The sequence below is a fragment of the Nicotiana sylvestris genome, chromosome 7 (assembly GCF_000393655.2).
Source record: "Nicotiana sylvestris chromosome 7, ASM39365v2, whole genome shotgun sequence".
In the NCBI taxonomy this organism is placed as follows: domain Eukaryota; kingdom Viridiplantae; phylum Streptophyta; class Magnoliopsida; order Solanales; family Solanaceae; genus Nicotiana; species Nicotiana sylvestris.
The window spans coordinates 120,209,571-120,281,659 of record NC_091063.1 but is presented as its reverse complement, the minus strand read 5'-3'; the positions used below and the strand labels follow the sequence as shown (position 1 = coordinate 120,281,659).

The window sequence follows — 72,089 nt, the reverse complement described above, 5'->3', positions numbered from 1 at the left end:
CAAAACGACACTAAATAAAAGAAGATAAAAATGTCACTAATGGCCATTGGCCTTATGACATTCATAAAACGAAAAGGTAAATTCCTATCTATTTGGTCCCAGAAGGACCTTCCCAAGACTCGGCATCTTTGGCTCCATCGAACAGCTTCACCAGCTAGCGAAGTACCAACAGTAGGTAGGCTCTAGCCAGGTGTCCACCCTCGTTTCCTTCAGCATTCTGGCAGTCCTCGATCCTCTTGAGAAACTTCCTTTCCAGCTCCATTAAACCTCGTTCCAGGTATCCTAATCGCTTGTTGGCACTGATAGCCATGTCTTTTCACTCTTCAATCAGTTTTTGGTGGGCTTCTTGAATCTCACGATGATCGCTTTCACACTCCCGAATCCTCTTACGCAGTTGGTTATATTTGACCTGCGCTTCAGCCCTTTCATCGATGATTTTGTGACCTTGAACAAACCCAGGTTGGCCCAGACCATTGTGATTGTCCTCCAGCCATCCTGAATAGTATAGGGTGTAGCCAGTATGGTATCTGTCTGGATCGATAGTATCTCCCCCCATAATGATCTTGCAATGCCACATATGCTGAGCTTGGCACTTATAAAGACTATCATCAGCTTGGAAGTCGGCCTGGAAGTGACTCATCTTGTCGACCCTTGATATAACCTGTTTCCTACCAGTTTGTCTCATAACCTAGAGAGGGATATAAGGTTAGGTTCCTCTCAAATCGATCAATATCAGAAACGGTGGGTCCCTGGATCAGGCGATGAACTCTTCAGTAGGGAACCACTCGAACATCCATTGTATTTGATCCTCAGTCAGATTTTCAAACAGCTCCACCCATCCATTGGCATCTTCTGGCTGAGCAAACATGTTGGGCATGTAGTTCATTCACCTTGGTTGATGGAAGGCTATATGATCGTCCCAGTCTCTATGCTAAATCTCTTGCCGATATTCACCCCTTTGGAGATGCTCCATGAGCCAGAGTTGGAGTAGTAAGTTGCAGCCCTCGAAGTGTGGGGCTCCTTGTTGACACTTTTCCAGGGCTCGGTATATCTCTGCGATGATCATGGGCACTATGCTAAATGGTTGTCCCCCAATTCCCTCCATCAAAGTTTTGGTGACCATGGCTAGACTAGTGTGGATCCTTGCTTTCTTCATTGGAAATACTATCATCCCCAAGAAACAGAACATGAAGACAAGACCCTTCGGTGAATATGCCCCAACGATGTAAGGGCAAACTCACCCGGATAAGTACGGTAGGATTTGCTATGACCGTACCTCTCGTACAAATAATCAAAGGGAATGTAGAACTCCTTCAAACATGTCAAGTCTGGATTCTTCTTTAGGCCCATCATTTTGAGAAAACCTCTACCTTTGCAATTTTTCGGCATTGACAAACTCGGGGTCTCCCATGGTATACCAGCCATTCCTCCTATTTCCTCTAGCAGGGGTGTCATCTCAATCTCTCCGAAGCAAAACACAGATCTATCACAATCCTAGAATAGAGTAGCAGCTTATATGATTTTGTTGTTGGGTTGGACCTCCAGGAGGGAAGGTAGATTTCCTAGGTATTTCCGGACAAGAGTCTGATCACTGGAATGAAGATCCTCCCACCAGCTTAGCAACCTTGGGTGGATGTTTGTGACCATGCTGAATCTGGGGACTTCGTGCCTCCTGTTTCTACAAGACAAAAGGGTTAGGACCTTACCCCCACCAGACTCGACTATTAAATACCAATAATTGGCATAAAAGTATTTAGTTCTCCAAATGAATGCACAAAACGTGATAGTGTTCGTTTGGGTTTTTGGGAAACCCAGTGGACTTTGGATAAGGCTATCTTAAAGAGTCATTATGCGGACAACATAACTGACTCGGCTAGGTTTGACCATGATGCATGCATAATTAAACAGAGTAAGGTTTCTATGGGTGTTTTAGACTGGTACCCTTGAGCGGACAACTCAAGAGGGAAAGGCACAGAACCGTCGACTACACCATTGATCGACTAGTTTTACCGCAAATACGCCTTTGCCGAATTTAAAGGGTGATAATATCGGAAGAGCGCAACCACTCATTATAAGCGTTGTTATGGTATTTGTTTGGCACGAGTGGAATATGATGTTGAAAGCATGATTATGCAATAATTAAAACAAGTTGTCACGTATTTGCACGTTCATAAAGTGATAATTACAATAATTTAAAACAGTAATAAAGGAGTGCAGTAAAGGAAAGCAGTGAAAGAAACAAGAGACAAGTTAGTTTTTGCAGTAGAAGAGGGAATTAAATGCCTAAAGGTATTAAAAAAATAAAGCGTAGAAGAAAGGTAAAGTCACAGTAATAGCTTGAAATGGTAAAAGCCTAAAAGTATTTCCTCAGCAGAGTCGCCATGCTGTCGCGCCCCCTTTTTCTCGCGAAATCGGGTTTAGGACATTTGGGAGGACAACTCGTTCCTTTTGGGAATTGGGTTTGAATTTAAGAGTCGCCACCTAATGATTAAAGTGCATTAGGACACTAGGAAGGAATTGATCTAGAAAACCAGAGATTGGGTAAGGGCTAGAAATTATCCCGAGGGAAGGTGTTAGGCACCCCTCAGGATCCACTAGTGTGGTTCTCGGCCATGCTACAATTGTGACTTTAAGTACAAGTAACAAGTAAGCAAATAAAGGTTTCAAATATGAGGGATTGTCACATTATGGCTACAAATAAATTAATGTTTGAAGAAACAAAGAAAGCTGAAATTTTGAGGAAATAGTTTGAAAATTCTGAAAAGTAATAAAATACACGAGTAAAGGGAAGGGAGTCATACGTTTACAAATAATATGGATCACATCAATGCAATACCCGGTAATCACTCCTCAAAAGAGGGGTTACACGTGGTATTAGCGCACCGGTCATCATATCCATATCTACCCTTTCCCACCCCGTTAAGGTATTAAAACGCGGAATAGTTTCATTACTTATTGCATGCTCTTACCCGTCCCAATCCTATCAGTCCCGGAGGCATTTGGGACTACTAGTCCTAAAGGGAAGGGAGATTGGGATTTTATGGTTTAAAGGACAAAATCTAGGGCGACAAACAAAACACATAGAGCAGATATGGGAAAACACATAACATTTAAAGGCTCAAACAGGCCTCCTCAACTTAAAGACAGATTGTTTAGCATGTCTTATATGTACTTGTTATGGTCTGAATTAAACTAAAAAATGTTAAAGCAGGCTGATTTATCACATATTTTCAAATAAGAAGTCCGAATCAGGCCTGACCGCTGATTGTAATTATCAAAGACTGTCGCAGTTATAGCTTTTACCCTAAAGCTTGCCTAGGTGTTAGGCAAAACCTATAGGCATGATATCTATTAGTTTCAGAAATAAAGCAGTAAACTGATTATAGGAAGGTTGCTAGTTTTTTACCAAGTTCTGCAGATTAAACTTAAAACGAGCGAGGCAATTCAGATTTGATTGATAGTTCCTATAGGCATATTTTCTAGGCGTTGTTAATTTAAAACACTGTCATTGGCGTACAAAAATCCTATAGGCAGTTCATCTATATGCAGTCGATTGTTTAAGCCTATAAGCTCATTTGCCTATTGACAGGTGCAGGTGCAAAATGCAGGAAGTCCTATAGGCATATTTCTATATGATAATGCAGAAGTGCAGAAACCTATAGACATGGTCTCTATATGATGCAGAAGTGTAGAAACCTATAGACATGGTCTCTATGTAATGCAGAAGTGCAGAAACTTATAGACATGGTATCTATATGAAATGTAGAAGTGCAAAAAATTTATCGACATGGTATCTATATGAAATGCAGAAGTGGAAAAGCTGAAAGCAGGATACGTGAATGCAGAAGTATAGTAATCCCCTATGAACATGGTATCTACCCCTTTGCATGCACGATTAACCCTCCCTTTTTCACTAACAGCCCCAATCATTTTTAAAAATTATTACAGCCCAAAATGAATATGAAAAGCAAAATTACATCAGAAATTAAAGTACAACCAAGGGGAGCCTAATTCAGACTCCAGGTCTGAAATATGAGATGAACCAACCCCAAAGAATAGGATCCCAAGCCTTTCTCTTATTTGGATGTGTCAGAGTTCCTTAAGAGCCTCAAATGGACTCCGGGCAGTGCTCACACCCAAACACATATAGGATTAAGAACATAATGCAGTGTGGAAGGGCCAACCCTCAAGTATCCAAGTTCAGAGGGAACTCAAGGTCCCAAGGCAAGGCTTACAGGAGGGGGCAGATCTTAGAAGCTAAGAGTAAGTGTAAGTGCAAGTTTGAAAATGGGAAAGGGGAAGTGGTAGAGAAATAGGGACAGACTAGTGGGTATGCCTAGCAATGGGAAATGCTGGCACACCCTACAAGCCTGTTAGAACACATTGTTTTGGGAGTCAGGATCCTCTAAGGGATCAAGTCCAGACATGAACAATAACTTGCATATTGTTATGTTATGAACTACAACTCAAATCACATAGAGGGGAATAGCGGTACAGGGATTCATAGCAGAAACAAGTAAAAGAAATTAACATGCTAATTAAACATTCAACTCTATATAGACAGTAGAGTAGACATGGATGTAAAGGCTATAAGTGAACACATTGGGATGAAGCTGAAGCTGAAGCTAAAACTAGAACATACCAGTCTCAAAGAAACAAGTGAAAGAAAGCAATAGTCTTGGAAAGCCAAAGTGCAAACAGGCAGTCAGAATGCTAAGATCTTAGAAAAGAATCGTGAGGTTGTAAGGGTGAAATATGAAGTGTAAAAGTGTTGAACTAAAGGTCTGTTAAAGTGCAGAAGGGTCGTGCCCTTTATAGTGTAGAAAGCAAGCAGAAATAGGTAATAAAATAGTTTGAAAATCAATTACACAAGGTTTCCCTCTAATTAAGGAATTCTGATTTCAAACGGGCAAAACTAATTAAGGAAATAGATTCATCAAACACTTTTTCAAATCAGCATAAAAGGGGTAAATACATAAAGGTCTATTTAAGGACAGGGTCTTGACAACACACGGTTTGTGCAAATAAGGAAAGGAAATCAGTTAATAGCCAAAAAAATCGAAAATTGAAGATTTTGTATGAATGAACCAAGTCAGAAAGATGAGAAAGATTTCAACTTAAGGAAAATCAGTGCCAATCAATTAGACTTATTAAAAGGAATTCTGAACCAATCACAAGTTGGAAAACCATTCTGAAGAAAAATTCCTCATATATAAAAGCATACAGACACGTTAAACATGAAGAAATTTGTCATGCTATTCAGAAGAGCCTAGTGTAGGAGAATCATAATTGTGTGCAAACAAAAGAAGTTCACACTTAGTTTATAGATCCATAAATAAGTCTAAAAGAGCCAAGGGTCCTCAATAGAACCCTAGTTTGATCATATGACCAAACTCGGAGGAAACCCCCAAATTCTAGGGTTTCCGACTTGAGTCAAATATAGAGATGAGGAGGCAACAGGCTTAGAGATTTCCTTTCAGAATCTCATGAGAAGACAAGCAGATACAAATAATATTCAAAGCAGATAGAGCGTAGGAGCATAATGAGAGAATAGTCATGATAGTAGAAGAAACGTGTTTAAGAAAACCTTTTAGAAGGGACTTAAACAGAGTTCAGTAGAAGGCAAACAAAACTTAAGAACTCAGTAGGAAATACATACAGTAGAAGAACACAAAAATATCGAAAAAGCATAGCAAAAGATCATATAGGAAGATACAGCAAGATAAACATGCGAGCATGGTACAAAACACAGTAGAAAAATGAAGCACAGAAGAACATGCATGATAAAGGAAACTATAAGAACACAGTAGAAGAACATGCGTGGTAGAAAAGAAAACATCAGAACATAGTATAGACAAATACACACAATGAAAAGAAGAAGAAAAGTCAGAGAATCATTTTAAGCTTTTCAGAAAAACCCTAAATTGGAAAGAAGTGATTTTTGAAAGAAAAATTAGGAAAACGTTTAAAAACTCAAGTAGAGCACAGATATAGAACAGATTTAAGAAAACAATAAGAGAAAACCTCGAATAGGTAGGGTTTCAGAGGAACCCTAAAGCGAGAAAGGGTTGGAAAAGGTCCGATCTGAGTCGGATAAGTCAGAAATAGGCTCATAATGCTTGGATATGCCAGAGCAAGGCCGGAGAGGCCATAGAACCTTGAATCAGAGAGAATTTGAATGGACACCATTGAGGTAAGACCTCGAAACTTCGAACACCAAGTGTTTAAGAGCAGAGGAAGATGAGTTTAAGCCATCCATGGCCTGAGAGGCTATGAATTCCGGTGAGCTGAAGGTAGAAGACAGTAGGAGATGATTAGGGTTTTAAGAACCTTCAAGAGAGTTTGAGAGATGAGAGGATTCAGAGGCGGCGGTTGGTGAGAAATGGGATAGAGTTGGGTGGTGTTTGGTAATTAAAAAGGAAAGGGGAAATTCTGGTCGTTGATCGAAATTATCAATGGCCTGGATCAAAAGGGGAAACCGGGCGGGTTGGATAAGCGGGTTAGGGGCGGGTCATTTTAGGAATTGGGATGGCCCGTTTGAATTTGAAATTGGGGTTAATTGGGGTTGATTTTAGGCTATAATTGAAATGAAATAGTGCTAGTATTTAAATTACCACTTTTCCCTTTTATTTTTATAAGAATAGTAAAATGATTTCTGAAAATAAATTAAAAGTATTAAATTAATTAATAATGTATAAATATTAAATTTAAAATACTAGAATCAATTTTATAATTATAAACGTAATTAAATCCTAAGATAGGCTAAAATTGCAATTATATGCAATTTAGCTTTAAAATACTAAATAAATTTGTAAAAAATGCGTAAACGTTACCTTAACTATATTTCGGTATAAATGTGAGAATAAAATAAGTTATTCACCAAAATGATGATTTTGGGAATAACTATTAGTTTTTGTACTGCTAAAATGGGCAATAAATTGATTTAAAAAATCTTTTAAAATTAGAAAAAAATACTAAAATACTTGGTCATACTTATATATGCATATATATATATATATATATATATATATATATGCTATTTTGAAAGTATTTTGCATATATAAAATGCATAGGGAAAAATTGGGTATCAACAGAAGCATTACGTAAAGGTGAGCTTGAAACTGGTAAGGGCTTGAATTGGGTCTTGCTAGAGGGGTGACACACAATGGGATTCTCATTACAAATCCTTTAATAATTTTATCCTTATGTTTGGCCCTATTATTGATGTGCTTGATTCTATTGCTGTTAATGCATGTTTTGAAGAAAAATATAAGGCAAAAGGATATCTTAAAGCATGTTTAACATTTGAAATTGTCTTCATGTTACATTTAATGCGTACTATTTTAGCTATCACAAATGAGCTTAGTGCAACCTTTCAAAAGAAGGAGCAAGATATTGTAAATGCTATGTTACTTGTTGGAGTGGCAAAGGTCATCACATGTTTTAAAACGAAATTCCGTGTTCTCAGGCCTTGAAAACCTCATTTAGAGTCACTCGATTTGTGTGCGCAGTCCGGCCTCGTAGCCGAAAAGTTTAAATATGATAATCTGTGAAAAATGATAAGTTTTGATTATAAAATGAGCTAATTTGACTTTGGTCAACGTTTTGGGTAAATGGATCCGGACCCGTAATTTGACAGTCCCAGAGGGTTCGTAGGAAAATATGGGACTTGGGCGTATGCCCGGAATCGAATTCTGAGGTCCCAAGCCCGAGGAATGAATTTTCAAAGGAAATTATTTTCTGGAATTGTTTAAAGAAATTTGAAATGAAATTTGATTAGAACATGATGGTATCAGGCCCGTATTTTGGTTCTGGCGCCTGGTACAGGTCTTATATATGATTTAAGACATTTATGTGGAATTTGGTGAAAAACGGATGTCATATGACGTGATTCGGACTTAAATTGCAAAATTTATGTTTAAAGAAGTTTTTAGAAAATTTCATTGTTCTTGAGACTTAATTTGATGTTCATGATGTTATTTTGATGATTTGATTACACGAGTAGGTCCATATGATGTTTTTGAGTTAGTATGCACACTTGGTTTGGAGTTCCGAGGGCTCGGGTGAGTTTCGGGTAGGTTCAGGATGTTTTAGACTTAAAACCAGAAGTTGCAGGTCTCTGAACCCGCCAGTGCGGTCCGCACAAAAACGTGTGCAACCGCGGAAGGAGGCCAGTGCGGTCTGCGGTCGGTTTCGTGCGGCGCGCGGTGGAGGCCTATGCGGCCGCAATCCATTTCATGCGGTCCGCACAGGGCACTGGACCGCAGTACCTCAGGAAAGCCTGTGCGGCCGCAGTCCATTTTGTGCGGTCCGCACAGGGGGTCTGAGAAGGGTATAAATAGACGAGATTTTCAGTTATTTTGCATTTTTTAAAAACCCCAAAAATATAAGAGGCGATTTTTCAAACAACCTTTCTTTTCCAAATCAATTGTAAGTCGTTTTTAACTAGTTTTCTTCAATCATTAACATTTTTTAACATGATTTCAACTTCAAATCAATTATTTTCATGGGGGAAATTGGGTGTTTTGGGTAGAACCTAGGTTTTTCAAAAATTGGGGATTTGGACCTCGATTTGAGTCCCGATTTCAAAACAAATTACATATTTGAGCTCGTGGGGGAATGGGTAATCGGGTATTGGTTTGAAGCTCGGGTTATTTGAGCTCGGGTTTTGACCACGTGGGCCCGGGGGTGATTTTGACTTTTTGGGTAAAACTTTGAAAAACTCATTTGAGCATTCAAATTGATTTATTTAGCGTTTATTGATATAATTAAATAACTTGTGGCTAGATATGAGCGAATTGGCGGAGGAATCGATGGGTAAAGCTATAATTGAAACTTGAGTTATGTTCGAGGCATCGAGGTAAATGTTTGGTCTAACCTTAGATTGAGGGATTAAGAGTTGAGTCTTATTTTCTATGTGATAATTGTTGAGTACGACATATAGGCATGGTGACGGGTATCTATACGTTGGTGTCTAGCGTGACCGTGAGTCTTTAAATTTTGAAGATCTTGATTTCGTTGTATATTTCATGCCTTGGTGATGATTTCTAAGTGTTGTGGAAAGTTTGTGAAAGGAATTGTAACCTTTGAACATCGAGGAGCATTGACTCAAGTTATATTATGAATTGTGAAAGTATATGAGATGATTGAACCCTTTGGAGCATTAGCCCAAGTGGTAAAGTGAGTTATGAAATAAAAGTGAAAGAAAGAGAAAGAGTTATTAAATTGTCCCCTTGCCGGGATATTGCTGCTTTGTTGATTATCTCCCTTGCCGGGATATTGAGATTATTGATGTTGTTCCCTTGCCGTGATTTAATTGTTTAACTGTTGTTCCCTTGCCGGGATCTCTATTACTATTTTGTTTATTCCCTTGCCCACTTGCTTGTGATTGTTGTTTGGGTGAGGAAGAGTGTTAAAGCACGAAGGGTGATGCCGTGCATTGTTTGCTATTGCGAGGAAAGAGTGTAAAGCACGAAGGGTGATGTCGTGCCGTATGATGTACCATTCCGTACCGATTTTCATTGATTATATGGTAAGGAAAGAGAGTAAAATCACGAAGGGTGGTGCCGTGCACATCTTTATTATATGATTGATTTGGTGAGGACGAAAGTAAAAGCACGAAGGGTGATGTCGTGCACACTTTTATTATAAAATTGCTTTGGAGAGGACGAGAGTAAAAGCACGAAGGGTGATGCCGTGCAAATTGTTGATTTCTGATTGTTTGTTGATATTCGAGTTATGTGGTTTCTTTCCTTACTTGATGCTTTCTATTCGGAACTATTATCTCCCCACAACATGTCTTCCCCTCCCACATTGACTGGTTATTTTCTGTATTTCTTTTCCGCTGTGTATACAATTGAACTGCACAGGTTTATTTGGTAGTCTGGTCCTAGCCTCGTCACTAATTCGCCGATGTTAGGCTAGACACTTACCAGCACATGAGGTCGGTTGTGTTGATACTACACTCTGCACTGTGTGCAGATCCAGGAGCAGCTTTCGGACAGTAGTTGGAGTGCTTCCTTCAGTCCACCCAGAGACCCAAAGTAGACTACAGGCGTCCGCAAGCCCTGGCGTCTCCCTTTATCTCTACTTCCTGTTTCATTCTCGCTTATTCAGAAACAACGTACTGTTATTTCTTCAGACCTTGTATGTAGAAATCTTAGATAGTCTGTGACACTGTGACACCAGGTTTTGGGTATCTGAGGTTTTAAAAGTTGTAATAGACATAGACTTAAGATATTTAATTGCTAACTTCCACTAAATTATTTAAAGTTCCGCTGTTATCATGTCATCGCCTTGTATTTGTTAAAATGAAATAATATGGAAGCATAGCAAGTAGTTAAGGTTTGGCTTGCCTAGCTCCCATTAGTAAGCGCCATCACGACCCCCGAGGTTGGGAAATCCGGGTCGTGACAATATTTGTTTCTTTATCTATTTCTTTAAATGTCGACACCGCTTACGGAAAATCCTGCGTACGCCCCTGCGTCCATGGAGTATAATACCTAAGTATGGAGTGGAGAGATTACCTCTTTGTCAACCCTAGAATTTTCAAGATTTGAGTTCTTAAAGTGTCCTTGAGATTTTCTTCAAAGATCTATGAATTCCATGATGTTGGAGGGTTAAGAAATGTAATAAATGAACCAAATCTACCAAAAAAAAAAGGCATTTAATTCTTACCCCCAAGACTAAGTCCAAAATAATATTGTTTCTCTTTATACGAAATGCCTATAAAAGCTTCAGCTATTAGCTCGCGGGATTAGATGCGTCGCTTCCTCATCGCGGATTCTGTCCCATTATAATAAACAGGGGTGTCGGCGTGTCGCCGACTTGGATGCGATAGAAGCAGTTCACTGCTTAGCATTTTGCAATTTGAATCTTTAGGAGGCCATAAGGATGCGACGCATCCCACTTAGCGTCGATCCATATGCCTTTATCTTTGGCTTCTTGGCTTTTCAATTGCTTTCAATTGTTGTTACTTTCCATAATCTGATGCCAACCATTGGCTCCTTTTGTTTTCCCCAATTCCTTAATCCTTTTCATTCCAATAAATCCAAACACGTAAGTTACTTAAAAGGAAGATCTGATTCAATTGTTTCAATGTACTTGACATCTCCATTTTCTTTGTAATAATTTTAATGACCTTTTCTCTTTCATTATCATTGTCCAACACTTAACCATTCACAATCATAGTTACCCTGATAGCTTTTTTTTTCTCCACTCCAGTGATATCATGTAGCTGGACTTTAATTAAATTACATCTTTAAGCTCAAAATTAACCCGAATTAATTATGAAAATTTACGGGGCTTTACAGTTTTGCCATAAATATGAGTTATTATTTTGCTTCCTGACTATTTTTAGGATTCAATAACACCGGCAAGAATGATATAAAAAAAATAGAAGAAATTGTTTAATTTTTTCATGTGGTTAATATTCAATGATTATTTATATTTACTGAGAAAGTATAAATTTTAAGATTATTTACATACAATCCAAATAACTTTAATATTTGACATGATTAATGTCAGCGCATTCGCACGGATATTAATACTAGTAAATAATTATAATCCGAAATAAACTCAATGGTTGGAAAAGTAAATATCTTAATTTAGCATGTAGAATTACTCTAAGGCTACCTCAGCTTCCATTCCTAATCATGTCATGCAAAATAATTAAATGATTAACCATGTGTTGGTGCAGTTTGCAAATTAATGACTTAGATGGTGCTCAAAGGAATTTTATTTGGAGTAGAGCTCTAACTGCTAACTACCTTCCTAAAAACTAGAACCACTCTCTAGTACATCTTTCGTCTCAATTTATGTAATGGTGTTTGAATTTTGATAGTCAAACAAATTTTTCTTGGACAATCATATTGTCATATACCTTTTAAATATTGTAAATTGCTAATTGTTGTAACTTATATTATATTTTATATATAGTTTTTAAATATGTAAAATTCGGGTAACTTGTCACGCAAGCGTTTTGATAGATAAGAAGAAAACTTTTAAATTTAATTCATCAACGCAGATAAAATTCTCGCTCCTATATCCCTTAGACAATTAAATACTTCCTGGTTGAAACTTTCGTTTATTCGTTCTTGTCAGAGTGCGTATGACTTTTCTAAAAATTTGTGAAATACCCTATGACAAATTAAAGAGAATTAATTTCACTTTGGGTTAAAAAGATCAATATATTACCTCCTCAAAAGCAAAGGGAAGCGTAACACCATAACAAAAAAGAAGTGTATAAATTTATTCCGTATTTATTTTATAACAAATAAATTATAGTACATAACTTTATATAGGGATTAATTCTCCCTATCCGCAAACCAAACGAGCCCTTAATGCGACACCAAACATTCGTTTCTACTAGCGAGGTAGCTTAGGAACGATTTTAAATATTTTATTTAGTTTTTTTAATTGTACCAAAAACATTCCATCAATGAATCGAAAACCTTAGGAAAATACTTAAGTTTCCCTCTAACTAACTATAATCCGAAAAAGTCTGACTATTTATATGTATCCTTAACAAGGTTAAGAATAAACTCAATGGTTGGAAAAGTAAATATCTTAATTTAGCATGTAGAATTACTGTAACGACCCGACCGGTCGTTTTGAGCTCTAGCGCTTCGTTCAGCGATTTGAGGCCATGAACAGCTTCACTTCAGGTATTATGACTTGTGCGCATGGTCAGGAAATTCAAAGTTGAGTTGGAGAGAGAATTCTCATTTCGGAAGCTTAAGTTGAAAGAATTGACTAAGATTGGATTTTTGAGTAAACGACCTCGAAATCGGGATTCGAAAGTTCCAGCAGGTTCGTATGATAATTTCGGATTTGGGCATATGTCTGGATCAGGAGTTTGACCGAAAGTGGACTTTTTGATATCGGGGTCGGATTCCGATTCCGGAAGTTGGAGTAGGTCCGTAATGTAAATATAACTTGTGCGCAAACTTTAAGGTCAGTCGGACGTGATTTGATAGGTTTAAGCAACGAAAGTAGAAGTTTGAAATTTTAAAGTTCATTAAGTTTGAATTGGAGTGCGATTCATGATTTCGACATTGTTTGATGTGATTTGAGGCCTCGATCGAGTTCATATCATGTTTTGGGAGATGTTGGTATAATTGATTAAGGTTCCGAGGGCCTCGGGTGGATTTCGGAAGGTTAACGGAATAGACTTCGGACAAAGAAAGGTGCTGAAATTCTGTTGCAGAAGTTGTTTCGCCAGAAAATTTCTAATGCGAGGAGTCGATTCTGGAAGCTCATATCTTGCAATTTTTAAGGAATCTGAACATTTGCAAAACATGAAAGTTGTAGCCCTTGCATTTTATTTTCCAGAAAGATAAATTATTCATCATTTTGATATTTGTATAGAAAGTTATGATCAATTGAATGAAGGCTGGTAAAGCTGTCTTGCAATTTCCCCAGAAATTTCTGATGCGAGGAGCCTACTTTGGAAGCTTATATCTCGAAGTCTATAAGGAATCTGAATATTTCTAAAACATAAAAGTTTTATATATTTGATTCTAGTTTCCAGAAAGTTAAACCATTCATTATTTGGACATTAGCACAAAAAGTTATGGTCCGTTGACCGAAGCCTGATAGTAGTTCAATTTTTGCACGAAATCAGGCAAAGTCGCATTTCATACATGCGACTTGCCTAGGCAGAATGCCTAAAAACGGGAGTCAACTATTTTTCACTCATTTTTGAGTTTTGAGTCTCGAATTTGGGCGATTTTTGGAACTTTTGGAAGAGGGTTTTCATCTAGCACTTTGAGGTAAGTAATTTCTACACAACATGAGTTTAATACATAGATTATGGATAGATTAACATGTAAAAATTGGTGAAATCAAGGGTTTAGATGAAAACCTAGGTTTTGTATAAAAATGAGATTTGACCACGAAAATGGTTATGGAATTTGATAAAAATCATATATTTGACTTCATAAGGTTATGGGTAACAACTTTCTTCGAAAATTTCCGGAACCTGGGCACGTGGGCCCGGGGGTGAATTTTAGGAATCTTACATTTAGGGTTGGGTAATCACCTTAATAGTTGAAATATGAGTTTTTGAACATGAATTGATTAGTTTATACACTATTTCATTAGTTTTGGATTGTTCGGCACTGAATTGAGGGTTTGAGCATAATGTTGGACTGGAAGTGGGCTTTGGAGCGAGGTGAGTCTCCTTTCTAACTTTGTAAGAGGGAATTGTCCCCATAGGTGAATTAATTGGATATTTGCTCCTATTTTTGGAGGCTACGTACGCACAAGGTGGCGAGAGTCTATGCGTAGATACTATTATGCATAAGTCCGGGTAGTCTAGGACCCAAAAGCATGCTCTACTTGTAATATTTGGAATCTTGTTGTTGATTTAAAATGCTTAAATCATATTGAATTGGTAAATGAATTTCTAAAGGAATTAAACATCATTTTCTTGACCGTTAAAGAGAATTGTTATTTCTTTGGGTAATTGTTTTTTCCTGATGAAGTCTTGATTGACTGTTTGAATGTGTGTTTCTATGTGTACCTGCATCGCATGTATGATTCGAGAGTGGGGTAATAGATGTATCTATGGTTCTCGCCATTCGACCCTCTGGCAATGCACAATTTAAATATTTATTGGATCGGGTCGTACGACCTTTGCATGATTTGCGCAAGCTTGTATTGCTTGCCTTGAAATTCATAGATGTTGATATTTGTTTCTCCCTGGCCTGAGATAAATGTATAAATGATGAAAATGAATTTGAGAATTTCCTATAAACGAAAGAATTGTTTACTTGCCTCATGCAATTTGAGTTGCCGTCATTTTTATGAAATTACTCGATTTATTAAATTATTGGTATATTATCATTGGACCACTAGTAAATGTCGAAGTTGACCTCTCATCTCTACTTTTTCGAGATTAGACGGGATACCTACTGAGTACACGTTGTTTTTGTACTTATGCTACACTTCCTGTGCATTTTTGTTGCATAGGAACTTGTACCTCTAACGACATAATGGGCATAGCAGCATGGATGATACGGAGACTTAGGCGAGCTGCATCTCTCGAGGCAACCCGCAGCCAACATAGTCTCTTTCAGTGTATTGTGTCTACTTCCTGTCCAAATCTGTATCCCGGACAGTTATTGTAACGACCCGACTTGTCGTTTTAAGAATTAACGCCTCGTTTAACGACTTAAGATCTCGACTAGCTTCGTAATATGTATTATGACTCGCATGTGAGGTCGAGTTTGGTTTTCGGAAGATTCGGAGTTAATATAAAGAATATTTTGAGGCTTAAGTTGGAAAAAGTCAACCGGATGTTGACTTATGTGTTAGAGGGTTCGGATGTGAGTTCTGATGGTTCGGTTAGCTTCGGGAGGTGATTTGTGACTTAGGAGAGTGATCGGAAGTGGTTTTAGAGGTATGGTATAGAATTAGGCTTGAATTAGCGAAGTTAGTATTTTGGCGAATTCCGGTTGATAGGTGAGATTTTGATCCGAGGGTCGGAATGGAATTCCGAGAGTTTCTATAGCTTCATTATGTCATTTTGGACTTGTCTGCAAAACTTGAGGTCATTCAGACTAGTTTTCATGTGTTTCGGCATCGGTTGTGAAATTTGAAAATTAAATAAGTTCTTAGGTTTGAATCCATGCATAATTGGTGATTTTGATGATATGTGATGTGATTTGAGGCCTCGACTAAGTCCGTGATGTGTTTTCAGACTTGTTGGTGCTTTTGGTTGAGGTCCCGGGGGCCTCGGGTGTGTTTCGGGTGAGTTTTGAGCGAGTACGGACACCCCAGAACTTAGAAAAATGGAGAGGGCAGCAGTGGCAGCGCGGACCGCGCTCCTTCTCGCGCTGGGCGCGCAGGGGAAGAATTTGCAGGTCACTGGTCCTACTTCGGAAGCTCATATCTTTTGATCCACAAGGAATTTTGAGGTGATTCAAAAATGAAAGTTGTAGCCTTCGTATCTAGTTTCCAGAAAGGTAAAGATATCGCAATTTGGATATCTGTAGAGAAAGTTATGGCCAAAATACTAAAGTCTGTCCCTGCAGAACAAGGCCTGCGCGACCGCGGACGTTTCTGTGCGGACCCCGCTGATTTTGCGGGGACAACAGTCATTTTTGTGCGGTCAGCGGTGTCGGAATCCGAGGGTACTCTATAAATACGAGGTTTTGGGTTTTTATTTGATATTTTGACCTAGAGAGCTTGGATTTTGGCGATTTTTCGAAGGTTTTTCAAGAAATTGGTCGGGGTAAATGATTCTAACTTAGATTTGGTTAGAGTACATGAATCTATCACTGAATTCATCATTTAATTCGTGATTTGAGATGGAATTTGGGAAGAAAATTGTGGAACCTTTCAAAAATGTAAAATGATGATTTGAAGGACCAAATGGTATCGGAATTGGATAATTTTGGTATGGTTGGAGTCGTGGTTGAATGGGTGTTCATATTTTGCTACTTTCGTCGGATTCTGAGACGTGGTCCCCATGGGCAATTTTGAGTTAAATTTCGAATTTTAATGGAAAATGTAGAAATTCATATGTAATTAATTCTTATAATTTTTATTGACTGAATCGAATTGTTTATGACTAGATTTGAGAATTTCGGGCACGAATTCGCGAGACAAAGGCTTGAGTTGGCCGTGGAAGTTCGAGGTAAGTGTTTGGTCTACCCTAGCTTGAGGGAATATGAGTTGAGTATATTTGCTGCTTGTTATGTGATGTGTCCGACGTATAGGCATGGGGACGAGTATCTATACGTTGGGGGTCGAACATGCCCGTGAGTCTTGTATTATAATTGTTGTGACTTCGTTGTAGTTTATTACGCTTCATGTGTTATTATTATTATTGTTCCCATGTTGGAATGTTTGTTTTGATAGTATTGTTCCCTTGTTGGGATGTTTGTTTTGATAAGTATTGTTCCCTTGTTGGGATGGTTGTTTTGATAGTATTGTTCCCTTGCCGGGAAAGTTAATAAAGTAATTGTGGTTCTTGATCTTCGAGGAGCAATGACTCAAGTTATAATACGAATTGTGAAAGTTTATGAGATAATTGCATACTTTGGAGCATTGGCTCAAGTGTTATAGTGAGTTATGAAATGAAAGTGAAAGAAAGAGAAAGAGGCATCAATTGTTCTATTGCCAGGAAATTTATATTATTAATGTTGTCCCCTTTGCCGGGATCTAAATTGTTTACTTATTGTTCCCTTGCCGGGATTCCTATTTTAACCTTGTCTATTCCCTCTCCCCATTGTTTGTGATTGTTGCTTGGGTGATGAAGAGTGATAAAGCACGAAGGGTGATGTCGTGTATTGTTGTTTATGAGGAAAGAGTGTAAAGCACGAAGGGTCATTCCGTGCCATGATATAAATGTTAATGCACGAAGGGTCATTCCGTGCCATGATATAAATGTAAATGCACGAAGGATCATTCTGTGCCATCATTATGTGAGGTAAAGCACGAAGGAAAATGTCGTGTACTTTACATGATTGATTTGGTGAGAACGAGAGTAAAAGCACGAAGGATGATGCCGTGCAACTGTTGTTTTCCTACTCACTGTTGATGTGTTTACTTGTTATTAACAATTCAAGTGTATTAACTAGTTAGGTCCCTTTACTATTTGTGACCCATTGTGTTCGAATCCATAGTGTTTACGATACCTCGCCTTATTTATTTGTTTGTGTTCAAAACTCCAAATTTCAAAAAAAATTGTCACATTTTTTTTAACTCAATTGATTTCTCGTATTAAAGGTACTAATTCATTCGATATTGTACAGTAATTGAAAAGGGTATTTTCTTTATCAAATGATTTCAGAAATAAATAAATAATAACGTCATCTTTTCTTGTTGATTTCCTAATTGCGTTGGGAGATGTACTCTACTTTATGTTAAGTGAATGAGGCTCCTTGAACATTCTTAATTGTATTGGGTTATGGAACCTATGAGCTGAGTAACATGAGAATATTGTTGTGCAATGTGAGACAGTAATATGTGGGCACAAGGTGCCGGGGAAAATATTATGGTTTTATTTAATGGCACGTGAGCTGTCTGTGCGGTTGTGACATAAATGTGGGCACGAGGTGCTGTGAAATTTCGAAAGTAGGCTGAGACCTATATTATTTATGATTATGATATGAGATGTCACAAGGTGACCTTTACTCGAAAGAATTATATTCGAAAGATGCTTATATGAAAGATTTATATTTGAAGGACTTGATTAATTGATTACACTTGTATTTGTTATTTGTTGAGAAGCAATTTTGGTGTTCTTGTTGCCAGTTATTTATATCATTGGTTGATCATCGTTGTCATTATTATTATTTGCTTCATATTATTTTGTACGCTATAAACTGCACAGGTTTATGTGAGTGTCTGGTCCTAGCCTTGTCACTACTTTGCCGGGGTAGGCTAGACATTTACCAGCATATGGGGTCGGTTGTGCTGATACTACACTTCTGTACATTTTGTGTACAGATCCATGCCTTTGATCGACGGTAGCTATTCGTTGCGGTGGAGACTCAAGGTAAACCTGCTATAGCATTCGCAGCCCTCAGAGTCACCTTCAATTGTACTTATTTCCATTTGTTCCCTTATCTTCGGAACAGTGATGTAATCATATTGTATAACTACTCTTAGAAAGGCTTGTGACTTGTACTAACGGTTTTGGGAATTGCAATTTGTTCAGAGTAATTTAATTTAAAGTTAGTGAATACCCATATTATTACAGTAAATGTTAGGCTTACCTAGTTTAGAAACTAGGTGCTATCACGACTTCTTTGGAGGGATTTTTGGGTCGTGACAAGTTGGTATCAGAGCTCTAGGTTCATAGGTGCTACAAGTCATAAGCGAGTTTAGTAGAGTCTTGCGGATCGGTACGGAGACGTCTGTACTTATCTTCGAGAGGCTACAGAACTAGTAGGAAAAAAAATCCACTTCATTCATTCCTTATCGTGCAACATTTATTCAGCTTGAAGCATATATCTTATGTTCTTTTGCATCCACTCATGTATGGAATTGCGCACTACGCCAATGGTTTGTGATACCGTAAAAGGTTATAAGAGAGCCAAGGCTACTCAACCATTGTTACCATGTGTCGTTCAGATTTGAAGATATGGAAGCACAAAAAGATCTTTCAGTTGTGCGCATGGGGGTGCATCAGATTCTGACATTTGGTTGATAAGTAATATCTTAAAATGGATTAATTAGTTGCCTAATCATCACAATCGTGGCATGGTCACGAGGTGGATGTAGATCCGAAGATAGTTGGTGGTATTAGAGATAATGTGGTTTGTATGGGATTTCTATTTGGCGGAGGGTACATATTAGCAAGCCAAGACACTGGAGGAAGCGAGTTTAATTGTCACGAGGATGACATGCGCCAAATAAATAGCTCGAGGTGTCTTATGACCGGTGTCGTACGAGCGATAAATGTTAGTATTGTGAATCATCGGAATGTTTCATATGGCTTCGTGCTAAGTGAAGGGAGTCCACTATCAACGATCAAATTGTGGGGTCATGTGTCATATCAGTTTTGGCCTGAGATGTATTTATGTGGTATTCAAAGGTTCTTTGAAACTTGTATATGAGTAAGAGCTGAGATTTGTATAGGAAGATGTTGAGACTTTCGATATTCCTGTGTCCATAATAATTTTACATTTTGGTATTAGCAGGGACATGGAAACAATTTCAGAATACTCGTAGTGCTCCAATTAATCAGGGCACTCTCATGGGACAGTCATCTTTTAATGCACCACTGTCATATGATTCCTTCAATGGTTATCCTAGTTATCCGACATAGACTCAGAATGAGCAGCCGAACTGTAGATGAGTTGTTATGAATGTGGTGATACTAGGAACATCATGAGAAATTGTCCCAGACTTGGGAGAAACCTACTTTAGTAGAACAGTCAATCCACACACTCCATTATAGTTACTAATCTACATACACTACAAGTTAGAGATAGAGGACGAGCGGGTAGATGGCGCCTAAGAGGTGGAGGCCCGACCCATTGATATAATTGCTATGGTGTGGCTGAGGCCACTACACCAGATGGTGTCGTTACAGGTACGATTCCGATTGTTATAAAAAGGATATTTTTCCTTAATTTGATTTGGTTATAAAAATTGAGGCGAGTCCTCCTATTATGCTCCGCTTATGGGTGAGATTCGTAATTTTGTAACCCACTTTTAAGTTTATCCCTGTTGGGAGATTTGATGATGTTGGCCCGTGTATATCATTTTATTTTGTACACTATTAAGGGCTATAAGTCCAAAAAATAAAAAAATAAAAAATAAAATCTTTCTATTACTCACTACAGTGGATTTGATGTGATTTCGGAATAATTGATTTCAATTTTTATGAATTGTACGCCCTATTGGTATGGGGGTTCATTCTGTGTTGTGATGTTTATCGGAATTTATGAGAAGAAAGAAAAGAAATGGAAAGAATTCAGTTGGCACAATGTGAAATTACTTGTGATGCAGAGTTGAGGACGAGATCCTCACAATTTTTTTTATGATGTGAAATATTTAAAACGGGCTACAAGCCACGGTGGAAGTTATATAAGGACGAGGTCCTTGTGGTGAACAATTTATATGTTTAAATTCTCCCTTTGTGAAATTTAAATTTGTACTATAGTATTAACAGGTAGTCATGCCTGTTAGGCTTATTTGATAAATTTTTCTTATGTGATTCTGTGCATATTTAGCCATATTTGTGTTGTAACTATTGAGTTTTGACCTACGAGGTGAGTGCCCAGGTGGCGTTAAATGTGATTCATTGATTTGGGTAAATAATGATGAGGTTTTCATGCCTCGCGATTGGTTGTCAGTGTTGTGGAAAAAAAAGGGGAATTGAAATGAGATTTTGGTTAACATGAGGTTAATTGACGATTTTGTAATTGATTGTGAACAACTAATGAGATCAGAGATGTAGTTAAGGTCATACATATGATGCGTTTTATGTCAAGATATCATTGTGATAATGTCATGTTTGTATTGTTGAGATTAGTGTTATTGATATATACATGATGGTGCCTTGTTGGGTTGTAGATGTGTTGTTAGGAGTTGTTTTGGTGTTACCCTGACAGGTGGATAGGCCCAATTACAGGGGAGGCTCTGCCGAAATTTCTGAAAATTTTGGGAGTTAGAAACATTTGGGACATTAAGATATGCGAAGAAAGGGATAAGTTACATTATGTGCTTGAGAGCAGACTCTACTTCTTATTTGAGGGTGAATGACCCGAAGTGGGGGAGTGTGGAACAACCGTTAAGCGCTATTAAAAGGTTGATACGTGCGTAGGCACGAGTTGCTATATCCAGGTGAGACTAAGATCGTGTGATGATGTGAAAAATCGGACCTTTTTGGAAATGTTTGGAGGGTAAGAAATTTGCTCTTAAAGTTTACAAATACAGGTAAGAGAAATAGCCTCAATTGAAATGGTATTGTCAAACTTATTTGAATGTGGTAATGTGGTATCAACAACGAGCATATGTGTAAAAGTAGAAACATCAATTTAATGTCCTCAGAATAATTCTTGGCACGTTCGAGGACGAACGTATGTTTTAAGAGGGGGAGAATGTAACGACCCGACTTGTCGTTTTAAGAATTAACGCCTCGTTCAACGACTTAAGATCTCTACCAGCTTCGTAATATGTATTATGACTCGCATGTGAGGTCGAGTTTGGTTTTCTGAAGATTCGGAGTTAATATAAAGAATATTTTGAGGCTTAAGTTGGAAAAAGTCAACCGGATGTTGACTTATGTGTTAGAGGGTTCGGATGTGAGTTCTGATGGTTCGGTTAGCTTCGGGAGGTGATTTGTGACTTAGGAGAGTGATCGGAAGTGGTTTTGGACGTACGGTATAGAATTAGGCTTGAATTGGCGAAGTTAGTATTTTGGCGAATTCCGGTTGATAGGTGAGATTTTGATTCGAGGGTCGGAATGGAATTCCGAGAGTTTCTGTAGCTTCGTTATATCATTTTGGACTTGTCTGCAAAACTTGAGGTCATTCGGACTAGTTTTCATGTGTTTCGGCATCGGTTGTGAAATTTGAAAATTAAATAAGTTCTTAGGCTTGAATCCATGCATAATTGGTGATTTTGATGATATGTGATGTGATTTGAGGCCTCGACTAAGTCCGTGATGTATTTTCAGACTTGTTGGTGCTTTTGGTTGAGTTCCCGGGGGCCTCGGGTGTGTTTCGAATGAGTTTTGAGCGAGTACGGACACCCCGGAACTTAGAAAAATGGAGAGGGCAGCAGTGGCAGCGCGGACCGCGCTTCTTCTCGCGCTGGGCGCGCGGCCGCGCAGGGTAAGAATCTGCAGGTCACTGGTCCTACTTCGAAAGCTCATATCTTTTGTTTCACAAGGAATTTTGAGGTGGTTCAAAAATGAAAGTTCTAGCCCTTCGTGTCTAGTTTCCAGAAAGGTAAAGATATTGCCATTTGGATATCTGTAAAGAAAGTTATAGCCAAAATACTAAAGTATGTCCCTGCAGAGCAAGGCCTGCGCGACCGCGGTCATTTTTGTGCGGTCAGAGGTGTCGAAATCCGAGGGGTACTCTATAAATACGAGGTTTTGGGGTTTTATTTGATATTTTGACCTAGAGAGCTCGGATTTTGGCGATTTTTCGAAGGTTTTTCAAGAAATTGGTCGGGGTAAGTGATTCTAACTTAGATTTGGTTAGAGTACATGAATCTATCACTGAATTCATCATTTAATTCGTGATTTGAGATGGAATTTGGGAAGAAAATTGTGGAACCTTTCAAAAATATAAAATGATGATTTGAAGGACCAAATGGTATCGGAATTGGATAATTTTGGTATGGTTGGACTCGTGGTTGAATAGGTATTCATATTTTGCTACTTTCGTCGGATTCTGAGACGTGGGCCCCACGGGAAATTTTGATTTAAATTTCGGATTTTAATGGAAAATGTAGAAATTCATATCTAATTAATTCTTATAATTTTTATTGACTGAATCGAACTGTTTATGACTAAATTTGAGAATTTCGGGCACGAATTCGTGAGGCAAAGGCTTGAGTTGGCCGTGGAAGTTCGAGGTAAGTTTTTAGTCTACCCTAGATTGAGGGAATATGACTTGAGTATATTTGCTACTTGTTATGTGATGTGTCCGACGTATAGGCATGGTGACGAGTATCTATACGTTGGGGGTCGAACATGCCCGTGAGTCTTGTATTATAATTGTTGTGACTCCGTTGTAGTTTATTGCGCTTCATGTGTTATGATTATTATTGTTCCCATGTTGGAATGATTGTTTTGATAGTAGTGTTCCCTTGTTGGGATGGTTGTTTTGATAGTATTGTTCCCTTGCCGGGAAAGTTAATGAAGTAATTGTGGTTCTTGAACTTCGAGGAGCAATGACTCAAGTTATAATACAAATTGTGAAAGTTTATGAGATAATTGCATACTTTGAAGAATTGGCTCAAGTGTTAGAGTGAGTTATGAAATGAAAGTGAAAGAAAGAGAAAGAGGCATCAATTGTTCTATTGCCGGGAAATTTATATTATTAATGTTATCCCCTTTGTCGGGATCTAAATTGTTTACTTATTGTTCCCTTGCAGGGATTCCTATTTTAACCTTGTCTATTCCCTCGACCCATTGTTTGTGATTGTTGCTTGGGTGAGGAAGAGTGATAAAGCACGAAGGGTGATGCCGTGTATTGTTGTTTGTGAGGAAAGAGTGTAAATCACGAAGGGTCATTCTGTGCCATGATATAAATGTTAATGCACGAAGGGTCATTCCGTGCCATGATATAAATGTTAATGCATGAAGGATCATTCCGTGCCATCATTATGTGAGGTAAAGCACGAAGGAAAATGTCGTGTACTTTACATGATTGATTTGGTGAGAACGAGAGTAAAAGCACGAAGGATGATGCCGTGCAACTGTTGTTGTCCTACTCTCTGTTGATGTGTTTACTTGTTATTAACAATTCAAGTGTATTAACTAGTTAGGTCCCTTTACTGTTGTGACCCATTGTGTTCGAATCCATAGTGTTTACGATACCTCGCCTTATTTATTTGTTTGTGTTCAAAACTCCAAATTTCAAAAAAAATTGTCACATTTTTTTTAACTCAATTGATTTCTCGTATTAAAGGTACTAATTCATTCGATATAGTACAGTAATTGAAAAGGGTATTTTCTTTATCAAATGATTTCAGAAATAAATAAATAATAACGTCATCTTTTCTTGTTGATTTCCTAATTGCGTTGGGAGATGTACTCTACTTTATGTTAAGTGAATGAGGCTCCTTGAACATTCTTAATTGTATTGGGTTATGGAACCTATGAGCTGAGTAACATGAGAATATTGTTGTGCAATGTGAGACAGAAATATGTGGGCACAAGGTGTCGGGGAAAATATTATGGTTTTATTTAATGGCACGTGAGTTGTCTGTGCGGTTGTGACATATATGTGGGCACGAGGTGCTGTGAAATTTCGAAAGTAGGCTGAGACCTATATTATTTATGATTATGATATGAGGTGTCACAAGGTGACCTTTACTCGAAAGAATTATATTCAAAAGATGCTTATATGAAAGATTTATATTTGAAGGACTTGATTAATTGATTGCACTTGTATTTGTTATTTGTTGAGAAGCAATTTTGGTGTTCTTGTTGCCAGTTATTTATATCATTGGTTGATCATCGTTGCCATTATTATTATTTGCTTCATATTATTTTGTACGCTATAAACTGCACAGGTTTATGTGAGTGTCTGGTCCTAGCCTTGTCACTACTTCGCCGGGGTGGGCTAGACACTTACCAGCACATGGGGTCGGTTGTGCTGATACTACACTTCTGTACATTTTTGTGTACAGATCCATGTCTTTGATCGACGGTAGCTATTCATTGCGGTGGAGACTCAAGGTAAACCTGCTATAGCATTCGCAGTCCTTAGAGTCACCTTCAATTGTACTTATTTCCATTTGTTCCCTTTGCTTCGGAACAGTGATGTAATCATATTGTATAAATACTCTTAGAAAGGCTTGTGACTTGTACTACCAGTTTTGGGAATTGCATTTTGTTCAGAGTAATTTAATTTAAAGTTAGTGAATACCCATATTATTACAGTAAATGTTAGGCTTACCTAGTTTAGAAACTAGGTGCCATCACGACTTCTTTGGAGGGATTTTTGGGTCGTGACAGTTATTGTACTTCATTTGATTTCCTAATGATTGCTTATGCACTTGTGACACCGGGTTTTGGGATGATTATGGGATATTTAATATTAAAAGTTGTAAATATTTTATTTATTCAGTGATCATTACCTTTTACTAGTTAAATTAAAGGAAATTATGGTTCCTAAAATATTAAAATGAGAGTTTAATTAATTACTCAATGTTGGCTTGCCTGACCGAGATGTCTGGTGCCATCACGACCTTTGATGAATTTTGGTTCGTGACAACATGATATCAGAGCGCTAGGTTCCTTAGGTCTCACGAGTCATTAGCGAGTCTAGTAGAGTCTTGCGGATCAGTACAGAGACGTCTGTACTTATCTTCGAGAGGCTATAAGGCTGTTAGGATCACTTCCCTTCTTGATTCCTCATCGTGCGGTTTGATTCCTTTGAGGCTTATGCCCATGTTTCCTTCCAACTCAATCTTATGCGACGCGAAGTGCTTATTATAAATTGGGAATTGAGGAATTCTAATAGTACTACAGATGTGGTGCAGAATGTTTCTCCCTGCGTAGTTGTTTGGGCTATTGTCGTCACCTTGCAGAAGGTTGTTCTGTCGTTTCAGCTCAGTATCAGTATTACCTAAGGTTTCGAGATCTGGCATCGATGTTATGACGATTCGTGCGTTGCTATCACCCAGTATTGATGTGATGGTAGGATACTTACCAATATGTCGGGGCAGTGAATGACCTGAAAGGAGGCCTACCCAGTGCATAATTCAGAGACTCGGTATTTCATTCCCGACGGAGGAAAGGCAACTAGATTATAATTGTTCAGGATTGAGTTGATGTTTCTAATGTCAACGGATCGAGAAAACATGATCTTCAGAAAAGTATAAAGTTAGTAGTAGTCCATTGGTTCAAGTGCTACAGAGATGTGTGGAAGGATGAGGAAGGACATTTGGGAAGTGTCATGCGGTGGTTAAACTTCTAGAAGGCCATGTGTAAGAAGCGGAAGTCGAGTAGTTTCTTAAAGAAGTCAGTTTGCCCAAAGTGGGAGTGTGGTAGAATAACATATAGGTTCAGTGGCAGGATAACTATACACCTTGAGGAAAAGTTAGAGTGGTTTGGGAAATTTAGTGGACGATGATTGGGTCTACGAGCGTAATTTGAAATATTGCCTAGCATACGGCAGGAGATTTGATATGACGGAAAGGAGCTGCTTGATATGAAGAAGGATACAACATAACTTTGAAATGGGGAGATATTGTCGTGTATTTTAGTGGATGTCCACGAGGAATGAATGGATTCGTTTAGCTAGCGAATGAGCATGGGCTCAGGATGGGTTGTTGATTTCATAGTAATGGTGCATTGCAGTGTTGTTGGGAGATGATGGCATGTAATTTCTACAAGGGGTTATCTCCTGTGAGCAGATCAGCGGTCGCGTGGTTGGCGAAGCTTATGTGAAGAATCCTACTAGTTATCCAGTAAGAAGTCGAATATGTGAATATTGCTAGAGATTCAAAGTGTTCATGAAATGCTAACGGAAGGATTTCGAGGAATTTGGCGGTGGATTGTGCAAGGATATGTCAATGAGAGATAAAGAATCTTGGTGGGTTTTGGAGTTATGTAATAGTGGCTTCAAGCTAAGTGGGAGAGTCCCACCGCCTATGGTTGGATTGCATGGTTGTTTATTTGTGAGATTTCAGGTTATTAGCATATGGATGGGTTATTTCAGCCAAGGGAAAGGAACATAAGAGGTAATTTGAGCAAAGGAATTGTTAAAGGTGTGCTATAGTTGGCCTTATTGACTCATGTTTAGACTTGGGGAAGGGTACATGATTTATGCCTTGTGTATATGCGGGTTTCAAGGATAGTGATTTGGCCGGGTGCTTCGTCGAGAGGGTGTTCATGTGCTAGAAGATTTATGGAGTTGATTATATTCAGGACCAAGTCAGAATGGGTGGCTCTCAACAACAGTCCTAGTGAATTCAAAGAATTTAAGAATACGGTGCCTAAGGATTCAAGTCCGCAGTATAGTTAAGAATCGAGCTTTTATAGCAGATTATGATAAGAGGCTCGGAATGATCTATGATGTTTTCGGCTTACAGTGTAGCATCAGAAGGAAAAAGGGAAAAAGACTTCGGATTCATAGAGGGATTATCAGAATGGGTGCATCCGTTGAAGATACGAATGTGTGTGCAAGGAGGCTATGAAGTGGTTCATGGGTTTGGAGACAATGTGGTCTCATGGAATGGGGTCACTCAAGATGAGTGCAGATTTAGGTTGGTGATGTAAGGAATGGAGCTAATATCATCTCTAAGGCAAGTTAAGGATGAATTAGAGGAAGTTAGATTGGTTAGCCATGATTGAATTTGCATAGTGGTGGCGGTGTGCCCGAGGCTCGACGGTCGTCGTAATTGATTATATTTGGAAGGATTCAAGTATTATAGCCTATTATGTGTAGGCGGATCTCAGAAAGGTTATGGTGGTTTAGACCACTACTTGAGGATTTGAATGTTCTACGGTTATGAGAAGTTACTTGTGTGTTTCTATGGTCCTCTTGGAATGAGTTAAGTAAAAAATTTCCAGGTGAGGAAGTGTTTACCATATTAGTGGTTCAGGAGTTATAATGAAGATCTTGTGCTATTACATATTAGCATATTGGGTGCAATGAGTGGTATGGAATTTGAAAGTGAGGATCAAGGTTGCGGTTCGGTGTTGACAAGGATGTCACGAGCTCAGATGAGCATAAAAGGGATTTGAATATTTAGAGTAAGCCGGCATTGTTGTCAACGTCACCTAGGATCGGTGTTTTGTGAAAAAGGCTTTGCATCTTGGTTAAGGATTTTTGATCATTTTTCAGCGTTAGTGCCGCCAATGGTATAGATGTATAGACCTGTTATCTGTTACGGAAGGTCGTGGGAGCATGCCCCACGGGAAGGTTGTATAAGTATGGCATGTAGTCACTTCATTGATTGAATAAATAAACCAAGTATGAAGATTGTGGTGATATCGTTAATTTGAGAATTGATGCCTGGAGGGCACTCGATTTATTGGGTTGTGGACTGTGGAGGATTACTCCAGTTATGATGGTTGTTCTTGTGTTATATAGGAAAAAGGTGGTTATTATGGACCCAGGAAAGATTATGGACCTAGTTCGGTACGATCAGAATCGGCTTGAGGTCTGTGAATAGATTTAAGTATGAATATGGGCTCTATATTAGGCCGGATGTGTTCATTCTATCATAGTGCTCCTTATAGAGGAGTATTCGGACGTTGGATATTATTTTGCCGTCGGTATGTAATGTTATATTGTGCTATGTGAGTTGTGAACGGCTCAATAATTTTCTTATTGTGTTGAGGTTCCGCGTAGCGATGGTGTTATGTGAGTAGGATGGCTCTTTAGTTTCAGAACATATATCGCACCTCAGTTGTGCTTGAGTTTGTTAGCTTATGGGGCTATATGTCTCCCCAGGGATGGTATTATGCACTTAGCGTGCTTATGATCAATATTCGGTATTTTGTTGTAATGAGTAATTTAGCTCGGTGTGTATCTTCTTATGTGAATTTTATGTATGGATCGTGTGGCACGCCGCCATGGGTATGTTGTTTGGATCGGGTTGCACGCCGCAACAGTGTGATGTTGAGTACAGTTCCTTATACCTGTTTTTGTGTGTTTTGTTTCCCATTTTCTGAGGAAAGTTCATATTAGTCGCGTAAGTTGAGTAGTCCCTTCCTGAGTTCGTTTTCCTTATGTATCACGTTCGAGCTTGCAACCTATTGGCATGTTATGGCATCATATGGGACTTTTGATCATGATCGGGGTGGCTTATTGCCTGAGCAATTCATACTGGGTGAGACGAGATTATTGGATCTAGGATCAGTGCAGTCGGATTATATGAAGTATATTAAAGAGCAAAGATCATTATTTGGTTTAGAATGAGGTAATGGTTCTTGTCAGAAGTATAGACTCAATGATTTGTTGACTTGGCAGTTGGTTATAAATTTCTACACATCTTTTCTGTCATGGCGGTATTGCGAGAGTTGGAACAAGACATATATATATATATATATCATGAGGTGCGTTGTGAGCACCAGATTCGGGGAATGTTGGTTATTATGATCAGAGAATGTTATTATGGTCCTGCTAATGATGTGGTGCATGGTGGGAATTCACCAAAGGTATGCAGTCATGTTCTGGTACCTCGTATAGTGATTGATACGATGTTCATATATTGGAAGCAGGCCTGACGGAGAATTCCGAATGTTGGAATTATGCTCTAAGCTTATTTGCTTGAATAAAATGGAATATCTTCAGAATTGATCGAGCTAATGTGCTCAACTGGGTTGTAGAAGCACGGGTAGGTGCACGAGGTGTTAAACAGTGATTTCGAACAACTCCAGTGCAGTTCTTAGCATGTTTGAGGGCAAACATATGTTTAAGTGGGAGAAAATGTAATGACCCGACTGGTCGTTTTGGGATCTAGCGCGTCATTCAGCGGTTTAAGGCCATGAATAGCTTCACTTCATGTATTATGACTTGTACGCATGGTCGGAATTGAATTGCGGGAAGTTCGAAGTTGACTTGGAGAGAGAATTCTCATTTTAGAAGTTTTAAATTGAAAGGATTGACTAAGATTGGATTTTTGAGTAAACGACCTCGGAATCGGGATTTGAAGGTTCCAGTAGGTTCGTATGATAATTTCGGACTTGGGCGTATATCCGTATCAGGTTTTGGAAAACCCGGGAACGTTTCAGCACCTATTGTGGAAGTTAGCATTTTTGGAAGGATTTCATAAGTTTGGGTTAAAGTGGCTTTCAGTGTTATCAATGTCCGTTAGGAATTTCGATTCTGGGAATAGCTCTGTATGGAGATTTGTTATTAGGAGCACGATCGAAAGTGAATTCGGGGGTCCGTAGATCATTTTGGAGTCATTTGGCTAAAGATAGAAATTTGAAGGTTTTTGAGGAGTTTGACCGAAAGTGGACTTTTTGATATCGGGGTCGGATGGACGTGATTTGATAGGTTTAAGCAACGAAAGTAGAAGTTTGAAATTTTAAAGTTCATTAAATTTGAATTGGAGTGCGATTCATGATTTCGACGTTGTTTGATATGATTTGAGGCCTCGTGCGAGTTCATATCATATTTTGAGACATGTTGGTATAATTTTTTAAGGTCCCGAGGGCCTCGGGTGGATTTCGGACAAAGAAAGCTGCTTAAATTCTGTTGCAGAAGTTGTTTCGCCAGAAATTTCTGATGCGAGGAGTTGAATTTGGAAGCTCATATCTTGCAATCTATAAGGAATCTGAACATTTACAAAACATGAAAATTGTAGCTCTTATATTCTAGTTTCCAGAAAGATAAACCATTCATCATTTAGATATTTTTACAGAAAGTTATGATCAATTGAATAAAGGCTGGTAAAGTTGTCTTGCAATTTCCCCAGAAATTTCTGATGCGAGGAGCCTACTTTGGAAGCTTATATCTCGAAATCTATAAAGAATCTAAAAATTTGCAAAACATGAAAGTTGTAGATCTTTGATTCTAGTTTCCAGAAAGTTAAACCATTTATTATTTGGATATTAGCACAAAAGGTTATGGTCCGTTAACAGAAGGTTGATAGTAGTTCAATTTTTGCCCGAAAATCAGGCAAAGTCGCATTTCATACGTGCGACTTGCCTAGGTAGAATGCCTAAAAATGGGAGTCAGCCATTTTTTTTTTTACTAATTTTTGAGTTTTGAGTCTCGGATTTGGCCGATTTTTGGAACTTTTGGAAGAAGGTTTTCACCTAGCACTTTGAGGTAAGTAATTTCTACACAACATGAGTTTAATACATAGATTATGGATAGATTAACATGTAAAAATTGGTGAAATCAAGGGTTTAGATGAAAACTTGGGTTTTTTATAAAAATGAGATTTGACCACGAAAATGGTTATGGAATTTGGTAAAAATCATATATTTGACTTCATAAAGTTATGGGTAACAACTTTCTTCGAAAATTTTCGGAACCTGGGCCCGGGGGTGAATTTTAGGAATCTTACATTTAGGGTTGGGTAATCACCTTAATAGTTGAAATATGAATTTTTGAACATGTATTGATTAGTTTATACACTATTTCATTAATTTTGGATTGTTCGGCACCGAATTGAGGGTTTGAGGATAATCTTGGATCTGAAAGTGGGCTTCGGAGTGAGGTGTGTCTTCCTTCTAACATTGTAAGAGGAAATTATCCCCATAGGTGAATTAATTCGATATGTGCTCCTATTTTTGGGGGCTACGTATGCACAAGGTGACGAGAGTCTATGCGTAGATACTATTATGCATAAGTCTGGGTAGTCTAGGACCCAAAAGCATGCTCTACTTGTAATATTTGGAATCTTATTGTCGATTTAAAATGCTTAAATCATATTGAATTGGTAAATGAATTTCTACAGGAATTAAACATCATTTTCTTGACCGTTAAAGAGAATTGCTATTTCTTTGGGTAATTGTTTTTGCCTGATGAAGTCTTGATTGACTGTTTGAATGTGTGTTTCTATGTGTACCTGCGTCGCATGTATGATTCGCGAGCGGGGTAATGGATGCATCTATGGTTCTCGCCATTCGACCCTCTGGCAGTGCACAATTTAAATATTTATTGGATCGGGCCGTACGACCTCGGCATGATTTGCGCAAGCTTGTATTGCTTGCCTTGAAATTCATAGATGTTGATATTTGTTTCTCTCTGGCCTGAGATAAATGTATAAATGATGAAAATGAATTTGGGAATTTCCTATAAACGAAAGAATTGTTTACTTGCCTCATGCAATTTGAGTTACCGTCATTTTTATGAAAATCCTCGATTTATTAAATTATTGATATATTATCATTGGACCACTAGTAAGTGTCGAAGTCGACCTCTCATTTCTACTTCTTCGAGATTAGACGGGATACTTACTGAGTACACATTGTTTATGTACTCATGCTACACTTGCTGTGCATTTTTGTTGCACAGGAACATGTACCTCTAACGGCCTAATAGGTGTAGCAGCATGGATGACACAGAGACTTAGGCGAGCTGCATCTCTCGAGGCAACCCGCAACCAGCATAGTCTCTTTCAGTGTATTGTATTTACTTCCTGTCCAAATCTGTATCCCGGACAGTTATTGTACTTCATTTGATTTCCTAGTGATTGCTCATGCACTTGTGACACCGGGTTCTGGGATGATTATGGGATATTTAATATTAAAAGTTGTAAATATTTTATTTATTCAGTGATGATTTCCTTTTACTAGTTAAATTAAAGGAAATTATGGTTCCTAAAATATTAAAAAGAGAGTTTAATTAATTACTCAATGTTGGCTTGTCTGACCGAGATGTCCGACGCCATCACGATCTTTGATGAATTTTGGGTTGTGACAATTACTCTACTAAGGCTACTTTAATTTAGCTTCCATTCCTAACCATGTCACGCAAAAATAATTAACTGGTTAACGATGTGTTGGTGCAGTTTGGAGCTCAAACGAATTTTATTTGGAGGTCCACACTCCACAGACGAAAACTAAAAATCCATCCTAATTTCCAGAGTCAAAATATTTTAAATTATTAAATATTAAACTCGTCACATTAAAATTTTGATAGATAAGAAGAAAACTTTTAATTTTAATACATCAACGCAGATAAAATTCTCGCTCTATATCCCTTAGACAATTAAATACTTTCTGGTTGAAACTTTTGTTTATTTGTTCTTGTCATAGTGCGTATGAATCATACTATAGTGTGAAGCCTCAAGGCAAAAGCTGAAAGACCGAAATAACCTTATAAAATTGAATGACTATAAAACCCATTGAAAAATAAATATATTACCTTCTTCATAAAACTGTTACATTAAACAACATTCTCTTTGTTGTTATAGAAATGAAGAATTTGAGAAGTTATGTTGAATAATAAATAAATACACTAAATCCATTGAATATTTAATACATGGACCATATTCATACATATTGAAACACAACAGATGAATTTTGTTCCTCGTTCCCTTTCTTACGTTCAATTGCATTTAAGTTCCTACATAAAGTTTAAGTTACAATCTTTCCAACTTGCTTGTCTTTGTCCTATTTAAGAACGATCTTTACAAAAATTTTACATAAGTCTTCACTTACAAATTGAAGAGACAACAACAACAACAACAACGACCCAGTATAATCCCACAAGTGGGGTCTGGGGAGGGTAATATGTACGCAGACCTTACCCCTACCCCGAAGGGTAGAGAGGCTGTTTCCAGGAGACCCTCGGCTCAAAAGGCTCAAAAAAAGCAATAGGAGATAATATATTAGTACCATAAAAATGCGTAATAAAATAACAACAATATATAGGAGATACGAAATATGAAACACAGGATACGAAATACGAAATACGAATTAGATGGTTGGTATAGTACAACTAGAAGGTAAAGCCCTGCATCAATAGACGACCACTGACATTCCTAGTCTAACTCCTAACTAGATAGTCTCTCTCAGTTGTGCTGTAAAAATATTCACCCTCTCCCCTAACCTACAACCTTAATGCTCGACCTCCATAATTCTCTATCAAGAGCCATGTCCTTGAAGAGAGATTTTGGTAATTGTCGTGAAAAGAGAAGTTGAGACAATAGCGGCATTAGTCTTCATTGCATCACTTTTAAACTTCTTCTCTCCACTCTCAGAGAGATGGCATATGTAGCAATATTCCTCAAGTTAAGGAGCCACAAGAGCATCTCCACAAGAATATGATCACTCTTTCATCCTAGCATATTAAGAATTTGGAATTGAGGTTGGGGTTACTATTAGATTCATTTTCTCCCTTTAAATAGATTAGTTACTCTTTAACTAGATGATATGGTGGTTTGATTTGGTATGCATATTTATAGACGTACTAGCCTTTTGGAATTACTTCTCCAATTTACTGATAAGAAAAAGTGTTAATTCTGTCTCGCTCTCTGCCCTTCAATGTCCTAATTTGTACTTTGCTTGTGGTAAACTCTGAGTAGACTTTTGAGTTTTGGGTGTTCAGAGCAATTTTAGCAGTAACATGTTTTGGAAACTTTGGTACAACTCTTATTTTATCATTTAAATCTATAAATAAGTAAGGAAACTTAATTTGCTGTGAAATATTACATTGTATACAAATATGTAACTCATAATTGTTACCGTTCTAACTTCACATTGTCCTTATTTTAGGAGGAAATTGTGTCACGACCCTAAACCCGAACCCGGTCGTGATGGCGCCTCTCGTGAAGACAAGGTCGGCCAATTAAACTCAATTCACTTTTGAAAGCAGTTAAGCAACATAAAAGCAGTCTGAAACATGATTTAATAATACTAAGTAGCGGATAATATCAATAAAATACGGAAGTACAACCCAATACAGCCCTAAACCGGGGTGTCACTAGTCATGAGCATCTATAAGTCATAATACAAGTCTGCTAAGTCTATAAACTAGTACAACTGTCTGAAAAGAGATAGAAGTGATAAAGGAGGAGAAACACGGGACTGCGGACGTCAAGCAGCTACCTCGTGGACTTTGATATCTGTCGGGAGCTCTCAACTCGCACTGGTAGGATCCGCAACGCCTGAATCTGCACACAGGGGTGCAGGGAGTAAAGTGAGTACTATAATTCAGTGAGTAACAAATGTAAATAAAAACTGAAAACAAGAAATCACATAGGGTACAAAGCATTCTATAATGAAGCAGTAAATCAGTGAAAGATAGGTAAAATTCTTTAACTCAAATGTAGTTTAATGAAAAGCCTTTTTCAATGATTAAGCAGGTAATTGACAGTCAATTATGAAAAGTAAACACATAAAGGCTTGCCCCTCGGGCACAATATCAATAAATCCGCCCATCGGGCAACATCTCAGAATAGTACTAGCCCCTCGGGCAATCACATAGAACAATACCAGTCCCTCGGGCTCAATCTCACATCACAATGGGTACCCGCGCTCACTGGGGGTGTGCAGACTCCTGGAGGAGCCCCTTAAGGCCCAAGCGCAATATCTAGCCACCTCGTGGCATCATCACTAGGCCTTCGGCCTCATAATCAGTATCAAATGTTTCCTCACAATATAGGCACTCGGCCTTACTCAGTCAAAAATCCTCACCAGCCACTCGATCAGTAGTAAAATATGTTTCTCAGCTCAAAATATCATTTAAAAGATCATATAAGTGTTAAAATAGAGTAAACTTGGCTGAGTATGAAAAACAGTGAAATATAACATGACTGAGTTCAAGTATAAAGTCAAAAGTGAGGAAATACCAGTAAAAATCCCCGAAGGGTTCAAATAGTTGGCACAAGGTCCAAATATGGCATTCAGCCAAAATAATGATGATAACAAATAGATTTCAGTCAAATACGCGATAAAATTATCAATCGGGACGGACCAAGTCACAATCCCCAATAGTGCACGACTTCACGCTCGTCATCAAGCGTGTGCCTCACCTCAATATAGCACTATGATGTACAATCCGGGATTTCAAACCCTCATAACATCATTTACAATCATTACTCACCTCGAACTGGCTAAATCTCTAGCTCGCGACGCCTTTTCCCCTCGAATCGGCCTCCACTCGCGTCGAATCTATCCAAAATCAGTCCCTAAGGGAACGAAGCCCAAGCGAAAATAATCGAAATACGACAAAATCCCGAAATTACCAAAACCCGGCCCCCGGTCTCACGTCTCGAAATTCAATAATTTTTACATCAATAGGTTTCTTATCTCCCCACGAGTTCATACATATCAAAAGTTCTCAAATCCGACCCCAAATGGTCCTCCAAGTCCTCAATTAAAGGTCAAAGTTTCCAAGCCCTAGTTTCCCCAATTTTCACCCTTAATTTCCATGATTTCTAGCTCTAATCTGTGTAATAATAGTATAGGAACGAGTTTTAAGTCCAAATTCCTTACCTCAATGAAGTTCCCTTGAAATCCCTCTTCCAAAAAGCTCTCAAACCGAAGTAGAAATTGTGAAAATAGCTCAAAATCGCGAATGAAATAACTTATATGTTCTGCCCAGACATTTCCGCATCTGCGGTACTTCAAACGCATCTGCGGTACCGCATTTGCGGTACTTCAACTGCATCTGCGGTACCGCATTTGCGTATCTACGTCCGCTTCTGCGGAATCACTTAAGTTCCCAGCCACCCGCATCTGCGATATCGCAGATGCGGTTCCCTAGTCGCTTCAGCGATACCGGTCAAACATACCTCTGGCCGCTTCTGCGGCCCCTCTCTCGCATATGCGGCGCCACACCTACGGTCCCCAATCCGCAGGTGCAAAAATACCAGAAGCAGCAATTCAGCAGCTGCAACAACAATCCAAACTTCCCGTTAACCATTCGAAATCACCCCGAGGCCCCCAGGACCTCAACCGAAAGCACAAACATCCTAATACCTTATTCAAACTTGTTTCAAATCATCAAATCACCTCAAACAATATCAAATCACCCAAAATTCATCGGATTCAAGCCAAATTTTCTAAAATCTTTCGAATTCCGCTTTTGATCAAAAACCCAACCCAACCAAACCACGTCCAAATGACCTGAAATTTTGCACACACATCCCAAATGACACAACGGAACTACTGCAACTCTCGGAATTCCATTCCGACCCCTATATCACAATCTCGCTTATCAACCGGAAATCGCTAAAATGTCAACTTCGCCAATTCAAGCCTAAATATACTCTGAACCTCCAAAACTCATTCCGGTCACACTCCTAAGTCATAAATCACCTCCTGAAGCTAATCGAACCATCAGAACTCACATCCGAGCCCTCTAATACATAAGTCAACATCCGGTTGACTTTTCCAATTTAAACTTCCTTAAAAGAGACTAAGTGTCTCAAACCTTACCAAAATCATTTCGGATTCGATCTGACCAACCCGATACCACAAAACACGGATAATGAAGCATAAAGAAGCAGAAATGGGGGAAACGAAGCGGTAACTCATGAGCCGACTGGCTGGATCGTCACAAAATGAAACTTTTTATTTTTATTTTTATAAATGCTTGTATCATTTTAACTTCTTAAAATGTTAAATTTAAATGAAAGAAATTCAAAATTGTTAAAATAGGAGAAACCCACGAAGGACCGAAAGATGTGCCTTGCAAGTGGTTAGAAGAGTTAAATTTATGGTGAAGTGTTGCGTGTTGGTACTATATATACTAGCTATGTATTGTATGTGTACGACTAATAGTTGCATATTTATTTATATTAAAATTATATTGGGACTAATTAAATACAGGATAAAATCAATCACCGGTTATATAATCTTAAAATAAAAAGAGAAACTCTAATCGATAGTGTCATTGTTGAGATTTTTAATTGAGATTGAGTTGGTTAGATAGTAGGATTTTTGACTTCATTCACAAGAGGTATTAAGGATAGGTAAAAAGTGATAACTTTTGCATTTTTGGATTTGTAACTTATATTTCAATCAAATATTTGTAGAATATGTATATTTGAATTAGTAACTTAACCATTTTAGATTTAGATATACGTTATATAAAATTAATATGGGATATACGTGCAAGGCACGTGCCCAAAAATTAGTTTTTTAAAATCTGTGAATACCCTACGACAAATTAAAAGAGAGTTAATTTCACTTTGGGGTTAAAAGATCCATATACTACTACCTCAAAAGCAAAGGGAAACCTGATACTAACAAAAAAGAAGCGTATAAATTTATTCCATCAAGAAATAGCTAGCGAGAGAACTCATAAATCCGAATTCATTCGGACCCCAATATGAACATCAAATAAAAACCAAAAAAAAATCTAGCGACAGAGATCTTATTGGCATTGGGGTTTACAACTAAAAGAGCAAATACAAGTATGAATTGGTGAGCAATTCGCATAACAAAATAGTCCAAAAATGCCAGGATCGGTGCAGGCGTTCCTTGGAACTGTTTAATGCATGTGTTGGTGCAGTTTGCTACGTATTTCACAAGGTATGGCAGCTCCCGGGGGTTGAATTTCACGTACTTCTTGATCTCCAAGGCTCGTTTTAGCCTCTTCATTTGTTTGGACAAAAATAAAAACATTGTAAGATTAGAAAATTGAACAACTATTTGATAAGATTTCCATTAATCTCTCTCTCTCTCTCTATATATATATATATATATAAAGAAGGGGAATGACAAGATGATGTGGCATCTCCCATAATGTAGGAATCCTATTTATCTTTTTTCTCATTTTTTTGATTTTTTTATTTCATTTTAACCATTTATATTATTTTAAATTTAAATATCCATATCCATAACTCACACCTCTTGATTGAGGGTTGTGACTTTTCAAGTCTATAACCCCCAATTATTTATTGTGCTATAAATTGTATCTTAGGTTGTGACTTTTCTAATCCATAGCCCCCATCTTTCTAATAATGTGCTATAAATTGCATCTTTCCTTCATATTTTTTTCCTGCTCTTATACTGTTTATTTTTATACAGCGTGTGCTTCTTGCACTCCTTTCATTTTGCAGAAAGTCTTCTTATTTTTTGTAATATTCACCATTGTGAGATCTATGAGGAAGCAATTGTTTTTTTGCTCTAATGGCGTTGACAGAACCTTTTCAGAGGCCAAAAAGTCCATGGTCTTGCGGATAAATGACATGGTTTTGCTAATGTTCATTATCCATGGCAGTTATTTCCGTGATCTTTTCGTTAATCTTTTGGTTTTTATCCTATTTTCACTCTTTATTTTATTTTTTCCCTCATTAATTTTCAATTACTCAATTAAAGGAGAAGATCGTTTCCAAGAGGTTTCATGTTCCAAAATGTAACGTTCCAGGTCATTAAGAAATGGAAACCATAGTTCTTCAATGTTTAATGTTTCTTTCATGTATCCAACAAAGATTTATATAAATATAGTGAACATGCAATATCTATTCATCTTCCGAAGAATCACTTTTCATATCCATATTGTTTACTTAGTTTTTTCGATGAATGGAAACTTACGTCTATCTTTTTCCTTCTCTTTGTTTTTTTTTGGGTTGCAAAGCCTTTGCGTCTATCTGTCTGTGATGTTTTCTCGGTTCTGGTAGAACTCAAATCAGATGTAAAAGACTACGATGGTATGATGGTAAAATTAATACTTTATTGTATTTAAGTCTTTATGTTATACCAATTTTTAATTGCTTATTGTAAATGGGAGATGTGATGGACACATTACTTTTTCAATACAATAAAATTTAAGTAACAATCAAAATAAATATTATATTAAAAGTAACAATACGATGCAATACAATAGATAACAACCATCCAAACAAGCTGTTAAAATGATTCTTTTTTTTAAAAAAAAAAAAAGGTTTTGAACCCATTGCATTTTTCATTTTTAGGATGCCTTTTCCTCCTAAATTATTTTCCATTTTTTTTTTTGTGAAAACCTTTTCTTGGATTGTGAAACCAATATCTCAATAATCCTATGCCTTACGACATGTCTAGATCAACTATTTCAAGTATATGGTTGTTGCCGGTATTTTATCTATATGTATATATAATCTTTCCCCTTCTTTTATAATTGTGTATTCATTTGATTTTCTAATAATTTATACGCTCTATTCTTCCATTTCTAGTGTCGAAATTGAAGCCGCCATGCACATCATCATAACCCCAGATGTCACCCCAATGCGGCTATTAAAATCTCCTCCTATAAAAAGCTTCTCAGTGTGTGAAATATCACGCATAACCTCATCCAAATCCTTCCAGAAGGCCTTTTGACCTCCTCGTCCAAGCCCACTTGGCTAATCACGTTTAAAGTAAACCCCCTAACAACCAACTGAATAATCATCACCATATCGTGCACCCTCCTAACCTCCACTACTAGCTCCCTGTGAATACTTATCGATCAAAATACCTACCCCGTCCCCCCCCCCCCCCACGCGTCCAAAGTACCATACTTTAAACACGTCTACATGATGTGCGTTAGCTCCCATCTATCTAGTCTCCTAGAGACAAATTATATTGATCTTCCTATTTTGGAGAATCTTCGCTAACTCTATATACTTCCCCGTCAAAGTCTGTATCTTCCAAGACCGAACTCTCAACCAGGGGGCTCCCTTACCACTCTTACGCCCCTTACCCCTCTCCCCCCTCCCTGAGGACCCCCTGAGGACATGACTTACCCTACTGTCATTCAGTACAACCACTAAAATCTAAGACACACTAAGCAAGCACTACCAAAAAACCGATAACGAATAAAAATAAAGGAAATATTTTAGCAGGTTTAAAATATTGGATCAGTAAATAAAGGGAATATAATTTGAAGCTAAAAAGCACAAAATAGGGGAAAACTACTAAGGAATATACTACAAATGAAAGTAGCAGCAAGATAAGTGAGACTAAATACACTAATCAATACTAAAAGGCTCGCAAGCAAATACAAGCGATCGAAACAGAGTAATTAAAATTAGAACACAACGCCTAATAAAGAATGAGCGTAGAGAGAAAGCTTTTTATTTTTAGTTTATTGTGGGGTCCCAATAATCACGTGTTAAATAATTTAAAAAAATTTTAATAGGGTATGAGCTGTTAGTTTTAAGGCCATAAAAGAGCCAAAAAAATAAGGTGAAAGCAAATTGAATCAAATAGATGGATGGAGGGTATTTTTATACCATTTCAATCACTTATATATTTAGAGTTATAGTAGCCAACAACATAAATCCAATAAGCCAATGAAAGAAAAACTTTCAGACTATGCTGTCATTTTAGGTGGCGAAACCATCAACGTTTATTTTAATTAGAAGTTAACTTATATGTAGGGGAAGTGTCAATTTTTTCTTTGTATTATCAGGCCATTCAAAAATATTTATAAGTAACCTTTTTTAAAAATTGAGATTTATAAACTTGAAAATAAGAAAGTTATATGTTACCGTAGGCACATAAAATTTATTGGGTCTAATCCATATAAAATTTGGATTAAATTCAATTGGGTTAAATAATTAATTTGGGCTTTACAAGTTTAATTAGTCCATCTTATTATTTTTGAGCCCAAGGTTTTCTTCATCTTAAAGCCCAGACTCGTACCATGTGTCAAGTGACATGGCATGTCCTGTCAAATCCAAAGCCAACAAGATGATTCCACATGTTAAATGATGTGGCAATCCAAGTCAAAAAGCAAGAACCAACCACATGTCGCCAAGTAGCTAAAATGACATGAGCCAATCAGAATCAAGCAAGAGAGTTCATATGTAGATGGACTGTCCATCCTCTACAACTATAAATAGAGGGGTTACATAACTCTCAAGGGACATTCAGAGTTGGAGAAGAACACTCCGCAATTGGTGAAGGCATCCACAAACAGAGAGATCAATCATCAAGTGCTTAGTTCTTCGACAAAGGAGTGATCAACGGAGTTCTTCCCGGAGATCAACCCGTAACAACAAAGTGTTGCTCGACGTTCTTGGCAATTAAATACATCACAAGGAGGTCTACATCATCCTACATTCGAGAAAGAATCTTCTCAAACCCTCGAATCACGGAGAATTTTATAGAGGAGAATCAGGGATACATAGAATTGTACTCACAAATATTTATCAATAAAATCACTTTTTCTTCATATTATTTTTGTTGCAGTTTATTTTTTGTATTACAAAAATTTGTTGCGAACAAATTTTGGCACGCCCAGTGAGACCAATTCTGTCCTTCATCTCTCCTTCTTGCAAGTTGAAAACTACAAACTTCAGATCTACTGCTACAATGGCCTTCCGCAAGCATGATGTTTCATGCAAAGATGCTACTGTTGCCGCATCCGCTGAGCTCAGTCATGTTGGCCAAGTCACTCGAAGAAAGTTCAAGGCTAGTGGCTTGGATATATCTGAATACTTCGCCTCCTTGGAGATGGCAAAGAAAAGAAGATCTCATATGACGTTCGCAACCGCAATCTCTAAGGGCAACACCCCTTTCTCGATGTTTGACAAATTTTCTCAAACAGCCTCAAACCTTGATAGATTTGAGGATTTGGTGAATTCTTTAGTTTCAACGAAAGTCAATGCCCTGATGACTGACGCAACTAACATGGACGAAAAGTTTGCCATGATGGAATAGACTATAGAGATCTTTAAGAAATCTGTTGAAGACAAAGACCTTCAAATCACTCAACTTTTGAACAAATTGGAGGCCTATGCACCTGGAGAGTCGAGCCATGTCCCTCCTCGTTCACCTGTCTTCACCTCCCAGAAAACAACTATTGATGAATCATTTGAAAAGTTAAACATTCAAAAGGAAAAGCAATCTACTTCAGTTGCGGTGTTATCTGTCCAACAATTGCAAGACATGATAACGAACACTATCAGAGCTCAATATGGAGGACCATCGCAAAGTTCGTTGTACTACTCTAAGCCTTATACTAAGAGGATTGATTGTTTAACCATGTCAACCAATTATCAACCACCAAAGTTGCATCAATTTGATGGCAAAGGGAACCCAAGGCAACATATTGCCCACTTTTTCGAGACTTGTAGCAATGCTGGAACGCATGGTGACCTTTTGGTAAAACAATTTGTTCGTTCTCTGAAACGCATTTGACTGGTATATTGACTTGGAGCCCGAGTCCATTGATAGTTAGGAGAAACTTGAGAAGGAATTCCTCATTTTTTTTTACAATACCTGAAGAACTGTAAGCATGATAGAGTTGACAGGCACCAAGCAAAGGAAGGACGAGCTCGTGGTGGATTACATTAATCGTTGGAGGGCATTAAGTTTGGACTGCAAAGATCGCCTTTCAGAAATATCTGCTATGGAGATGTGCATTCAAGGAATGCACTGGGGCCTTTTGTACATCCTACAAGGGATCAAACCACGAACTTTTGAAGAACTTGCAACACGAGCGCACGACATGGAGTTCAGCATCGCAAGTCATGGAAAGGCATCTCCATTTGCTGATCAAAAGGAGTTCAAGAAAAATGTTGCATCAAAGAACCAAACCAAAGAATCAATGGTCGTAAAAGCAACTTCTGTGAAGGTCACTACTAAGCAAAAAGTGAAGGAGGATAAGACCCCGAGTCAATATCCCAAAGAGGAGAAGCGTCGTCCCACCTTGAAGGAATTAGAGTCGAAGGTTTATCCATTTCTAGATTTAGACATACCAACAATCCTTGATGAACTGCTGGACAAGAAAGTCATTGATCTCCCTGAATCAAAAAGTCCAGAGGAAATTGGCAAAGTTGGTGATCCGAAATACTGCAAGTTTCATCACGTCATTAGCCACCCTACAGAGAAATGCTTCGTCTTAAAGGAGAAAATTATTTCTCTTGTAAGTGAAGGAAAAATCATCATAGACATGGAATGAAACAGCAGAAGTAAATCATGCAAGTATTGCGCTTAAGGAAAAGAAGTGTTCAAAGTTTCATAACGTGTCAAGCACTGCCTTCTTACAATTTGGAAGTTTCGAGCCCGTTGAAGTTGATCTTCCAAGGAAAACTCTTGAAGGTTCACTAGAGCTAGACAATCACTCCAAAGACAAAGACGATGAGGGTTGGATTCTAGTCACTCACAAGAAGCGAAAATATCAAGAAGTTTTGAGGCTACGAATTCCTAATTCAAGAGCGATGATGAGCAATGCAGATAGGCTACAATCACCAAGAAATATCAAATCTTCTACTAGCAAGAAGATTAACAGTGCCTTATCGCCGAAGTTCTGAAAGCCCATCACATTGCATGAATTCTTTTCGGGAAAATTCCTTCATGGAGGTCACGTTAGTGCAACCCATGTAGTTTCTAGTACTGACGAAACAAAGGAAAGCAATGATGAGCTTGCTCCAATGAAAACACATGAACATCAGGGTAACGGAAAAGTTGTCACATGTTATGCAACAATTTCATTCACAAATGATGACTTGCTGCTGGGGTTTAAGCCACATAACAGACCTTTATTTATTGTAGGGTCCATTCGGGAACAACATCTCAATCGCATACTTGTTGATGATGGTTCGACTGTCAACATCATGCCAAAGATGGTGCTAAAAAAGCTTGGGATCTCTATCGATGAGCTAACCAAAAGTAACCTAACAATCCAAGGTTTCAACAAGGAGGACAACAAGCCATAGGTATGATTCGTGTAGGATTATCCATTGATGAGATGAATTCAAACACCCTGATTCACGTCATGGATGCTAAAACATCATACAACTTGTTGCTTGGACATCCTTGGATTCATGAGAATGGGGTGGTATCATCTATTTTGCATCAATGTCTGAAGTACAGAAGAGATGGTGAGATAGTCAAAATTGATGCAGACATTAAGCCTTTCACTGAGATGGAGTCATACTTTGCAGATGCAAAATTCTACCTAAATTCTTGTGAACCAAAAGTGGAGAAACCATCCTCAGATGACGAAGCTAGGTTTAAGTCAAAAGAGGAAAATGAGGCTCAATGGACTACCACCAAACTGCCTAAGAAGGGAACGGAAGAAGTCTCCGTTAAGATATCATCATCCGAAGGTGACATATAGACAAAGACTGAGGAGCATCTGGTTTTTCGCTATGTTCCACATGAGCGTCGAAAGAAAGGGCAACCTTTGCTACAAGAATGTACCCCCAAGAAGCAAGTGAGTCACAAAGATATCCAACATTTGAAGGAGCATATGACTGTCCCAGTTGCACAAATCCCATCTGTGACGGGTGAGTCTGCTAAAGGCAATCTTTAAGTTGATAAAATAAAATGGCACTATGATCCTAAGGCCTTCATACTGCTTGAAAAGTCTGGTTATGACTTCTCCAATCCATCACAACTAGGGAAACTCAAAGAAGAAGTCACTGGTGAAAAGATACATGGGCTCAATGAGTCCCAAATGAAGTTGAGAAAGCAAGGGCACTACGTCGCCACTCCAAAGTTTGGGTTGGGGTTCAGTTTGGCAGAGCCTCTTCGAATTTCATCAAAGTGAAGCAAAGATATAGCTTCATCACAATACTCCTCGGTAGAGGAGATGAAGGAAGTTAAGGGCAAGAAAACAAAACAACGGGCTTCAGTATTTGATCGCATTGGAGGCTCAACCCCTCCGGTCTCGGTGTTTGAAAGGCTAAGTCACGAAGGTGAACGTATATCTTCCAAACATCTAAAAGAAGTTTCCACTACCTCAAAGACCTCTGTCTTTTGTTGCCTAGGGACCACAAGGAAGTCTCCATCTAGAAAGATACTATCAAAATACAAGGAGAAAGTCCATGAGGAGCGGGATCATTTTGAAGTTGTTGTTGACAAAGAAATTTGTAGTGCTTTCCCATCACGTATGAAGAGGAAGTCTATTTTGTTGATATATACAGATGGACCACTGAAGGTGCAAAGGAGAACCATTATTTACACTTGCCAGTATCATAAAGAAGCAAAGAAAGAGAAAGAAGCCATGCCAACCATCCAAGGAAGTCAAATAGAAAAGTCAGACTTTGTGGAAACATCCTATCACATAACTGTGGAAGATAGCCCATTTCTTAACGTCGATGATGAAGTAAATGAGGCTCCCCCTCAACTAGAAGATGGCGGGCATTCAACTATGGATGAGCTTAAGGAACTCAATTGCATACTCCAAAAGATCCACGCCTCACCTTCATTAGTGCACTGCTTACGTCTCAAGAGGAGGAGGAATACTCCAAGTTGTTGACCGAATACAAGGATGTCTTCGCTTGGTCATATAGAGAAATGCCTAGTCTTAATCCTAAGGTATTTGTTCATCATTTAGGGATCAAAAGTGGAGCACGCCCTGTGAAGCAGCCACAACGCATGTTTCGACCCGAGATTGTATCACAAATTGAAGTTGAAGTCAACAAGCTCATCGAGGCGGGATTTATTCGAGAGGTGAATTACCCATCATGGATATCGAATATTGTACCTGTCAAGAAGAAGAATGGTCAAATATGTGTTTGTGTTGACTTTTGAGACCTAAACAAGGCATGTCCAAAAGATGACTTCCCGCTACCAATTATTGAACTCATGGTTGATGCTACAATAGGGCATGAATCTATGTCATTCATGGATGGGTCCTTTGGATACAATCAAATCAGAATGTCTCCAAAAGATGAAGAGTGTACTGCTTTCCGAACTCCAAAAGGAATATATTGCTACAAAGTGATGCCATTCGGTCTGAAGAATGCTAGTGCAACCTACCAATGCGCGATGCAAAACATCTTTGACGACATGCTTCATAAGAGGGTTGAATGCTACGTCGATGACTTAGTGGTGAAGACGAAGAGTAGGCATTACCACCTTGAATACCTTCGAATTGTTTTTGAAAGGTTAAGAAAAATTGACCTGAAGATGAATCCACTCAAGTGTGCATTTGGAGTTACCTCAAAGTTTCTTGGCTTCATTGTGTGTCATCGTGGAATTGAAGTTGATCCTACAAAGATTGACGCCATTCAGAAAATTCCCAAGCCAAAGAACTTGAGGGAGCTTCGAAGTCTCCAAGGAAACTTAGCATTCATCCGGAGGTTCATCTATAATCTAGCCGGACGGTGTCAACCCTTCAATCATCTATTGAGGAAGGATATCCCTTTTCATTGGGATCAGTCATGTCAAAATGCTTTTGCAAGCATCAAAACATACTTGTTGAATCCACCTGTGTTAGGGGCACCAATGCTTGGGAAGCCATTGATACTCTACATCGCGGCACAGGAACGTTCACTTGGAGCAATACTTGCTCAAGAGAATGAGGAAGGAAAGGAACAAGCCTTATACTACCTTAGTCGAACTCTGATAGGAGCTGAGTTGAACTATATGCCTGTTGAGAAAATATGCTTAGCGTTACTTTATGCAATAAAGAAGCTAAGGCCTTATTTTGAAGCATACACCATCAAACTCATCTCTCAAGCAGATCCCATGAAGTTTGTGATAACTCGACCTGTTCTTTCTGGACTCCTAACAAGATGGTCCATATTGTTTAACCAATATGAGATCACATACACACCTCAAAAAGCTGTGAAAGGACAAGCATTAGCCAATTTTCTGGCTGATCACCCTCTTCCGGCAGAATGGGAGCTTTCAGATGAGTTTCCAAATGAAGACGTTTTGTTCATCGAAGAATTGCCACCATGGACAATGTTCCTTGATTGATCTGCATGTCATAATAGTGCGGGGGAAGGTGTTGTGTTGATCTCTCCAGAAAGACTAGTCTTGTCATTCTCCTTTGTTTTAGGTGAAACATGCTCCAACAATGCTGCAGAGTACCAAGCTTTGATCGTCAGTCTCAAAATGGCATTAGAAATAAAGATTCTACAGTTGGAGATCTACGGCGACTCTAAGCTGATCATCAACCAACTTTTGGGGAGTTACGAGGTAAAGAAGGAAGATCTATTGTCATACCATGAATACGCTTCTGGTTTACTGGAAAAATTCGACCGAGTGTTCTTAAACCACGTCCCAAGAGAAGAAAATCGCAAGGTTGATGCTTTGGCTAACTTGGCCACGACGATGGCACTTGCAGAGAATGAGTCAACAAAGGTATATGTGTCATTGATGGGTTATTCCTAGACTTTTGGATCTTCAAGTCAACGAAAGCCATCATACGTCTATTCGAGTGATTAAAGAAGAAGATTGGAGGCAACCACTAATAGAGTACCTTGAACAGGGAAAGTTACCTGAAGATTCGCGACAAAGAACAGACATCAAACTAAGAGCACCACGATTCATCTTCTATAAGGGGACATTGTTTCGCCGCTCTTTTGAAGGACTATTCTTGCGATGTCTTAACAAAGAAGAAGCCTTCCAAGCGATGGAGGAAGCACATTCTAGCTCATGTGGAGCACACCAATCTGGTCCCAAGCTCCATTTTCACATCAAGAGGATGGGCTACTACTGGGCGACAATGGTGAAGGATTGCATAGATCATGCCAAAAGATGTCAAGTGTGTCAATTTCATGCCAACTACATCCACCAACCTCCAGAGCCTCTTCACCCAACTGTAGCTTCATGGACTTTTGATGCATGGGGACTTGATGTTGTTGGACCACTTCCAAAGTCATCAAAGGGACATATGTAAATATTGGCCGCTGTGGACTACTTCTCTAAATGAGCGGAAGTTGTTCCACTCAAGGAGGTGAAAAAGGAAACCGTTGTCGATTTTATCAAGTCATATATAATTTTTAGATACGTCATACCAAGATACATAATCACTGATAATGGTACGCCATTTGACAACAAGCTCGTAAAGAGTCTATGCGAGAAGTTCAGTTTCAGACAACATAAGTCTTCAATGTATAATGCACCTACCAACGGCCTTGCTGAAGCTTTTAACTAGAGACTTGGTAACCTTTTGAAGAAAGTTGTTGCAAAGAACAAGAGAGACTGGCATGAGAGAATTGGTGAAGCTTTGTGGGCATACTGGACAACCTTCAGAACTGCTACATAAGCAACTCCTTACTCTTTGGTGTATGGCATAGAAACAGTCCTACCGTTAGAGCAACAAATTCCATCATTGTGGATAGCAATCCAAAAGGACTCACGTCCGAAGAGAATGCTCAACTTTGCTTAGTAGAGTTAGAGGCATTGGATGATAAAGGATTGGAAGCGCAACAAAAATTGGAATGCTATCAAGCTCGACTAGCTAGAGCCTTCAACAAGAAAGTGCGGCCACGATCATTCCAAGTGGGAGACTTAGTCCTAGCAGTTCGACGACCTATAATCCTCAACAAACGCATAGGTGACAAGTTTACCTCAAAATGGGATGGTCCATATGTTCTGAAAGAAACCTATTCAAGTGGCGCATACAAAATTGTCAATAAGGATGGTCTCAGAGTTGGTCCGATGAATGGAAAATTTCTGAAGCAGTACTTTCCATGAAAGTCACCTACGCTCCTCGACGTACGAGCCTAAACTGCAAGTCATGATTCTCCTCGATGCATGAGCTTAAACTGCATGTTGCTACACTCCTATCCCGCATGAGTCTAAACTGTGTACGGCCAAAAAAAAAGAGTCTGCTAGGTTGAAAATCTCGAAAGATGCGGCCTAGGAAAAAGTCAAGACCAAAAAAAAATTGATCCCTCTTAACTACGTTATGACCTAATCCTCTTCACTGAGGTACGTAGGCAGCTTAGAGTTTCATTCTAAGTTCAGTCGCGTGAGTTTTAAAAAAATTAAAAGTTTGGCATCATCGGATCATTACATTAATTCTTCCAAGTGTAGAGCAACATATCTATGAGGAAAATAGACGATTTTCTTTGAAGTATAGAAGATGTTTATTGCTTCAATAGTACAAAAGTTGATACATCAAAAAAATATTGAGACAAAAGGAATTAGACGTTTTCCTATACAAAAGCCTAAGTCATGAAAATGATCGTAAACTAGGCTTTGTGGCTGACTCGTCTTGAATGCTTCTTCCAAGTCCATATGACGTCTCCACATTTTAATATACTATCCTCAATGCCTCGTATATAAGAAGTCATCTCTCTTGAAAAACCTTCAATCACCACGGGAGCTGCCATTGATAAACTTCAAGACCATCAACAAATCAAGCGCAACAAGTGGTGAAGGGGTGACTCTACATCTTGTATGATATCTCAGACTCATATCTGGACTCGTTGAACTTTTTCGCAAGTATGCAAAAGAAATAAACAAAGAGATAAGATTCGTGATAATAGCCGAATCCATTACAAGGCTGTAGAATCAACTTCAAAAATATTTGTTAGGCTAACTAAGAATTAATGGAGCTTCATCTTCAACATGATTATAGTTCTCGACGTCCGAATTTCATAGGATCAAATTGTTGGTGATTTCGATGCTCCTAGTTCAAGATACAGTTTTTCTGGCCGAAAGCATGCAAACTTGAAAGTTCCCTGCCGTCAGTTCGACTTTCAATATTTTTCTGTTTCTAGCCCGAGAAGAGTGCCGAGATGGAATTTTTATGTGTTGCATCTCTAGGAGTTTTCTTTCCAATGGAACAAACGTATTGTAGTTCCGATACCCTTATCTCAAGATACAATTATTTTCGCTGAAGGTATGCAGATCTGAAAGTTCACTGCAGTTAATTCGATGTCACGAATTTTTTGTTGATAGCCCGAAAAGAGTTCTGCCATGAAATTTATAGCTATCTCTGAGTTCTCTTTTTAACGGTGCAAACGAATTGTAATTCCGACACTTGTAGCTCGAGATATGAATTTTTCCACTATAGTGCGCAAAGCTGAAAAGTAATTTCGCGGACAGATGGGTCAAGTTCAAAAAGTTGCTGCGGACAATATGCTAAGAATTCTTCTATGATATCTTAAATATTTCATTATCTCTAAATTTTCTTTCCAACGGCGTAGACGGTTCGCAATTTGGATGCTCCTAGCTTGAGATATGTGTGTTCCAATGATAGCATGCAGTGCTGTGAAGGCGGAATGACAGGCTTGTGCATCGCTTTCAAAAGTTCATTCCGGCTTGTCCTTATGGAATTTGGCCCCAAATTTTGGATATGTTACTATGGTGCAAGTTTTGATTCTGCAGAACCAAGCGGATTACAGTTTGGACACTCTTGGGTCGAGATACGATTTTTTCAATGCGAGCATGAAATGCTATGAAGTCAAAACAGCAGAGACGCGCCAAGTGCTTGCTCGCCGAAGTTGGAAAAGCCTACTCCAGTTGTCTTGCTCGCCAGCCTACAACAATGCAATATGGTACATGTCTCACTCACCACTGATAAAATATGGTCTCTCCGAGCCTCCAAGAGTAGGGATTTTGTCGTCGAGGTTGAAAAGACACTTCATATGTCTTTCTCGCCGAGCCACAACAAAGAGACTAGTGGTTTGCTTGCAATTCATCTTCCTAGGGATATCAAAGGCCACTGGTACTCTCGCAAAATACTGCAAAAGAAAAATATTTGGAAATCCTCGATGCCAACAACGTAAAGTTTCTGTGGATACGGTGCCAATAGCAGCAGTATGGCACTTTAGTTTGACATAAAAAAGACATCGGAAGCTGCACAACAGTCTTGTTCAGCATGGCATGTATCGGTGCCTATAGCACGAAGCTTTAACTTGCGACAAAAAATTTGGTCTTGAACAACAATCTCCATTGCTCGAAGTTTGCAAATTTGGCTTCTCATGCTAGTGAAGTCCTTCAATATGGATTAATTCTGAATAAAGAAGCAATAAATGAAGCAGAACTTCATCCCCAAATTATTGTATGGCGTGCGCTTGATTGCTTCTAGTTCTCTTTTCTACGTGTTTAAATTGAATGATTTGCTGCGTAAGAAAAAAAAAAGAGAGAGCGAGTCATGATTCAACAGAAAATTAAGGAGATAAGAACAAAAAAAGAATGAAAGAAAGGTCGAGTGTAAGCAGTTCATGAAAGCAATTGGAGATGGAAGAAGCTCTAGTATCAGTTTTGGTGCTTCGACCCAGTTAGACAGAGGAGTTTGATATTCAATTGTGATGGAAAACTAGTTGGCTTGGTCCTCTTTTTATAGGGATCGCACGAAGAGTTCTCCTTTTAAACGGAAAAGAAGAGAGTTATCGGATTGAAGTTAATTATCCCGTGAACAAGTTGGACTGAAGATGAAGAAAGAAGATTCTGTATGCTAATGAAACATAAATTGAGAGCTCGTCATGTGTGGATTGCAATTAATGACCAAACACAAATTAAGGTAAGTGAGTTATGTGGCTTTGCTTAATGTTGGGACTTAGTCATTCTTTCCAAGAAGAATTACATTAAAAATAGAAATTCTAAGTGAAAAGATGGAATTACTTTGATTTTTTTTTGTCCCTAAGAAGATCTTGGATTGATCTCTTAACCGGAAAAGGAAAATATTAAAAGCAACTTCTTTAATTAAGCAGATTTACCCAAGTATTAGTTTGGAGAATTTTACATGAAAGAAATTTCAATTTTGATATATCCTGCTTTCCTTCGAAGGAGATGTGTGTAATTAAGTTCAAAAGAGGCTTTTGTCGGAAAATAATAATAATTGTCTTACTGGTACTTCAAGCATCGTCTTCAAGTTTCAATAAGTCATTTTAGGACAAACCTTGAAGTAGGGGGTATCTGTAGACATATAAAATTTATTGGGTCTAATCCATACAAAATTTGGATTAAATTAAATTGGGTTAAATAATTAATTTGGGCTTTACAAGTTAAATTAGTCCATTTCATTATTTTTGAGCCCAAGGTTCTCTTCATCTTAAGGCCCAGACTCGTAGCATGTGTCAAGTGACATGGCATGTCCAGTCAAATCCAAAGCCAACAAGATGATGCCACGTGTTAAATGATGTGGCAATCCAAGTCAAAAAGCAAGAACCAACCACAGGTTGCCAAGTGGCTAAAATGACATGAGCCAATCAGAATCAAGCAATAGAGTTAGTTCATATGTAGCTGGACTGTCCATCCTCTACAACAATAAGTAGAGGGGTTACATAACTCTCAAGGGACATTCAGAGTTGGAGAAGAACACTCCGCAATTGGTGAAGGCATCCACAAACAGAGAGATCAATCATCAAGTGCTTAGTTCTTCGACAAAGGAGTGATCAACGGAGTTCTTCCCAGAAATCAACTCATAACAACAAAGTGTTGCTCGACGTTCTTAGCGATTAAATACATCACAAGGAGGTCTACATCATCCTACATTCGAGAAAGACGCTTCTCAAGCCCTCGAATCACGGAGAATTTTAGAGAGGAGAATCAAGAGATACATAGAATTGTACTCACAAATATTTATCAATAAAATCACTTTTTCTTCATATTATTTTTGTTGCAGTTTATTTTTCGTATTACGAAAATTTGTTGCGAACAGTTACGTCAAGTAAAAGTAACTTGGTAATATAAAAAAAAATATTACACCATCACTAGATCAGTTAAACTCTTTTAAAAATAGTCGCAAATTGAGAATGTCGAAGTATGGATTCGCAATCTTCAATGATGTGGAGCTAATTTAAAACCATCCTCGAATGTCGAATAGGCCTGGTCCGAATAGGCCTAAAGTCCCTCATCGCATAGCAAGTGAGAGTGGAACTATCATTTTATGGGGTCGTTTGCTATGAGGTATCAGTAGATATAGTGTTGATATAAAAATTTAATATCATCTTAATATTTTATTTGGTTAGCAAACTTGGTATAAGTTATTCCGAGATTAAAATTAGTGTCGGGATAACTTATATCTTATTCTTAGAAATTATACAATTGTCACTTTTAATATAATATACCAGCATAAGCCGTATTGTAACCAAACGACCCCTAAGTAGCCTAATTATCCTTACATATGATTGAAAAATTATATCGGACCTATCTAAAAGCTCTTCCCTTTCTTGATGCATGTTATTTTTCTTATTATCACATCCAAAAAAGAAAAAAGAAAAAACTAGAGTTTTCTTGGATAAAAGGTGCTTGTGGAGTTGAGGTCCAAAATTAAGAACCTTAAGAAAGTTGTATTACATATACAAAATACTATAAGGGTTGTTCAACAAGTTGATCTACTAGCTCCTCCAACAACTGATCAAGAATTTTTAATCCTATGCCCCCACCGATCTCCTTGCAGTATTCAAACTTGCAAATCTCTTTCTGTAGCCAGTTTCTTTCCACTGTCTCTCTATCTGCCAATGTGCTGAAACCACTCCATATTTGTACGCAGTTTTCAAAATGCTTGTATGATTCAGCACAAATTCTTTCACTTTTCTTGGCTTCCACTCCATTATTATCACCTGCGGTCAGTTTCAGCTTCCTGTAATTTTCAAGTTCCTCGGTCAGTGTTCTCCTTGATCTTGAATTTGTCAGCCTAAAGAACTTCTCTGATAACGACATTCAGATAAAAATGCACATTAGTTAATAAAGAAAAAAAGAGAATGCAACAAAATCTAAAATTATGAAGCACAAGCGTAACTACCTGAATTTTGTGTCTCAGCAAAATAAAGAACTGAATTTGGGCTTGATTTCTCTGAATCAAATTGTGTTAGGGGTTTTTCTACAGCAAAGCTTTCACGTTTTTTCTTCTTTTTCTTCCTTGTTATTTTTGCTCCTTCATAGTCTTCCATCCCAACAGATATATTCTGAAGAAATTTATCTGTTGGTCTAAGGACGTTGGTTGAATCTTTAAGTACTGTAAACTTCTGAGAATCCTTGTGCATGAGGATCACTTTGTCATCTAGCTTCTGAGTTGAAACCTCATAATTAATAACATGTAAATTTTCTTTCTTCTTCAGATCCACGCTCTCCCTTATCTTGTTATTCAGCTTCTCTTTTCTTCTCTGCTTTATTTCTGCAAAATTATTTTTCCTCTGTTTCGACACAATCTCTCTGCTTTCAAAGCTGAGAATAAAGAAATTCTCATCTTCAAGCTCCATGTACGTTGGTGGTTCACGAAAGCTATTCACCCGTGGATTTCTCCCTTTAATTTCTCTCAACAAATCAACGGAATTCATAGAGCGGCTTCGGGAGATTGATTTGTTATTGCTTGCCTTTGCATGATCCAAGCTAAAAGGCGGCAGCGATTCTAATCCCATCAGCCTTGCCACAACCCCAGGTGCTTTTAAGGACAGTCCATCATCAGCTTCTGCTTCTTTAGTATGATTACTGTACTGGTACGTTGTAGACAGACTAATTTGATCTGAGGGATGAGTTGGAAGACTGTTGGAGCAAAGAAGGCGACGCAACATCCCAGAAATGCAACTTACCTTGGAAGTATAATTAGCATTGCTTGAAGTGGTGGAAACAGAGGATGAAGATAACAATTTCATTGTCAACTCGCCAAGTGTATGTATGACTAGTGTGAAGGTAACAAGTATTACTGAAAACAGAAGAAGGAAAAGGTAAGAAAAGCTGGGGTTGGAAGAGTTTGAATCTGTCCTTTTTTTTTTCTCTTTTTCAAAGATGAGAGAAAACGAGGAAAAGCACAGTGGAGAAAAGTGAGATTTTGAATTGGGGAGACAGGTGTGTAATGGTAATGGTAATGGTGGCGGGCTTTACGTTTGAAAGTTTTAGGCAGTAAAAGAGGGAGTTGAAAGAGAAAAGAAGGAGTAGATGTTCCCACGCGGGCCGAGCAGTCAATTTTGATGCGCTATTTGTCTTCATCAAATAGGACCAACCATGTTACTTCTAGTCACTAACATCCACTATGCTTCCTAATCATAATAGCATCTTGTAAAGGTTGAACGTCCAAATTAATGCAAGAATGATGTGAGTTGCATTTGTTCTTCTTGAGTTCCACAAAATGCTAAACACAATCATTCTCTTTTTTTATTTTACGTGATATTCCTTCCATAAACTTGTTTGATTGGATACAGAATTTAAAAAAAAAATAAAGACTTTTGGAATTTATAGTCCTACACAAGTCAAAAGGGGGTCCAGAATATTTGTGTGGTTATAAAGCTTCTCATTAAGGGTATAATAGGAAGTTTAAACTAAATTGTTTCCGAATTGAGAAAGGAATTTTAGAACAGACAAAAAAGGAAATAGGTTCACATAAACTCGAACGGAGGGAGTATTATATTATTATGAGTCTTCTTTAAAATAATAATTTTATATTTAAAAATAAGTTAATTTTAAAATATTTATTTTATTCTTAATGCATTGATTTTGCAATCGTACAAGTGTTATTGTATGTTTAAAACTATAAGTTCTAGCTTTTTTTATTACTCCATGCAATTAAATTTGTTCACATAAAATCAACCGATGAAGTCCAATGGCTATCATGAAGGTTTGACTTGTTACGCACATTTCGTGTGATTTTAAATATATAATATTATATAAGCTTGAAAACATTGATTTGATATATAAGTGAACAAGTTTGTCTCTTTTATTTTAATTTTATTTTTGTGAATATTTTTCATATTTTATTATATCGTGAATCTAATTTTACCATCTTTCAACTTCTTTGAAATCAAAAGATACATGGAAATGAAAAGTAAAGCCAACAAAGATTTGAAGCTTAATAGAAAAAAGGACAAATTAAAAGAGAATAGAGAAATATCTCGTACTTATCTTTTTGTTTTTTTCATTTTTCATTTTTTTGATTTCGTTTTTATATCAGTTTGTATGTCAAGCATAATTATAAGAAATTTAGTCACTTGAAAGAAGTAAACGCATGAATGCGGCAGTGATAAAAGAATTAAGATGAAATAAATTAATACTCGAAGGGGATTGCATTATAGTTTTGTTTAAAACAAAAAGAAGGAAGCTAGATTAATGTAAGTGAATATATATACTACATATATTAAACTTTAGAACGGTTTGTGTAATTCTCCCTAAATACGGCTCCTACAATTTAACTCAAATTCTAAACGGCCAAGTCGCACTCCTCCCCAAACTAAGACCCATAAATAAAGAAGTATACCCTTAGGGGTCGTTTGGTAGGGTGCATAGGAATAATGCTGAATAGGGTGTATTAGTAATGCATGGATTAGTAATGCAAGCATTAGTTATGCAGAGATTATTTTTTATACATTGTTTGATGTAGTGTATTAAAAATTAAAATGCATTGCATAATTTTTAAATAAATTAGTTGTTTACAAAAATGCCCTCTATATTCTTAGCTTTAACGGAATTTAAGGACAATTTTATCTTTAATCATGCTAATGCATACTTTAATAGCCTTGGTATTACTAATATCGTGGTTTTCTATGCATTAGTTATACATAGGATAATACCAAATAGAGTGTATAACTAATGCTTGTATTAGTTATACATAGGTTAAAAAATGTACCAAACAAAATATTATTAATATACAAAGATAATGCATGCATTATTTTCTCTAATACACTCTACCAAACGGCCTCTTAGTGAAATGAAGAGTTACAGAGGACAAAGGAATATTCTTGAAATGCAAATATTAGGGGGAGGGAGAGGGGGTAGCCGTAGGGGTGTTCGTCGGTCGGTATGGTATGGTATTTAGATATTTCGGTTCGGTATTTTCGGTATGCGATTTCTTAAAATCCTATACAAATACTGTACCTAATTAAATTCGGTATGATTCGGTTTTTCTCCTTTCGGTTTCGGTTCGGTAACTTCGGTTTATTCGGTTTGAATACTAACTAGTGCATAAAGTCATACACTCTAATATTCTTAATTAAAGTACTCAAAAATACAAAACTGAAATATTTGTTGACAAAAATTTTGTCCAAAACTAACAAATATCGGAGGTATGTCTCGGCTAATGCTTTTGTTTCAAATAAAAGCATCTGCTCTTTCGGCATCTCTTTCGCTTGTCCAGTAACCTCTTCTTTCTCAAAAAGACCCAAACAGAGAAAATTGTATATAAAAAAATATTTGATCATTAGAAGTGTCTTGTTACTTGTTTAGAGTTAATTGATGAACTTTGAGAATAAAGAAAAGTAAACTTTTAGATTTTTTATATTTATGTTATAATTGATGATATATGTTTTGTGTAATATAATATATATATTTCGGTACAGTATCGATATTTCGGTATTTTGTCTTAAAATATCAAATATCATATTTAATACCAATTTTTTTAAAAACTTAAACCAAATAAAAAAATATCGTACACCAAATACCAAAAATTTTTATTTTGATACGGTAATTCCAATATTTACTGAATTATGCCCACACCTAGGGGGCCGCCCCTCCTACTGTCCCTTTAGCTTTGCCACTCATATTACTTTGACAACTTGATGCATACAAGTAGCAGATCACTTTCCTTTAACAGTGAAAAGGTACAGTAATCCCAAGAGGGTGCCAAAGTGGTACGAGTTTTGGCAATCATGTGCAGTAAACATGAACACGAAGGGTTTAAATCTCACCGAAAACTAATAACCGTTGTCTCTCAACTTGCACAACCTAAGCTCAAGGTAGATAGATCTGTATGATTCGAAGGAGTGATTCGCAAAAAAATATATTTCGGAAATAATTTTTTTGAAATATATAAATCCTTGAATTGCTTTCACGTTAAAAAAAAAAGATTCGATGGCGGCTCAGATATTACTTTATATGGTAAGTTTAAGAGCCCGTTTGGACATAATAAATTTTTCAATTTTTTTTGAAAAAAATTCAATTTTTTTGAAACCAGTGTTTGGCCATAAATTTTCAATTTTCACTTGAACATAAATTTTGAAATTTTTCAAAAGCTCCAAAAAACTATTTTCCAAAATCTTCACTCAGATCACTGACAAAACTTCAAAAAAAATTCAAAATTATATTCATGTCCAAACACAACTCTAATTTTCAAATGTTATTTTCACTTGAAAATAAATTTCACTTTTTTTTTGGAATTGTACAATTCTTATATTCAAACGCCCACTATGTCTCAACTTTAGTCTATTACTTTTCTGAATCCCATATAAGAATTTCATTTTTGACTCCACAACGGTCTAAATCGTATATATTCTCTCCGTTTAAATTTACGTGAATCTATTTTTTTTTTAGTCTGTTGTTGCTCCCAAACGCACGCGCAAGTATGCGTGGTCGACAAGTAATATAGAATTGTAAGTCCAGATATCGTACCCACAGGGACTTGTGATTAACTATCAACTAAATTAAGCCAAACAATTAATCTATTCAAGCGAATTCTAAAATATGAATATTCTACTAAAATAAATCTAAAGTAACAAATTAAGAGATTAAAGAAAACAAGTTGGAGAATTATAGAGACGAATTCGATGTGAGTGAATATTCTAGAGCTATGAGTTAGCTAACAATCCCGTTGAGTTTTCCACTTCAATCATCTAATTGATATATCTAGTTTATTGGTTGACAGAGTTAATATTGCCTGTAGCCTTCTCCCGAAGGACAACTCGCCTATTCAAGCTAATCTAATGCCTATATTCCTATGGAATTAGAATTAACAAGAACGCATTAATAATTCCCGTATAATAACTAAGCAAGGCGATTAGGTATATTCCTATCCTAACCGCAAATCTGCCCCCTCCCCTTAGAGTTAAGATCTTACTCTACTCAATCTTATATGCAATCTAGAATTCCCTCTCTACTCAATCTAAAATAATAAGAACAATCTAAGCTTCAAACTACAACGTTCATGTAGCACCTAAAACTCTAGAACTAATAAACTATGAAATTAAAGGAAGAGAAGAGAAGAAAAACTAGTTAGAAGCCTCCTCCAAGCGTGGTTTGTGTTCCTCCCTGTCTAAACTGTGTCCCTAGGTCTCAGATTTGTCAAAAGTCTTTAAAATAACGTTTTTATATGTATTTATACCAAGTAGGGTTGGGCTAAGACGAAAACACCTTCTCCCGCGCGAAATAGGACTCTGGCTCTATAAATTTTGTACAGTCGCGCCGCACCCTGCGCCGCGCCATGCGGCACACTAATCTCTACTCAATCTAAAATAATAAGAACAATCTAAGCTTCAAACTACAACGTTCATGTAGCACCTAAAACTCTAGAACTAATAAACTATGAAATTAAAGGAAGAGAAGAGAAGAAAAACTAGTTAGAAGCCTCCTCCAAGCGTGGTTTGTGTTCCTCCCTGTCTAAACTGTGTCCCTAGGTCTCAGATTTGTCAAAAGTCTTTAAAATAACGTTTTTATATGTATTTATACCAAGTAGGGTTGGGCTAAGACGAAAACACCTTCTCCCGCGCGAAATAGGACTCTGGCTCTATAAATTTTGTACAGTCGCGCCGCACCCTGCGCCGCGCCATGCGGCACACTAATGGAGTTTATCAGCAGCCTCAACTTTTCGCATCATGCAATATTTTACACTGCTGCGCCGCGCCTTGCGGCGTCCCATGCAGTGCGGCAGTGTAATTTTCTCAGAGTGAACTTATTTCGTCCTCTTTTAACATCCGGACTTGGTACACGACCTCCGAACACGATCCTGGCGTAATGTCTTGGGCTTTTACTCAGACTTCAAAGCTCCAAATCACTTGAATTCATTCCATAACGTCTACATAGATCAGAATCACTCCTACAAGGCATAAAATAGATATTTAGTGCAAAACACTAGCAATTAAAGCTCAAACTCAATTAAAGTACAGTAACTTAGAGTTTAATAAGCGACTAAAATACACAATTATATCCTATCATCATCCGTACAAAAAGAATGACCAATTTTCATATTTGAAAATAATTTACTTTTATGCAATGATTTATAGCCATACAATATATATATATATATATATATATATATATATATATATATATATATATATATATATATATATATATATATATATATTTACACAACAAATTCAAAAGTCTTCCATGCCCAATCAAATAGATTCACATAAATTAAAATGGAGGGAGTAATATTCTGGAAGTCTTTGCCAATTATTCTCGTAAAAATTGCACGGGGCACCCTATTTGGTCGCCCCCATTTAGCCTATACCCATTGTTTTTTAAAAACTTTTAACTTGTACCCACTTTTTAAATTACTTCAGCCCCCTTTCTCTTCCTCCTTCTCCTCCTTCGTTTTCTTCTTCTTCTTTCTTCTGCTGTTGTTGGTACAGATTATGTTTTTAGGTAAAATTTCTTTTACACTGTTGGTGCATAGAAGTTAAAACTTTCTTTTATACCTTTATATGATTAAAAAAGAAATTATATTTCATAGATCCTTTTGTGAGGGGAAACTATCAAGATACCATTGTTAAGTGACGACGCCTTTGCATTTTAATCGTATTACAGAGCTCATTATTTGTTCTCGCAATCTGGGATGATTAATTTGCATTTATTTACTTCTTCTTTTTTGGGTTGTTTTGATAAATATTATTAAGGTGAAAGTTGTTTCTTGTAAAGCTAAATTGAGTATGTTAGCACATAAAAATTCTTGAGCCCAGTGCTGAGATTTTACCCCAAAGATTTTAACAAACTAGCAAGTTGTTTGATGGATGGATCCCCAGCTTATTTGAGTAGATCCTATTCTAAAGCTAGCTTTCAAATAACTTCAGCTCTAGAGCTGAAGTTCGACAGTTACAAAAACAAAAACTTCAGATCTAGAGCTGAAGTTTGCCAGTTACAAACAAAAACATCAGCTCTAGAGCTGAAGTTCGACAGTTACAAAACAAAAACTTCAGCTCTAGAGATGAAGCTTACAAACAAAATCTTCAGCTTTAGAGCTGAAGTTCGCCAGTTACAAATAAAAACTTCAGCTCTAGAGCTTAAGTTCGACAGTTACAAAACAAAAACTTCAGCTCTAGAGCTGAATTTCAGGCCCGGCTACTAGAATGCTGAAGTTTTGCATGATTCTCTTTGCTACTTCAGCCCCGTATGCTGAAATTATGCGAAAAAGTGGGTACGCTTGCAATTTTTTTTTGCAAAGCGGGAACAAGTTAAAACGTGACACAAAAAGCGGGTATAGATGCAAATGCCCCATTATTCTCTAATGTATTCCTACGTCCTATACCTCATTTTTATGCGCAAAACTTCAATTTAAGCAATTCAGAAAGAAAAATATTTTCTTATTACGAATAATTAAATTTAAATCTCTAATTTTTTTTATGATATACATTGTAGATCATAAGTGTCTACTCGCAAAATATAGTATGTGTTTCTCCTAGACTTTCGTGTGTTATAATGGATGATGAGCCTGCTATTTATAGTTATACCTAGGGAAACAAGATCTTATGATCAAGCCCCACTTAAATAATAATAAATGAGTAAATAAATATGTAACGACATGCCATGAATACAAATATTTTTTGTAACGGTTGCTTATTAATGTTAGAGAATATTCTCTCATTGAATGATATCCGATGACAAAATACTCGATCTGTTCCCGTTGAACATACTCCCTTCAGGACTTACCCGATGTCGATTGTAGTTGTTGTTCCTAGTACTCGTTACTTGACTTGCCTTTTACCTGTCTTCGGTTTCATGTGTCATGCTATCACTCGACCATTTATTATAAATCAATTTTACCCTACACAGATAGTCCTTATACTTTTCGGTGACATATCTTTGTGTTGTTGAGAAGTTGGTGAAGACTCCCTTCTTGGGGGAAAGTTCCTGAACATTATCTAATGATTGAAAGGATGCACGTTTTCTCGCATTTAATATCCCGAACACGTCTTGCCCACGATTTTTACCGTCTATAACTTCACTTCTATTCATCATTTTACTTCTTTTACTTTCAAAATTTTCATAAGTCCTTCTTCTTCTCTGCACTCTTCTTCTTAGAAAATTTTCCATCTTCTCCGACTTTCTCAGCAAAAGCTTTACTACCTCTTTATTATTAATGCTTCTTTCACTACACCATATGGAAACTCCGGCCTTCTCTTTGGTGGAGGCCCAAAGAAAAAAAAGAATGCTTTGGTTCGTTCTCGGGATGCCGTCGGGTCTTCGAGTAATTTTCCATGCCGAAGATATTCGACGAACTCATTCCTCCAATCCTAGACTAAGTTGGTTGAGTTGGCCTTACAGTAATCGTCCACGTCCAATATTGAATACAGAAGTTGGACTACTGTACCGGAGTCAGATCCTTTCATCACTATTGATGACCCCAAATTAGCCAATACGTCTGCTTCCATATTTTCTTCTCTCGGAATGTGTACGATCGACCATTACCTGAATAGTGCAAGCAATGCTTGAACCTTATTCACATATTGTTGCATATGTTCTTCCTTTATGTCAAAAATCCTGTACACTTAATTTACTACCAGCTGGGAATCACATTTGATCTCGATGACCTCGGAATTCCCCAGGCCAGTTCAAGTCCTGCAACCAAAGCCTCATACTCGGGTTTTTTGTTAGTTAACGGAACAGTCCTAATGGCCTATCTTAGAATTTCTCCCGAGGGTGTGACTAAAACTATCCCGAGGTCGGACCATTATACATTGGATGTTCCATCCTTAAACAAGATCCAAACTCCCGATGTAGTTTCCAACACAACACTGCTTCCTTAGCAGCCAAGGCATTAATCTGGGATTGAAATCGGCCACAAAGTTGACCAAAATTGTGACTTGATCGCAGTCCTTGGCTTGTACTCAATATCGAATTCGCTAATGTCGACTGCCCATTTAGCTAATCGGCCTGACAACTCAGGCTTGTGAAGAACATTCCCCCAGGGAAAGGTTGTCACCACGGCTATCGGTGGTACCAAAAATAAGGCCTAAGCTTTCGAGAGGTGACTACGAGAGCTAAGACCAATTTCTCAAGGTGCGGATAACGAGTCTCTACTCCTGATAATATTTTACTAATGTAATAAATAGAAAATTGCGTACCTTCTTCTTCTCGAACCAAAATAGCACTTACCACGACTTCCGAGACAACTAGATATATCAACAATTATTCGTCTCCCCCCAGTTTTGATAGTAACGGGGGGCTGGACATGTACCTTTTTAAATCCTTTAGTGTATGCTGGCATTTGAGAGTCCAATTGAAATTGCTCTTCCTTTTCAAAAGTGAGAAGAAGTGATGACATTTTTTTGATGATCTTGAGATGAACCTGCTTAAAGCGACCAACCTTCCAATTAACCGTTGTTCCTCCTTTACGCTCATTAGTTGGTCTGGGATATCTTTGATGGCATTGATTTTATCGTGATTTATCTCTATCCCTCTTTGCGATACCAAGAACCCCAAGAACTTACCGTGACCAACCTCGAACACATATTTTTCTGGGCTAAGCTTGATGTTGTATTTTCTTAGAATGACAAAGGTCTCTTGGAGGTGTTTCAAGTGATCTCCTTCATTCAAAGACTTGACTAACATGTCATCGATATATACATTCATTATTTTGCATATTTGTTTCTCAAGCATTTTGTTAACAAGCCTTTGATAAGTGGCGCTGGCATTCTTAAGTCCAAATGGCATCACATTGTAACATCACGTGCCAAAATTCGTTATGGAAGAAGTTTTTTCCTAATCCTCGGGGTTCATTTTGATTTGATTATACCCGGAGTAAGCATCAAGGAAACTCATTAACTTGTGCACGGCCGTAGCATCAACCATTTGATCAATGTTTAACAATGGGAACGAGTCTTTAGGGTACTCCTTATTTAAATCTTTAAAATCTATGCACATTCTAAACTTATCATTCTTCTTCGGAACTACAACTACATTGGATAACCATTCTGGATATCTTACCTCCCAGATTGAACCGTTGTCGAGTAGCCGAGTTACCTTTTCTTTAACAAACCTGTTTCTGTCCTCGACTATTGGGCATTTCTTTTGCCTTACCGGTGGGAAGTTCATATCCAAGCTTAGCTTGTGCAAGACCACCTCTGATGGGATACCTATCATATACGAGTGCGACCATGCAAAACAGTCAATGTTAGCTTTAAGCAAATTTTTAAATCCTGACCTGAGTTCGGGATTTAACCCTGTTCCCGAATGAAACTTCTTTTCTAGAAATTGCTCAAACAAAGCCACCTGCTCAAGTTCTTCTGTGGTTTACTTAGTTGCATTTGTCCCCTCCGGTACTTGAAAATATCTCGAAACCTGATAGAAATCTGATGACTCCTCACTCTTATCGTCTTCATTCGGTGGGGGAAAAGGTATCGGACCTGTAATTGCTATTTGTTGAACTCCTTACCCTTGCTACTGAAATAATTATTGCATTCATCTCCCTTGTCACCGGCTGGTTACCTCTTATCTGTTTGATTCTTTCGGGGTTAGGGAATTTCAGTAGTTGATGATATGTTGAGGGCACAACCTTCATCTTGTGTATTCACGTCCTCCCAAGGATTATATTGTAGGCCATGTCACTATCTACCACTTTGAATAAGGTGGTTTTGGTTACCCCCTCAGTGTTCGTGGGCAACAGGATCTTACCTCGGGTTGTCACACTTGTCAAGTTAAACCCAGCTAAGAGTTTTGTCACTGGTATGATACTTTCGGTTAGCGTTGCTTGCTCCAGCACTCTCCATTGGATGATATAGGCTGAGCTTCTTAGGTCAACCAAAATATGCTTAATTTTGAAATCTAAAACATTAAGAGAGATTACCAAAATGTCATTATGTGAAATAAGGAGTCTGTTAGCATCTTCCTCTGTGAAGGTGATTTCATCTTCCGCGACTTTCTGGAGTCTTTTTGTGAGTCACCGATTTCTTTGTTTTCTTGGCCGCCAAAAAGGTTACACCGTTGATTTCATTCCCTCAAAAAATCATGTTGATAGTCAGCCGAGGGGAGTCTTCTGCCGCCTTTGAAGGCTCTTTATTGCCTAGCTTTGGCCGTAGTTGTTTTTGGCTCAATCGCTTAAAATTTTCATGTGATGGTCATTATTCAACAATGTCGCCACCTTTTCTCGTAGATGCCGACAATCCCCAATTCTATGGTTGTGAGTCCCATGATATCACACCATAAGTTGGGATCTCTCTGGCTAGGAACAGATCTGATTGGCTTTGGGAATCGTGCCTCTATGATATTCCTCGTCGCCTACACCAACTCCACTATGCTGATATTGAAGTTATAATCTGATAACTTGGGATATGTGGAATCCCGAGCCCCCGATATATGTTTTTCTTGTAATGACCAGTTGTTCTGGCCATAGTCGATTCTTCTATCAGGAACGAACTTGTCCGAGGATCGAAACCCTTTGTTGCTGCATCCTTAGGTTCTTTCATATGGCAAGAAATGACCTTTAGAAGATCGCCGATCTGCAATGAAGTCACTTTTAGAATTATCATGGTTTTGTATCGGTCCCGTACCTTGGTAGATGTTGGGAACCAGAGCTGATCATCCTCTATTCTTATTTTTGACTCGTAGCGATTATCAATATCCTCCTATGTGGTTGCTTGGAACTCGTGCAGACTTTCCTTCAACTTCCGGGAGGCATCAAGGCTTCACAGATTCAAACCCTTTGTGAATGCCTCTGATGCCCACTTATCTGGTGTAACCGATAACAACATTCTCTCTTTCTAGAACCGAATCACGAATTCTTGCAATAATTCGGACTCACCTTGCGCAATCCTGAATATGTTTGTCTTCCTGGCTTGGACCTTCCTTGACCCTTCATGGGCCTTGATAAATGAATCTGCAAGCATTTCAAAAGAGTCAATTGAATGCTTGGGTAAGAGTGAATACCATGTCAGAGCCCCCTTTGTGAGGATTTCACCAAACTTCTTCAGTAAGACCAGTTCGATCTCATGTTGAGCCAAATCGTTCCCTTTTATAGCCGTTGTATAGGTTGTGATGTGCTTATGCGAATTCGAAATCTCATTGTATTTTGGTATGTCCGGCATCGTGAACCTCTTCGAAATTAACTCTGGTGCTGCGCTCGGCTTAAATAGTATTTGCGTGTATTTTTTCGAATCTAGGCCTTTCAGGTCTGTTGGTGTGCCCATAATTTGATCCATTCGGGCGTGAAATTTCTTCGCATTTTGATCCAACCGTTCATTCATTTCCCTCATGAACCTCATGAGCTCGGTTTTGAAGGGGTCATCCCATTCTCATTCCCAAATCCGCTGCCGGTCTCTCTAGCACCATCAATACTGACCTCCCCCATTGGGGTATTATTATAGACTATTTGAGTCGTTTGATTTGCAGGAGTGATAGGAGGAACGGGGCCCCTCCCATTTGCATTATTGGAAGCACCTAATAACACTTGTTTTAACTCCGTCATTACTCGGTCCTTCCTTGAGAGATGAATCATGATTGCCTTATGTTGTTCTCTTAAGATTTTTACCGTTTCCACGACATGTTCTTCCTCCACATCGTCGGGACTTAGCTCCTGCACATGTCGGGGGTATTGCCTTTTACGAACCGAGGTTGCTTTGTCCCCTTCGTGTGTCGCTGATTGAATCTTCATGTTGAGGCAAATCTTCGTGTCCCTCAACGTTTTGCATGATGTTGACATAATTAGCTGCCATTTCTAATTTCTTGCTAGGGAAAAATCAAACAAGTTAGTAACAAACGTAAGGATCAAAGTAATTACACAACTGTCTAAACCTTATGGTAGGCGCCAAATTGTTCACCCGCAAAACGGTACAGTTAAATTTGTTACGTGCTTTATAGACAATCGAGCTGCTTTGATCCAAAAACGATAAAGAAATAAGATAAAAATAAGACTTAACAATAAAAATTTAAGACGATGACAAGCCTCGCTCCGAGCGCAATATCTCCGACGAAAAAATAAAAGAAATGATCAAATAAAGTTGTTTAATTGAGAGCGAAAGTAAAACATAACATGTGTTTCTCCTAGAATATCATGTGTTACAATGGATGCTGAACCTGCTATTTATATTTATACTTAGGGAAACATGATCCCATGATCAAGTCCCACTTAAATGATAATAAATGAGTTATTAATGAATATGTAATGGCATGCAATGAATATAAATATTCTCTGTAACAGTTGCTCATTAATGTTAGAGAATATTCTTTCATTGAATGTTATCCGATGACAAATACTCAATCTGTTCCTGTTGAACATGCTCCCTTCGGAACTTACCCGATGTTGATTGCAGTTGTTGTTCCCGATACTAATTGTTACTTGACTAGCCTGGTACTTGTCTTCGATTCCACGTATCATGCTATCATTCGGCCATTTATTATATATCAATTTTATCCCATACAATAAGTTTTAGTTTTAAAAAAACAAAACAAAAACAAAATACCTTCACTTAGAAAGGTACGGAATGAGTAATAACTTGGTTACCGAGGTTAAAAACTTACCATTAAGAAATCATAACAAAAGTAGATGCAAATGTGTGACAAAGTGATAAAGTGTGTCAGGAGTGAAGCAAGGAGAAGTACTTATATATAAAACCAATAGAGAATTCCTTCTGAAGATGTTGGGGTTGGTGGATGCAACAGTTTTGTTTGGACTTCCAAGAAAAGCACAAATCCACATAGAGAGTCAGCAGAGGCACAAAGGTGGGCGTAATGGTTCACTATAAGAGGCTAGTGTTTCCCGAGCCCGAAACTTAAATAGTGCCAAAATTGGTACAAAATACGTTTTTACTGTTAAAACAATTTACATAAATACATAAAATGCAGTATAATACTGCGTTTTACTTTAACAAAAAGTTAGCCGTTAAAGTTAAATGCAGTACTATACTGCATTTTATTAAAAAATTATTTTTTTCAGGAAAACGCAGTACAATACTGTGTTTAACTTAAGCACAGTATTGTACTACGTTTCCCTATAATATTTGGTCCCACTTCTGCAGGACTACAGAGAATTAATTTTTAGTGTAAAATGCAGTATTATACTGCGTTTTACACTGAAACGTATTATTATACTGCATGTTACTCTGATTTTTGACCCCACCAATAAGTGTTCTGCGAATAACTGACAAAATAATAATTCAAATACATAAAACGTGGTATTGTACTGTGTTTTACATAAAAAAAAATTGCACCCCAGGCTCGGACTTGCCTTATTTAAAGGCGTTTCAATTTTATGAAAATCCATTCAATACTTTCTTCAAACTTCCGTTCATACTTCTCTCTTCTTCATATCAATCATTTTTTTATAATGTCTAAGGATCCAAAAATAAGGGTTTCATTATATTGGGAGGGGGGTGAGGTTGTGCTGGAGAATAACTCTATGAGGTATAGCTCACCTCTACAGTGTCATGTTAAATTTTCGCTTACACTGGAGTACGATAAATTGATATCGTTGTTACGTAAAAAGATGAGTGTGAGGAAGTGTTCGGTTAACCTTAAAGTAACCGGTAGATTTCCGTATTTAGTGACTCCGTAGGAGTTTGCTTATTATTCTGAGTTTAACATCAAAGATGATGAAACTCTTAGAGATTTTTTGCGGATTCCAGATGAATACAGGGAATTTATTGTAATAAAATTGTTGGAAATATACGTCAAGATTGAAGACGTTCCCAATAATGAGGGCGTGCATAGTAGGGATAACCCCCAATCATCGGGTGGTTATTCTGGAGCAGTTTTTGCCGGACAGATTACTGATGAAAGAGCTTGCCTTGATTTAAACTTGTCACCACCGGCGAATGAGCAACCACAAAATAATTTTTCGACTTTATATTATCCACAAGACGACTGGTAAACTTCAATTTTTCTACGGTTTAGCATTGTTTATTTTATGTTTTAATTGAATTTGTATTAACACTCATATTTTTCATAGGGGGTACCGTCCGGATATGAATTTTACAAGTTATGACCCCGCCCCTAGTTGGAATATGCGTAGTTCTGGCGTATTAGACCACGGTGGTCCATCCGGGAGTCGTCACCAACAAAAAAATATCCATCATGAAACGTCAAGACAATACGACTTATAAGTAAAGTGATATAGCTATATGTAAAGTATTTATCTAGTTGGGTAACTTATCATTTTGTTCTTTTTGTGAAGTGAAAACGAGCTTCTTGATGTTCCTGACCTAACACAGTTGCCCATAGATGACGTATTGACTCGTGATTTGGCAGATGCGTAAAGACAGAAAAATGATAGTGATTATGACAACAATGTGGATGAGTCTGGAGATGACTCACGCTTCCCTGATGAGGGTGATGATGAGGAGGAAGTGAATGTTGAACCTGAGCTGACGAGGGAGCATGTTCCTCCACCTCCCGCTAGACAAAGAGTGTACGAGTCCCACGTGCCATTTCATGAGCGGAATATTCCCTACCTTGATAATTTACCAAGTATTCCGAACGTGGATGCCCTCACAAGGGATGATGATAAAATTCGGTCAGCGATGTGGGATGAGTCTAGACCAGCGGTTCTGACAAAAGGCATGTATTTCTCCGATAAAGCTCGCCTAATTAAGGCTATAAAAATCTACAGTGTAAGAGAGTGCCGTGAGATGACGATAAGGGAGTCAACTATGGAGGTATACAAGGTTGTATGCCATAGAGACTTTATGGGTTGTCACTGGATGTTGCGTGCCAACAAGAAGAAATCAGGTTTGTGTAAAGTGGGTAAATTTATTAGCACCCACAGATGTGAAATGGACACATTCAATGAGAATCATTTCAACCTGGATGTAGACTTGATTTCTCTTGTCTTGATTCCATATTTGGAAGTGTCCATTAGGTTCAAGATTAAAGAGTGTATTACAGCCGTCCACCAGGAGTATGTTGTACTATAACCAAAAGAAAGGCATATCTCGGTCGCAAACGTGCCTTTGAACTTATTTATGGCGACTGGGATAAGTCTTTTTCATCGCTGCCCAGGTTCATGGCCGCACTACAACACTTAACCCCGGGACTGTTGTTGAATGGAGGCTTGAGCGGAGTCCAGACAGACCGGAATATATTTTCAACTATGTGTTCTGGTCATTTAAACCAGCAATTGATGGTTTTGTGCATTGTCGTCCTGTAATTTCTATAGACGGTACTCATGTCTATGGAAAGTATGATATTAAGCTTCTGATTGCAGTTGCAGTAGATGCCAACGAACAAATATTTCCACTAGCTTTTGCCATTTGTGCTAACGAAAGCGAAAAGACGTGGACGCTTTTCTTGAACCACTTGAAGCAGCACGTTATCAAACAACGTTCAGGTATTTGTCTAATATCTGATCGACATGGTGGTATTTTAAGTTTTGTACGGTACTTGCCTGAATGGCAGGAACCCTATGTGTACCACTGTTACTGTGTGAGGCACCTGAAGGACAATTTCCAAAAGAAATATCCTGACAAGGCCTTGCATGACTTAATATGGATGGCTGCAATTGAGCACTAGCAGTGCAAATTCATTAGGCGCATGGAAGCGATCCAGCAACTAGATCCACGAGCCTATACTTGACTGATGGGACATGATCTTCACATGTGGACATTGCATGCTGATGGCAGCAGAAGATGGGGAGCCCTAACTACAAATGTGTCGGAGTCATTCAATGGTTTGTTGAAGTCTACCCGTGGATTGCCTGTCACTGCCATGGTCCGCATGACATTCAAACAGAGTGTGGAGAGGTTAGTTGAAAGGCATGGAGCTGCATTAGTATTAATGGACAGGGGTGTTCAATTTATGCCAATACCCATGAGAAGATTTGATAGGTACAGGAGGCGAGCACATTGGCATTCATTTCTACAGTACGATCATGACCAGGGTATTTTTGAAGTTAAGACTGCTATCCGCGGACACCGTGGGAATAATCTACAAACGGTGAATGAAGCCATAAGGTTGTGTTCATGTGGGAAATGGACCATCTACCACATGTCGTGCGCATATGCGTTGAAGTGCTTTCAACAAGTTGGTTTTGAGGCAACCAACTATATTGATAGGCAATACAGTGTTGCTGCATACGTAGACACGTATAGTGGGCAGTTGCAGCCATTAGGTGCTGAGCATTATTGGCCGCCGAAACCTTTTAAGATGGTATGTAACAAGGACTATTTGCGTAAGCTGTAAGTGCAAAAGAGAATGCGTATACAGAACCAAATGGATGTTGGTGACACCGTTTATGCGCGTAAATGTGGCATATGCTCGCAAACAGGACACGACCGTCGTAAATTTCCTTCAGGTGGTGTGTGTGGCGGTGGTAATCCAGCTCCTGGTGCAAGTTCTTCGAATGTACCCAACTATCGAGGATACCCCTAGTCTTTTGTTTTCGTATTGTTTTTTGTAATATGTGTCTGTACTTGTGTATGTTGCAATATCTATCAAATAAAATTATGTTCCATAATCTTGGTACATCTTATTTTTTAACATGACCTTTTGTATTATTGAGTTGTCTTGTCGTTCTGAAAAAGCTGAAAACCATGTGAAAAAGCAGTTTCATTTTAGAGAAATTTAATATGTAAAGCGTGGTATAATACTACGTTTTATGTGAAATCTTGCCTATAAATAACGGGCGCATTCTAGTTATTTTCTGTGCTTAACTGTAAGGCCCCGGAATTTATTTTTTCAAGTAACTTAAGATTTCGTCGTGCCAAGGTAGGCTAATTATTTTATTTTGTGTGAAAATGAGGATCTAGGATAGAATGGATATCAATTGGATATGTTAATAAGTGTATAAGTCATATTAGGAGTGAATTGGGGTCTAAGGAGAGGCCTAAGTCTAAGCCAAGTTGGAAAATTTCATAATAGACGGAAGTTGTAAATGAGTGCGCACAAGACCTCACTTTGGACGCTCATATATCCCGTTATACAAGGAGTTGTGTGACTCACAACATATCAAATTAAATCCCTTTGAGTCTAGTTTCCAACGCAACAAACCGTTCATTATTTTGAGGTGTATACAGAAAGTTATGACCATTTTACTGGGCATGTGTCACTAGCGCGCCCAAATGCGCGCCCG

At 38.0% G+C, this 72,089-nt stretch overlaps 3 protein-coding genes across 3 annotated transcripts in view; 1 reads left to right on the top strand and 2 right to left on the bottom strand.

Moving 5' to 3' along the window:
* The window catches only part of LOC138873695 (uncharacterized), a 4,923-nt gene extending 4,661 nt beyond the window's left edge, over nucleotides 1–262 (bottom strand). Inside the window, exon 1 of the mRNA XM_070152172.1 lies at nucleotides 167–262. Within this exon, the coding sequence (XP_070008273.1) occupies nucleotides 167–262 (96 nt within the window). The remainder of the gene's footprint in view (nucleotides 1–166) is intronic.
* Nucleotides 263–47,323: 47,061 nt separating this feature from the next.
* Nucleotides 47,324–48,910, top strand: LOC138873694 (uncharacterized). The gene is made up of 3 exons (XM_070152171.1): nucleotides 47,324–47,572; nucleotides 47,700–48,106; nucleotides 48,511–48,910. The coding sequence occupies exons 1-3, from the start codon at nucleotides 47,324–47,326 to the stop codon at nucleotides 48,908–48,910; spliced, it is 1,056 nt and encodes a 351-aa protein (XP_070008272.1).
* Nucleotides 48,911–53,379: 4,469 nt separating this feature from the next.
* LOC104211100 (uncharacterized) lies at nucleotides 53,380–54,978 on the bottom strand. The gene is made up of 2 exons (XM_009760097.2): nucleotides 53,916–54,978; nucleotides 53,380–53,820 (listed from the first exon to the last, which is right to left on the bottom strand). The coding sequence occupies exons 1-2, from the start codon at nucleotides 54,763–54,765 to the stop codon at nucleotides 53,480–53,482; spliced, it is 1,191 nt and encodes a 396-aa protein (XP_009758399.1). The 5' UTR covers nucleotides 54,766–54,978; the 3' UTR covers nucleotides 53,380–53,479.
* Nucleotides 54,979–72,089: the final 17,111 nt, after the last annotated feature.

Bases quoted from the DNA above. Each gene is read 5' to 3' on its own strand.
- LOC138873694 (XM_070152171.1), top strand. From the start codon at position 47,324: ATGGCATTAGAAATAAAGATTCTACAGTTGGAGATCTACGGCGACTCT. The intron at 47,573-47,699 runs GTATATGTGTCA...TACCTTGAACAG, and splicing joins CAGAGAATGAGTCAACAAAG to GGAAAGTTACCTGAAGATTC. The intron at 48,107-48,510 runs GTAAATATTGGC...TGTATGGCATAG, and splicing joins AAGTCATCAAAGGGACATAT to AAACAGTCCTACCGTTAGAG.
- LOC104211100 (XM_009760097.2), bottom strand. From the start codon at position 54,765: ATGAAATTGTTATCTTCATCCTCTGTTTCCACCACTTCAAGCAATGCT. The intron at 53,821-53,915 runs GTAGTTACGCTT...TGTCGTTATCAG, and splicing joins TGCTGAGACACAAAATTCAG to AGAAGTTCTTTAGGCTGACA.